The sequence below is a fragment of the Notamacropus eugenii genome, chromosome 1, assembly GCF_028372415.1.
Source record: "Notamacropus eugenii isolate mMacEug1 chromosome 1, mMacEug1.pri_v2, whole genome shotgun sequence".
Lineage (NCBI taxonomy): Eukaryota > Metazoa > Chordata > Mammalia > Diprotodontia > Macropodidae > Notamacropus > Notamacropus eugenii.
Genome location: NC_092872.1, coordinates 222,639,356 through 222,711,444, shown reverse-complemented (window position 1 = coordinate 222,711,444; position 72,089 = coordinate 222,639,356). Strand labels below are relative to the sequence as shown.

Sequence of the window (72,089 nt, the reverse complement as noted above, 5' to 3'; positions counted from 1 at the left end):
TGATGAATTCACCTTTTCATTTTGGTGTTTAAGTGGGGATTTATAATTTGTTCTTTTTCTAGCTTTTTTTAGTTGCATGCCTGATTCATTGATCTCTTCTTTTTCTATTTCATTCATGTAAGCATTTAGAGATATAAAATTTTTCCAAAGAACTTCTTTGGCTGTGTCCCATAAGTTTTGGCATGTTGTCTCATTATTATCATCCTCTTTAATGAAATTGGTGATTGTTTCTATGATTTGTTGTTTAACTCCTTCATTCTTTAGGATTAGATCATTTAGTTTTCAATTCGTTCTGAGCCTATCTTTCCATGGCCCTTTATTATACGTAATTTTTATTGCATCATGATCCGAAAAAGATGCATTTAATATTTCTGCCTTTCTGCATTTGGTTGAAAGGTTTTTGTGCCCTAATACTTGGTTAATGTTTGTGTAGGTGCCAGGTGCCACTCAAAAAGGGTATATTCCTTTCTATGCCCATTCACTTTTCTCCAGTGTTCTATCATACTTAAGATTTCTAAAATTCTCTTCACCTCCTTAACTTTCTTGCTTATTTTGTGGCTAGATTTATCAGAGGGGCAGGTTAAGGTCCTGTATTAGTATAATTTCCCTGTCTGTTTCTTCCTATAACTTACTTAAGGGCTCCTCCAACTCAAGTTCTCCTCCAAAAATTTGGATGCTATGCCACTTAGTGCATATGTGTTTAATATTGATGTTACTTCATTGTCTAAGGTACCATTAGCAGGGTATGTTTTCCTTTGTTATCTCTTTTAATTAGATATTTTTCTTTTGCTTTGTCTGAAATCAAGATTGCTACCACTCTTTTTTTAACTTCATCTGAAACATAATATATTATGCTCCAGCTTTTTGCCTTTCAATGAGTCTCTTGCAAACAACATATTGTAGTATTCTGGGTTTCAATCCACTATCTAATCTGTTTCTTTTTTATGTGAGAGTTTATCTTATTCACATTCACAGTTATGATTACTATGTATTTCCCTCCATTATATTTTTCCCCTGGTTTATCTTTTTCTCTCTCCTTTTACCTTGACCTTTCTCATCACTGTTTTGCTTCTGACCACCAAATCACTCAATCTGCCCTCCCTTCTATCATCCCCCATTTTCTTCCCCTTTCCCTCCCTCCTTCCCTATGGGCTAAGATAAATTTTTATCTCCAACTGAGTGTGTGCTATTCCTTCTGTGAGCCAAATTCAATGAGAATAAAATTCAAACAACGCCCACCCCTCCCTTCTTTCACTCTGCTGTAATAGGTCTTTTGCACTTCTTCATGTGTTTTAATTTACTCTATTCTACCTACTCCTTTTCTCTTCTCCCATTATAATCCTTTTTTCAACCCTTATTTTTATATCATCACATCAAAATATACCCATATTCTCTGTCTACATATACTCCTTCTAATTGACCTAATAGGAATCCAGTTCTCAAGACTTACAAGTATCATCTTCCAAGCTATTGATGTTAATAGTTAAATCTTATTGAATAACATTTTTTTCTTTCTTGTTTACCATTTCTTCTTCTCTTTAATCTTGTATTTGAAGATTGAATTTTCTCTTCAGCTCTCTTCTTTTCATCAAGATAGTTTGAAGTCCCCTATTTCATTGAATATCCATCTTTCCTCCTGAAATATTATGTTCAATTTGTCTGGGTAGTTAATTCTTGACTGTGATCCAACCTCCCTTGCCTTCCAGAATATCATATTTCTAGCCTTCTGAACCATTCATGTAGAAGTTTCTTGTCCTGCACAATCCTAACTGTGGCTCCATGCTATTAATTGTTTCTTTCTGACTGCTTGCAGTATTTTCTCCTTGACCTGATAATTCTGGAATTTGGTTTCAATATTCCTTAGAGTTTTCATTTTGAGATCTTTTTCAGGAGGTCATCAGTGGATCCTTCCAATAACTATTTTGCCCTCTGTTTCTAGGACCTCAGGGCAATTTTCTTTGGTAATTCCTTGAGAGATGCTGTCCAGGCCCTTTTATTTTACATGGCCTTTAGGTAGCCCAATAATTCTTAAATTATCTCCCTTGGATCTATTTTTCAGGTCATTTGTTCCAATGAGGTATTCTGTATTTTCTTCTATTTTTTCATTCTTTTTATTTTGTTTGACTGTGTCTTGACGTCTTGTAGAGTCACTAACTTTCACTTGCCCAATTTTCATTTTTAAGGAATTATATTCTTCAGTTAGCTTTTGTACATTCTTTTCCATTTGGCCAATTATATTTTAAATAAGTTTTTTTCTTCAGTGGATTTTCCCCATTTAGCCAATTCTGTCTTTTATGGAGTTGGTATTTTTTAGTCAAGTTTTGTGCTTCATTTTCCAAGCTGTGGACTCTTTTCATAATTTTCCCATATATCTCTCATTTCTTTTCCCAATTTGTCTTCTACTCCTCTTACTTGATTTTTAATATCCTTTTTGAGATCTTCCAAGAAGACTTTCTGAGCTTGAGAGCAATTCATATTCCCCTTTGAGGCTTCACGTGTAGCCCTTTTGACACTGTTGTCCTCTTCTGAATTTCTGTTTTGATCTTCCCAGTTACCATAGTAGCTTTCTGTGGTTAGGGTTCTTTTCTGCTTCTTACTCATTTTTTAGCCTATTTCATAACTTAAAGTTGACCTCTGCTCCTGGAGCACAGGTGACAGTGTCCCAAGCTTATTCTGGAGGCCCAGGGTCTGGTCACTGGTTCTCCATATGGACTCTTCCAGTGCTTGTGGCTTGTCCACTGCACAGGGTATGGGTCAGCCTAGTTGCACCTATTGTGCCAGGGTTCTGGAGCTTGCAATTTGTCTTCTTCAGTGGTGCTGGAGGCCTCACTCTTAGCCTACTGAACCAGGACCAAAAGGCCTCAGTTGCTTATCTGTGCTAAGAGATCTGCTGACTTGCCTGGACAGTATCCATTCTAGACTTCACTTCCCTTTTGCCCAAATGAGACAGGCTGTTCCTGAAGTCCTTCTAAGTTATCTTAAGCTGGAAAATTTTTCACTCCATCTTTTTGTGGATTCTGTTGCTCCAGAATGCATTTAGAGTCTAGATTTAACATTGGTTCAAAGAGAAATTGGGGAGAGCTCATGGAACTTCCTCTCAGCCATCTGTTTTGCCCTGTTCCTTGGTATTTTAACTCATTCTGACTGCTTATGGCCTTTTGGATTTTCACATGGATGGATTTATGGATTTTTCTTATAGAATTTCTTTCAGTTAAAAGTGTATTCTTTCCATATTCTCTTTGTCTTCTGATTCTAACAGAATTGGACAGATTTAATTAATGATATCTTGAAATATAGTGTCCATTTTTTTTAAAATCATGAATTTCCAGGAGTTTAATGATTCTTAAATTATCTTTCCTTCATTTGTTTCCAGGTCAGGTTTTGGATTTTGCTTTTTGTTTGAGAAGGTAATAGTATTATTATATTTTCTTTTACTTTTTTCTAATCTTTTGAGTCTTTTCCAATATTCTTTGCTGTCTCATGCAGCTCCTTATTTCTCTTTAGTATCTTCTCATTTTCATGTATGCTGTTATTTGAATAAGATGTATAACTTTCTGTTCTGAATTATTTATTTCCTTTCCAATTTTTCCTCCAAATCTTTTATGTCATACTTTATCTGTTACTTTATTTCCTCTAGCTATTCATATGGTTCTCATTTCCCCCTTTTGAGTCTCTACTTAAGAGTGTTTATGGAATTACTCTATTCTAATGGGTTGAATTTTAGGGTATTTTTAAATTTATTGTAATTTTTATAATGATCCGTATCTTCTTGTTTATTCACCCTTTGAGCCTTAGTTGTTAAATTGGGACTTTATATCAAGGTCAGCTTCTGACTCTTGCTGCTTTTTCAAGTGGGATATTTGGTCCTACTTGCTGTAGACCTACTTCAACTGGGTTGTTGTGTTGGCCTTCACCTCCTAGGCTTAGGCTTCTCTGGATCTTTAACATTCAGAGCACAGGATCTTCAGGACTCCTTCTGGTGTCTTAGGACAGAGGCCTATGAACTTAAGAGTCAGTGGTTATGTGGTATCCCAATCTGAGCACTGCCATCATGTGCATAGGTATACTACACTGGGTAATGATACTCCTAAATTTTCTCCAGTGGCTTCCTGGTTGTCCAGGGGCCTTCTCAGGGAGCTTGTTTGCCTGGGGACAATTTTTCTAGAGAAACCTCTTCCCTATTGTCTGTGGGCTTTTGGCTGACTTTTATGTGGTTTTGTGGTAAAAGTCACTTACTGTAGCTGAAAATTTGGTTTCTTGATCACTATTCAATCTGATGATATTTTTAGATCTTTTGCTAAAGTAGAAGTGTGAGATCTGGGCTACTTGCCTTCATTCTAGCAGCCACTTGGCAGAAAGTCCACTGCTGGACATTTCCAAACAGATGTCCCTTTGGCATCTCAAGAGCAACATGTCCAAAATATAGTTCATCACTTTTCTGTCTAAATCCATTTTTTCTTCTCTTGACTTCCTCATGTTTATCCAAGGCACCACCATTCTTCAAGCCAACCACAGTAAAAAAAATTTCAAAATCATTTTTTACTCTTCTCATCCTTTTAGCCCCCATTAATCTGCCAAGTCCTGTAGATTCTACTTTCACAGTATCTCTCACCTTTTTCTCTATTTTTATTCCCACTGCCATCATACTGCCATCATACTAGTCCAAACTTTATGATTTCTTGTTGTTTCTTTTTACGTTTAGTCAGACTTCTTGCATTCCTTCTTACACTGACTTTTATAATAGTCTCTTAACTGGTTGCTTTTCAGTTTCCCCTTCCTCTAAGCTCGTCAAATGAAATAATATTTGTAAAGTGCGTAGCACTTAGTAGGTGTTTAATAAAGGTTTGTTCCTTTCCCATTCTAAGATACTGTATACACTGTTGTTGAACATAATATTCCTTATTCACAGATTTTCTCAAATCACAGTACTGCTAAAAGATCAGCAGATTCCTCACTGTCCTGTAAATATGATTCAGATTTATTAACCTAGTACACAAGGTACTGTTAATCTCTACACCAATCTACCTTTCTGATCTCATCTTATACCATTCTCCCTCACATATTCCCACCATCTCTCTATCTACTGTGTCCCCTTCTGTGGCCCTGATCAAACTGTTCCTTTTGTACTCTTCTAAGTTGGTCTGCTAAAATTATTCCTATTCTTTAATCTCAGCCATAAATATTGTATCCATTAAATCTCAACTGATACTTTCCAACAAAAATTAATTTCTTTATCCTTTTAACCAAAGATTTTTAACCTCAGGTCTGCACATATGTTTATATATTTTGATAACTGTATTTCAATGTAAGTGGCTTCCTTTGCAGTTCTATGTATTTCATTTTATTAATTTTAAAACATTATTCTGAGAAGGGATCATAAATTTTATCAGATATTGCAAAAGGGGTTCATGACACCAAAAAGGTTAAGAAAATTTATTCTACTCTCATAGGACTTTGTACGTAGCTTACACAGTTATCAAATTCTATTTTTATATAGTTTTCTGTCTCAAAGTGGCATAGTAAAGATTCAGGCAGGGTCACCAATAAGAAGAGTAGCTGGCCACCTAAGTGCTCTGATCTAAAGGGCATGGGGCCATTCTTCCTATTCCAAATTGTTTTCTTCACCACCTATCATGGTATCTGAAATATCAGGGTGTGTGTGTGTGTTTGAGTGTGTGTGATCTTCTCAATTAGACTGTAATCTCTTTGAGGCAGGTACCACTATCAGTCATTTCTCTTTGTATCTCAGTGCCAAGTTTAGTGTGGGGGGAGGGTTTGCACTTAACAGACAATAAATTCCTGATTAATTAAATACAGTAATAGGCAATCAATTAAGAATCACCTTCTAATTTTCAAAACAGTTTTACAGCTATGGCATGAATGAACTCATTTGCTCTAACCCAGTGATGGTTAGAGCAAATATCATTATGTCAGTTTTAGAGACAAGTAAGCTAGGGCACAGAAAGGGTAAGTGACTTGTCTTTAGACCTACCATGATGGGTTATAACCAGAACTCATGACCTCTACTCAACACATCTATGGAGCATCTATTAATTGCATGCAATGTAAGGGATGCCAAGGTAGATAAAACACTGTCTAGTACAGGAGATAAGCATATACATAAATAACTAAAATGCAGGGTAGAATGTGGGAAGTGCTACATGTGAAGTCTCCAATGTATTCTTTGAATTATATTGCATCTTATATATTGAGACTCTAAGTGTAGAGAGTGTAAGAAGTAAAGCCAGGAGATGCTTTTCAATACAATATTTGGCTACCCTGAAATCTGGAAAGGATTATGAAGATTAGTCTTTAAAAATTAATCTATGAGGTGAGTAAGAGACAGAGTATCAATTCCTATCTGAAGTCAAGGTTATACCACTATGTTTGACATAATAAATCAATTTTTTATTTTAAAGAAATCCTTAGGGTCAGGATTTTAGCACTTATTTCTATGAAAATGAACCAACGTGTAATTAGAGCATTTTGAGGACAAGTTGAAGGAGAAAGAAAGAAAAATGAAGGACAAGACAATTTCAATCTTTCTATAATAAGAAACTCTAATTGTCATAAAGGAATCTCAGCCTTTTGCTGGCAGGATGTAAGATTCAGTTCAGTGGTGTAGGGAGGGGGACCATTATTCCATGAGACTTAAATTAATAAATTGAATTAAACCATCAAGTCTGATGAAACACCTTGGACTGCAAGGGCTGAGCAAAAACTGAGATTTATCAATTTGCTTTACAAAATGGAAATACTAATTATTTATAGGATTGTGCACCTTCTCCTGACATGCAATTTCATTTCTGACAGGTTACATAATGATATTAGCAAAGACATGTCCCTTCAACAGGAGAACCCACTGAAACCTCTTCCAACCAATGCTTGGAAGATTCATTAATTCAAATCTCTCCTTGCTCTGTTTCCTCATGAATTACAATTTTGTGAGAGAGGCCATTCCTGTCATGTACTTGGGAAAAGAATTTGCAAGAAATTGCTTCCCTAAATCTTTCCAGGAGAGGAAGTTCACAATAAGGTGAGCTCCTTAGATCAGAGAGGCATAGCAAAGATTGAACTAGTACCAACCATATAAACAAGTAGAATATGAGGAAAGCTGAGTGTTCTCATCTGAGTGATATAGGGAAGAATTTCTTGACCCAAATTGCTTTTTCTGCTACCCTTGACATTTTTAGGGATGAGTTTGGGAGGCACCTTAGAAATTCCTCTTTTAGAAAGCAAAATTCCTACTGAGAAGAGGAATGCAGAAAGGGGTATAATGTTAAGAGAGTATTCAATTATACCTTTATAACTAGTTCAAAATCTTTTGGAGGATAAGATTTGGAGGATAAGGACCAGGGAAAACAGAGGTATCAAGGACAGAGGACCAAGTTTGAATCCCAACTCTTTTTACTTACACTCTGTGTGACTTTGGTCAAATTATCTATCTTCTTTGGGTCTCAGTTTTCTCATCTATAAAATAATGGGATTGAAACAGGTGATTTCTAAAGTCTATTTCAGTTCTAAGATTTTTAATTCTGGGATCTAGGGGGATGTGTCCTAGAAGGAATGTCCACTAATACGCACATATTCTCTGTAAGGACAGAGAACAAATTTGTCATTTTCTTTGCATATAGTGTGGAAATTAGCAGTTAACTTCTTAAGGAATACACAACCAGGGAATATCTGACCCTTTCATAAGCCATCACTTTAGTTCTAATGGCTATTACCTCATTTTATGGCAGGCAGGGTGGGTGATGGAGACTTACTTCTGCTTAAGTAATTAGTACCAATAAAAACCATGTAAAAAAAAAACCCTGGGAGATGAAACACAAAACTAGTATAGTATATTTAGTCTAGATACTTTCTATACTCCTTTCTAACATTAGACCTTTAATTTTATTTCAGGATTCCCTCAATGAAGTCTCCTAAAATTGTTCTCACATTAGTAATTTGGATCACATAGTTGGAATACTACCTTAGCTTGTAGGGTACACTATATATATAGCTATTATGACTAATTAGCCCCCAACAGTGTGTTTCTTTTTAATAGTAAGCCAATAGATACAATTAGGTAAGACATTTACTAAAATGGCATTGTAAGAACTGTAGCTATAACATATTCCTTCCATAAACCACAGTTAACTCTCCCTGAGATACGCACAGCACCCATGTGAAGAATATGTACAACTTAGATTACAATGGTACTAAGAGAACACATGAAGGATACACATGTGACCAAAGCTACTCACTCCTCAAGAATTATAGGGCTTCAGAGTCCCTTGTCTCCTGTGGAATCTTTCCAATGCTTCTCCTTAGGTGCAGGATCTCTACTGCCTAGGTTAATCAGCTGCTAGACAGCATGGCTAGTGATGTGCAAAGTAAAATCCCCTTCTCCCATGAAGGAGCAAAAATCTGGATCCTTCCCCAACTGCTGGCTCTCTTTTCAATTCTCCTTTCAAACTGCCAAACTGTCAGCTGTTTCTAGCACTTGAATATTGAAATCCCTGCATGGCATGACCTACATTTTAACCTGACTTTTGCTCTTGCCTCCTCTGATTTAGAGAGAACTGTTATTCGTATTTTATAAAGGGATAGCACCATATTAATACTTTGCTAAAACAAAACTTTATTATATATTATTAGTTTTATAATCTGTGGCATATACTAATCTGGAAAGAGGGAAGAACAACCACCTCCCCCCTTTAAACAATTATTCTATATTCCCATTTATGGGGAGAGTGTGGGAGTAGGGGTACTAACTGTGCCAAACAAAGCCATAAAAAAACTGATTTTAATAGCAATTCTTCCTTGTCTTTCCAAGAATCCCTTTTGCCCTTTCCATCTGCTGTGCCATTTATTTAAATATTCACTTTGCAACAGGGCCCCTAGTCCTCATTATAATTTCCCTTATCTGATAGTATTCTTGCATCAATGTGATTTTGAGAACAAGTAATTGCTTATGTCTTGTGATCCTAGGCTTCTCTGGCTTCTCTTATCATGCTCCCTTAGGTCAGAACTCAAGGGATCTCAGGACCATAGAGATGAACAAGAGCTTTTGTTGATACCTGTATAGCATTGCTAATTCATGTAAATCTTATAATCATATAAGTTTTTTCATAACTCTCAATTTTAAAATATTAGGCCATGAGATCAGGCCTATATTTTCTCAGGACTTTTTGAAACCTGTTTTCATAAATAGGATACATCTTGTTAAAATTTCATATAGAACTTAGCAAAGCATAAGATAAAATGTTTCACATTATTCTTTTAGAAAATCTGTAGAGATATAGCATAAAATAAAAATGTCATAAGAAAATATTAAACATAAGATAAATATAATAATAATAGATAGTGTTGATATGGAAACAATATGTGGTTTTCTAAATCAATATATGGCTTCCAAGGATATTATTATATGATTTAGTTGACTTGTTTCTATTTGAATTTGATACCAATGGACTAGAAAATTGTACAATTAGTTGAATTCAAGACCATTTTGCTAAGTGGAAAAAGAAGTTATTTAATAAATGGTTCAGTGTCAACTGGGAAAAAAGTCTCTCGTGAAAAGTGTCAGCCATCTGTGCTATTAGAGATTTTTATCAATCACATGGATAAAGCATAGATGGCATCTTTATCATATGTGATATGAGTCAGGAGGGATAATTAAAACCATTGGAGGACAGAATTAGGATTCAAAGGGTCTAGTTGGCTAGAAAAGTGTGGTAACTCTGAAACAATGAGTTCAATAGAGATAAACGTAAAATCTTATACTTTATTTCAAGAAGTCAGCTTCACAAACACAAAAGGGAGGAAGCACGGCTAGGTAGGAGTTTGAAAAAGATGAAGATGAGTTGAGGATTTTGAGGAGCTGAAGAAGGAAATATATGAAGGACAAGAAAATTAAACCTTTCTATAATAAGAAACTAATTGTCATAAAAGAATCTCAGCCCTTTTGCTCATTTTAGCTTAAAAGAGTCAATAATATGACACTGCATCAAAAAAATGTATTGAGACATATTGTAAACCACAAAACTCACAGAAATGGTGGCATAATGGTCCCATTTTACACTGCCATAGTCAAAAATTATTGAGTACCATGTTTAATTCTGGGTACTATGTATTAGGAAAGACTTTGATGAGCTGAAGATTACTTCAAAGTGGTAAACCAGAAGAGTGAAGGGAGTTAGTCAATGTCACATGAGGATCAATTGAAGGAACTAGAAATATTTAGAAAGTAAAAGATTTGGAAGGAGTCATTATAGTTAAGCTTTCTTTAATTAAAGGAGTATCATGTTGGAAAGTGATTAAATGTGTACCATTTAGTCTTAGCATGCAGAATCAAGATTCAAAGGGTAAAAGATGCAAAGAGAAAACTTTTGATTTTAAGGAAAGCTTCTTGGCAGTTAGAACCATCCAAAAGTGTAGTGGATGACCTGGAAATATTATATGTCCCGCCTCAACAGAGGTCTACAAACAAATGCAGGATGGCTACTCTGATGTGCTGAAATGATTTTATTTTCAGATACAGGATGGACTTGAAGACTTCTTTAGCTCCTTTCAAATCTGAAATTCTCTGATAGGGATGTCCAGTGTTCCCCTCCCTGGTTATTGCTAATTTAAAAATTGCAATATCACATTCTATTATTTCTCCTTCACCACACAATCCTTTGTTGATCAGATTCAGAGTAACTTTTGATCAGGTCAAATGATAATAGTCAAAATATATGATTTGATTGGTTAGATTGTTTATAAAAGATATAATTTGATTAGAGTAGATTGTATTTTTGAAAGGAGATATATTAGGAGGATAAAGCAGGGGAAAAAGTATGATGACCTTTAAGGACATAATTACTTCCTTCTATTTCTTCTAAAACTATATTTTTCATGGCTCAAGATATCCTCAAACTACCAACAGTGCATCTGGAGAATGCTAAGTGGAATATAGTTGTGGCCAGGGACCATGTCTTATTCATCTTTGTATCCCTGCCACTGTGCAACATTTAAAACATAGCAGACAGTCAATAAATGTTTGTTAACTTGAATGAATGAATCTACCAAGAAAGAATCGTGCAATTTGCCTCGCAATCTGCTAGGACTTCCAGGGAATTTACCTAAAATTTCATAATAGCAAATTAAGCACCTGCTACTAAGCTAGACTCTTAAAATCACTGAAGAATATAAGATAACTGTTGTTTTGGCTTCCCAATTACATTACCATGATATTGTTTACTTTCTGTCTCCATTTGCTTTTTACCTTGAAGTGACACAATTTAATTATCGTAACAAAGCTCTCAGGTTTTGCTGCACAGCATGCAAAGAAGAGCTTGTTCAGGTTACAATTGTACATTCCAGCATCAATCTCAGTCCCAGGGGACCAGATACCTCCCATGCCACTCTGTTGCTCCGCCTCTTTCTGCTACTCATTAAATAGGAGGTGATAGAAGTTTGAGGGAAGATGGCAACATGATAGAAGGCAGAGGAGTCCAAATTCTTCCCACTACCCTCAAACACTCCAGTAGGGCTTAGAAATTAACCACTCTGGATGTAAATAAAAATATTTACCTGTAGACTCCCCTATATAAATCATGACCAAAGAGAACCATCAAGGTTTTGTGGGGAATATAAAATGGAAAAACTGGATAGTTTGAGGGTGGTGTCCAAAAGGTAAAGTAAAGGCAGGCTTAGAAGGCTTCCATTGATCCACTACAGTGTTCTCATCCCAAGTCCAGCCAATGCTTACACTTCATGTTCTGGCTAGGTCTTTTTAAGACTCTAGCAACAGAAATGTCCTAGGCAAAACCCAATGCAAGAAGTCCTTAAACCCTGTAGTGAGAGTCCCACAGAATAGCAAGAGTGAAGAACTCCAGGCAAAACTTATAGTTACACAAGGTCCCAGAGCTTTATACTAAGAGGGAGTTCCAGGCAGAGCCTAACATCAGAGCATTCCTAAAGCATTCCTACACTCAGATTCTGACAGGCCTACCCATGCCTTTCAGTTGAAGTGCCTGATCCAAGGGCAGGTCCCAAATATTTAGATATTCAGGTAAATGAGATGAGTACCCCGAGAAAAACTCAACACCATGAGAAAACGTCCTAGTCTGAAAAACGCCCAAGAAGTAAAACTGAGGAGAATAGAACCCCTCAACAAGTCCAAATAAAGCCTTGAAGGAAAAAATAGCCTGTTCATAGAAATTACAGGAATTAAGGTACGCAAAATAGGAAAAAAATCAGGACAGAAATAATAGCAAGGAAATTTGACACCTAAAAATAGTCGATGGAAAATATCACCCAAAACACAATTAGAATGGGTCAGACAAAAAATGATGACTCAGAAAGAAAATAAACATTGAACAGAAACAAAAGTTTGAAAAATAGAGAAAATTTAAAGAAATTTAATATGAAAACAACGGACTAAAAACAGGTCAAGAAGCTATAATCTAAGAATTATCAAATTATCTGAAAACCATCATCATAAAAGCCTGGATAATTTTTAAGATATTATAAAATTATGGAATGGTTTTATACAGACAGATATAGATATACATATTTGTGTCTGATGATAACCATATCTAGGATGGAGTGGTGGGAAGAAAAAAAGAAAGTTACTTGATCGCTATCATATATTTTAAAGGAATAGCAAGTTGTACATGATAACTCTGCAGTTTCGTATACAATCATCTTTTTTTTCTATTGTACTCTCTTGTGGAAGTGCTTGTTTTATTTCTTAAGTTCAGAAAAAATATATTTTTTAAAAGAACTCCTTTTATAAAGGCAAACTCCACCACTGGTGGAGGGAGTGACCACACTGATGAAGTCATAAATCTTCTAAGTATTTAAACTTTGTAATATATTTTATCTGAATAAATTTTTTTTTTATCCCTAGGTATTTCTTCATTGACTCAAATAAATAGACACAAGACACTATAAAATGTTAATCATTTGAATAGAACAAAATTAAAAATATAGTACATTTTAAAGACAATTCAAAGATATTCTTTCTAGTATATATGCATTCAGTAAATAAAGCATTTTAAAATTGGGATGGGAGGAAGAAAACTACCTGTACATGTTAGAATAAGAGAACAAAACAAAAATAGACAACCAAATTCACCAACCATCTCCTGGAAAAAAAAAACCAAAATGAAAAATCCTACAATCATAACAGCTAAAATCTAGAGGTTGCAGGTTAAACAAAAGTATAGCAAGCAGGCAAAAAGAATGAATTTAAGTACCAAGGAGACATAATAAGGATCACATAAAACTTAGCAGCTTTAAAAGAGAGAGTTTGGGATATGACATTCCAAAAGTCAAGAGCTAAAGTGAGCCTGAGCTAAAGGCTTCAATCAGGGATGACCTACCTGGAAAAACTAATGATAATGCTACAAGGAGGAAATGGAACTTTAATAAAATAGTGAATTACTAAATTATCTTAATAAAAAAGCTTGAACTAAATAGACATTTTGAAATGGAAATGCAGCAGTAAAGAGAAACATAGACATGTGCACAAATTTGTTCAATTGAAAAAGAATATTTAATTGATGTGAGAATTAATTTCTAACATATTAATAGATAGATAAATAAAGTGTCTTTTTATAAACCTAAAATCTTTGAGAAATATTGAGAATCATTTTAAAAAATGACAACATATTGTTTGGTAATACTGTTTGCTTTAAAGGTCTAAGGAGAAGATTTAAATGGGAGGGACAGGGAAATATTATAGGGAGAAAAGGTCAATGAAGGGCAGGGGAATCATACAATAAATAGTATATAGACAAGTAGAAAAGGTAATGAGAACCCCCTGAACCCTACCTTCATCTCAATTAGATAAAGATTGGACACAATTACACATACACATATAAAATCTCAGTTTAAAAAGACATTAAACTCAAAAGAGAAATTGGAGGGAATGGGACCAAGGAAGGGGTATAAAAGAGTCTAAGAAGGCAGGTTAGATAAGGAAATAGTTATAAGAAAACTGAATTTGAACTTTTGAGAGAAGAATGAGAAAAGGAAAGCAAAAAGAATAAAACAGTGGGATCAGTGTTAATGAAGGGAAATGCAATGGAAAGGAAACAGGCTGTTTTACTTATATTAGAAAAACTCTCTCTTGTCCACTAACTTCTTATTTGTAAAGATGAAGGGAACAACAAAGAAAGGAAGAAGACAAGATGGAGATAAATACATGATTAACAATCATAATTGTAGATACTAATGGGATTGATTAGCCCATAAAATGGGAAGTAATAGCAGAATAGATTAGAAAGTAAAATCTGTCAGCATGATCCATACAAGAAACCCATGAAACACAAAGATTCACAAACAGTTAAAAATGAAGAACTGGAGGAAAGTCTATTAGGTTGCAGCTAAATTGAAAAGAGTGGGAGTAGAAATCACAATTTCAGACAATGCTAAGATAAATATAGATAAAATAAAAAGAGATGAATACAAATTATATTATACTTACAGAAACCACAGATAAATCATAGGCATATATGGACAGTGATAAATAACGTAACTTTCAGGACAAGAAAAATCAAGCTGAAAGAAAAATAATAAAGAAGTTAAATACTGGAATAGAACTTAAGAAAAAATAAAAATAACAGATCTCTGTTGATTATTGAATAGGAACAGCATCTTTGAACAGGAATACTATGAGATTTACATACTTCTGAAATATGTGATACCTTTACAAAATGTGATCATTTATTAGGGCATAAAGATAACAACAAAAATGTAAAATCCCAGATATACAGACCCTGTCATTTATCAATCTTTTTGTAAAAAAGCTATATTCAATGAAGGACCTTTAAAATGAGTTTAGAAATACACGAAGACTGAGTAACATGATTCTGAAGAATCTAGTCAAAAAATAAAAATGATAGAAAATTTAATTAAAGAAAATTATAATAATTAGATAATATCCCAAAAGTTTAGGAAAATGCTTTCATCAACAAAAGAAAGAAAAAATGCATTGAAATAACCATACAATTTTAAAAAACAAGAAGTCTGAAATTCTCAATTAACAGTAGAAATTCTGAAAATTAAAGAGGAAATTAATAAAAATAAAAGCAAATGAGCATTAAATTTAAAATTAACAAGGAAATTTTAAAAAAATAATAAACAACTAACATGATTTATTCAAAAGAGGAAAAACCAAACTTTTCACATAAAAAGTGTAAAAGGAAAACTCTACAATTGAAGAGGAAGTAAAGGAAATAATCAAAACTATTTTGCCTAATTATATGCTAATAAAAGTGATAACCTGGAGGAAACAGGTGAATAATTATAAAAAAATAAAATACCTAGATTAACAAATGAAGAAAAAATATTTAAACAACCCAATATCAAAAAAATAAATTGGATAAGTCATAAAATTATCTCCCAAAGAACCCAGAACTAGATTAACTTATAAGTAAATTCTGCCAATCAAAGAAAAATTAATTGCAAAATTTAAATTATAAATAGTTTGTATTTACATAAATATAAACTATTTGTAATGATAAGGAAAAAGTGCATCTTATTCCTTCTCTTTTTCTGGTACAAATATGGTCTTGATATCTAACCAGGGAGACACAAACAGAGGAAGAAAACTGTTATAGATTAATATCTCTAATGAAAATGAATGCAAATTTTTTAAATAAAATATCAGTAAGTAGGGTACCAAACAACATACTAGAAAGGCTAAGACCTGGTTGGGTCTATATCAGAAATACAGGGTTGGAGCAATATGTGAAGGATATAGATATAATAAAAGAAGATAATAATATAAATAATGAAAAATTATATGGTTATATCACTAGATGCTGAAAAGAATTTGAACATGTAGCCATGTATTGAGAGTTTTATTTTTCAGATTTATTTTTTTTTGCATTTTCTTGCCTTGAGGTAAAGGGATACAGTGGTAGGAAAAGTTAAATAAAAGGAAAAAATAAAGATCATTAATCTCATTATATATCCATTTATTTCAATATAATTTATTTCTGTGCAGTGATGTTGATCTCAAAACTAAAATTCATGCACCGAATCAAACTACCAAAAGGAATGGTGAAAATACACCAAATGCTATTTTAATGCACTGACTTAATGAGATTTGACTACTACTACTAATATTGTTATTACAAATGGAAGGGGAATATTTACTGAAAAATACTGTATTAAGCGTAAAGAATTTAATATGGACACCATTTGTATTTTTAAATCTTTTCATTGTTAATATACATGCTGTTTAATAAAATAAAAAGATTTTTTAAAAAAGAAATGACAATTTTTATTGTCTGTTTTAGTCCCTCACAAAGAATAATATTTTGAATAATAAATATTATCTTAAAAAGAGATTACATATGAGATAAACATCTGTTTTTCCCAATTCATTCTTTCAATATGTACTAACATCTAGGGAAATTAGGAAATAACTCAGGAAAGAGGTATCAAAAACTGAGATTTGAAAGATTCTAAGAGGAGATGAGACAGGAATATATATGTTGGTCTATTCCCCTAAGGCCCCACTCACAGTCTGTAACTTTACAGACCAAAGTGTTGCCATAAGGCCCTCACTTCATTATATCTCCCATTAGTATGTAAGCTTCCTGAGTGCAGAAACAGTTTGCTGTTGCTTCATCTTCAATGAAGTACACTTAGCATATAGCATATAGTAGGCAATTGATAAATGTTCCTTTCTTCATTCATTGAAAGTGGTTAGAAGTCTTATTAAAGGAAATCAACAAGATGAGTCAAATAAGAGTCTTTGAGAAACAGCATGGTAGGAAAATAAATACCTACAAACAGAAGCTAAAAAACCATACTCAAATAGAGGACACACTGAAAAATAGAATGAACAAACTAAAACTCAAAACTCCTCTGGTACAAGAAGAAATACTTTAGTAAAAGTTTGAAAAAATTGAAACAACATGTAAAATATTAACTAACAGAAGCAACTTATAAAACAGGAGGTTGAGAGATAATTAAAGAATCTATCTGTTCCATGTGCCAACCTCTACAGATCATTCTAAAAAATCATAGCGGGGAAAACTGGGTCAGAACAATTGAAACAGAGGAAAAACTGAAAATAGACAAGATTCACAAGTTAACACCTGAGAGAAATCCCACACATGGCAACCTAAAAAATAAAACTGCTACTCTGGAGAACTTCCACATTAAAGAAAAGTTTTAAGTTTCCAAGAAGAGAAATATCACACCAGTGGAATCACAGAAAGAGAATTATGTAGCAAATACAAGAATTGAAAGAAAAGAATAAAAATGATATTACAAAAAGAATATGTACCAAAGGAAAAAATACCCTACAAAATGTAAGTTAATTTTATAATGAGAAAACAAAGTTATTCTTTCATAGAATCAGCTTTCCAAGAATTCTTGTTATGAGGAGTAAAACTGAGTAAAACTATTGAAATGTCCATGTAAAAGACAAAAGAAAACTACAAAAGAAAACTACAAAAGAAAACTTAAATATTTGAGGTCTTAAATGGCAATAAATGATGTCCATAGGTTCAAATCCTAAAAAAGTTAGAATATACTATTGTCCCTTTAGAAACTCACCACATCTAAGTATCACTGAGGTATTAAAGAACAAAAAGTTTGGGGAGGGGGAAAGAGAAAGAGAAAGATGAATCAGCAAAGAGAGGGGAAAAGAGATGGAAGAAAGAATACTCATGGCTTAACAAAATACTTTTAGTAGATCTGGTGTCATAAGAGAAGAATATACAATAACGGAGGTAGGGTTAGAGTGGAGCTATAATGAACTTCACCTTTATTTAAGGCAAATTATGGAAGTTTGGAAAATAAGGTAATGTGCACTTTAATTAAAAAGAACTGATTATGAAAGGGGAGAAGAGGAAGATACAGTAAGCTGGATGTGAATTGAGAGAAAAGGGGAAGAAGACTAAATCTGGATTGTCCAAACTACCAATCATTAGTATATACTGCATTCCCTTACCACTTTTACCTGATATTTTCTCTTCTCTTGGGGAAAGAGGTGTGAAGAATAAACATTGTTATAGAATATGATAGAGGGAAAATAAATCTAACAGTTGTGGATGGGAATTGGGTGGCTCCTATGAAATGGAGAAGGGTTTCAGAAGGGAACAGGAAGCAAAAAGCAAATGATTTGTTATTTATAAGTTGCTTTCTTAAACCATAAAAGTCATACCAGTTAAAGCGAAAAAAATTCAAAGAGAATCTAACAATAATAATAAAAGCTGACATTGATATAAGCACTATGTGCCAGGCACTGTGTTAAACACTTTACAGATATTAGCTCATTTGATCCCCACAACAACCCTGGGAAGTATGAGCTATCATTCTCATCATTTTAAGTTGAGGAAACCAAGGCAACAGAGGTTAACTGACTTGCCCAGGGTCACATAGCAAGTAAAGATCTGAGGCTAGATTTGAACTCAACTCTTCCTGACTCCAGGTCTAGCTTTTATATAGATGAATCCAAAAAGCTGGGGTGGCATTCGTGACCTTGGGCAAAATAACAATAAAAACAGACATGGTTAAGAGAAATGTGCAGGGAAAATTAGCCATACTATGCAATGCAATAAACAATGAAGCAATGTTAATTATAAATTACTTGATGCCATCCCATCTAAATAAATAAAGGAAACACTACTCAAACTAAAAGGGAAATAACAAAGAAAAATAATAATCATTGAGGATGTTGACTTTCAGACATTGCACAAATATAGCATAAAAATAAACAAGAAAGAAATTAAGAATTTGAAAAGAATATTAGAAAATTAGATATGATAAATCTCGGGTGATTACTAAATGGCAGATCTAAGGTATATACATATTTTAACTTACAAAATGAATCATGTGCAAGTGTATGAATAAAGGAACTCATAAATAAATGTAATAAAGCAGAAATATTAAATCCATCCTATACAGAGGTCTGATACGTGCAAATACACATACATATACATCTACATATGTGTGGAGAATCAATGTAAAATACAAATATATAAGAAGAAGAATTCCTTAATAGATAAGTGAACAAAAGAGGCAAACAGGTAATTTTCAAAAAAAGAAAAGGAAAAGAAATGTTAACTACCAGTAATCATGAGAAAGAATATTCAAAAGCACTAATAAAATAAACACAAATCGAAGTAACTGAGGTTTCACCTTAAAGCAATCGGAATGGCAGGATAATAAAATACAAAATTTTTAAATATTAGAGTGGTTATGGGAAAGCAGTGAAGGAGCTGTTAATTAGTGCAACTATTCTGGACAATATTTTATAAATATATCAGAAAAGTCACTTAATTATATATACCCAGTAATCTAATGGTACCACTATCAGGCATGTATCCCAAGCAAATCAAATACAAAAGGCTTTTTCTATACAATAATATTTGCAGTAGTGCTTTTTGTGGTAGCAAAGAAATAAAGTGAATGACAATTGGGAATGGCAGAATAAGTTGTGGTCTGTCTAAAATGGTATAATGGATTAGAATACTCCCCAAAAATCCCCCTAAAATGATGACTGCAAAAAAAATTCAGAGAAACGTGGAAAATCTTATATGAACTAATGCAGAGTGAAATGAGGAGAGCTAGGAACACTAGCTGTGTGACTTTATGCAAGTCCTTTAACCTCACTGAGTCTACATTTGTCCATCTGCAAAATGAGGCAGCTGGACTAGATGACATCCGAAGTCCTTTCAGATCTAGAACTATGATCTAATTATCCTACTTTATGATCCTATGAATTTACACAATAATGCAATGTTGAAAGGCATCAGCACTTTGATCAGTCACAAATTATGACTAGAGAAATAGTGGTGAACTACTGGAGTAAAACAAGCAACACATTGTCAGATATGGCCATTGTGTCATTTTGTTTTGTTTAACTATACCTCTGTTATAAAGAAAGGCTCTCTTGAGGTCTAGAGGAAGTCACTGGGAATTGACAGCAATAGCAATGGTTTTGTTTGTTTTTAGTATTACTGAAACCTATATTTTATAAAAAGAGGAAGAGAACGGATCAAGAAGAGAGCAAAAGGAGAGAAGAATTCACTGAGAGTCAATGTTTACTTTATTAGCAGAAGTTTGAGCTGCTAGAGAAGGAAAATAAAGTAGAACGGATGCCTTTTTTCCCCTTCTGTTAGCAGCATGAAATAAGTAACAAACTATTCCCTCAGATTAGTAATGCCTATTTGTTCTTTAGCACCATTTCTCATCTATGTTAATTTGCCCAAATTATTCCATAACATCACTTCAGGGAAAAACCTATAAAACACTCAGTAGAAATCTAGAGACATTTTACAGAGAATGAAAAGACACAGCCATTGATTGTCCTCTAAAATAACTCCCAAGATATTGACAGAGGTTGCTAGTATGTTTTCTCCATATTTTGCATCTTGTCTGGTATCCTGCTTCTACGCTGTTCTGTGGTGGGACTATAAATATCCTCTCTCCCCTGACTATTGTAGTAAAACTCATCAGAATGGTGGCAACCAGGAAATATGAGTTGGCTTCTGCCTCCTCCCAATTCTGCTAATCTGTTATGTGACACAAGAGAAATTGCTCAATTCCTCCATGCTGATCCTCTACTTATAAAATGATTGTTCTACTTCCTCTTAGTAAATTAGTATTCAGGACAAAAGAAGAGGAAATGGTTTTGTATTGTATCAGGTGAAATGTCAACTAGACCAGAGGAAGAACTTCCTTATAGAAAGTTTAGTACTTTGAATTTTACATGCGCACACACACACCCACACACACACACACACACACACACACACAGAGCCAAAACTCTCCCCTGACTTGATGGGGTGTAGGGGTAGGTGCCACAAGGTAGGTAGGTAGTCTTATAAGAAAATGAAGCTTTTCATTGTCTGCTACCAAGATATTTAAAAAGAGGAAGCACTTTGCTATTTCTTAGTTTGTCAGCCTTTCAGAAAGGAAGAGCTAGACTAGATCATCTTTAGTTTCTTAGTCCTTTCCAGTTATTATTATTATTAATATGTTAGAGAAGTTTTATTATATTTATGGAGATGACTAGCTTAGATGGCTTTCATAAATTAATAGGCATTGTTCTTGCCAAATTTTAATAATATCTGCATATTTACATATGTATACCTACATATTAATTCATCTAAAACAGTCCATTGAAAATGTAATGTTAAAAGTCCAAAAATAAGATAGGCATTTGAATAAAAATATAATGTTTTAGAAAGGTAATAAATTAAATTATAAAACTAACTAGTGAAGAATTAGAGTTGTCAAAAAAAAAAAAAAAAGTCAACCAAGTCCAAATACCACATCTACATGAACATCCTCAGAGACAGCCCCAGCTATTAGAACAAATGTATTTAAAACCACTCTACGGAGAAGGGTTTTTTTGGCAAGAGGTCAAATTTCATATCACTATTAACCTCTGGTGGAATGGTTAGTTAGAAGCATTAACTGGATAACGAGAACAATATTTGTCCTTCTTTCCATCTGAATTCTAGATTGATAACTCTGAGAAGAGTTACAAACTGGCAGAAAGCAAGATTGCTATAATTGTTTTGTAGGTAGGATGTTTTAAATAGCCAAAATAAAAGAAATTTATAATAAAGATGACAAACTGACAGATTCCTTCTCTTCTGTGTCTAAGCATGAGTGAACACACTAATGCAAAGATTACTTGGTTTTACAGGGAAATCATGACATTATATTAATATTTCTGAATGTAGCATGATTTAAAAGAATGGAAAATTCCATGAAGTGGAATACTTGTCACTGAAAAAATTAAAGAAAAACAAAGTTGTTGGGATTGAATGAAGGATATGCCATAACTCAAATGCTTAAGATAAAAACTTAGCTAACTCATTATTTCTTAAAGTATGGCTTATATGGAATTTGAAAGAGTTACCAACTAACCAACTAACTGTGGAGCTAGAAGAAACCATGAAAGGCATGTAGTCCAAACCCTACTCAAGGCATGAATTCTAATGATAATATCCCATAAATGATCACCCAGCTTCCATTTGAAGACCACAAGTGTTTAACTCGTGGGTCAGCCCATTAAATTTTTGGATAGCTTTAACTGTTAGAAAGTTTATAACTATATCAGATTAATTTTACCTCCCAGTAATTGCCATCTCCTGATCTAGGTTCTGTCCTCTGTAACAGCAAAATAAGATTAATCCCGTTCCTTCATTATAACATTTCAGACAATTAACTTAACCACAATCCTTTCTCACTCCCACCTGAACAAGTATTTTCTTCTCTAGGTTAATATATAATTTATTCCACGGAGAAAAATACAGAGAAACACAAAGCAGGATATTTCCAGTTTCTTCAATTAATCCTCATTTGACATGCTACATGGTCACCTCATCACTCACCATCCCTTTCATTTGATATGTGCTAGCTTGTCAACAACTTTTCTGTGGTGCCAAGAACTGAATAGAGTCCTCCAGATATGGTCTCATCAGGACATAGGGCAATGGAACTATCACCTCCCTTGTTGTAACTATCATGCTTCTATTAATTAATCCAGAGATCATATATCATTATGACATCACATTGATGTCTTTTTATATATTTTCCCTAGTTACATTAAAAAAATTCCATTTTTTTTAAGTTTTGAGATCTTTCTCTGTAAGTGGATAGCTTTTATCACCATGAGTTTTTTGGGATTGCCTTGTATCATCATATTGCTGGAAACAGATAAGTCATTCACAGTTTTTCATTTTATAATATTGCTGTTACTGTGTGCAACATTCTCCTGATTCACTTCACTTTGTATTATTTCATGTAAGTCTATCCAGTTTTTCTGAAATCATCCTGTTTGTTATTTCTTATAGCACAATAATATTCCATTACAATCATATACCACAACTTGTTCAGCCATTCTCCAATTGATAGGGATCCTCTCAATTTTGAATTCTTAGTCACCACAAAAAGAGTTGCTATAAATATTTCTGTACAAATAAGTTTCTCCCCGCTTTATTCAGTCTCTAAGATGCAGACCAAGAAGTTATATTACTAGATCAAATGGTACATACAGTTTTGTTGCCCTTTGGGCATAGTTCCAAATTGCTCTGCAAGATATTTGGATCAGTGCACAACTCCACCAACCATGTATTAGTATCTCAGCTTTCTGACAACCCCACCAACATTTATCATTTCCTTTTTTGTCATATTAATCAATCTGATAGATGTGAGGTGGTATCTCAGACTTGTTTTAATTTGTGTTTCTCTACTCAATAGTGATTTATAGCATTTTCTTCATATGACTATAGATAGCTTTTATTTCTTTAATCTGAAAACTGTATTCATATCCTTTGATCATTTATCAATTGGAGAATGACGTCTTCTTATAAATTTGACTCAGTTCTCTATATATTTAAGAAACTGAACCTTTATCAAAGATACTTACTATAAAAATTATTTCCCAATTTTCTGCTTTCCTTCTAATTTTGGCTGCATTTGATTTTGTTTGTGCAAAAACTTTTTAATTTTATATCATCATAATGATCCATTTTACATTTTGCAATGCTCTCTACATGGTGTTTGGTCCTAAATTTTTCCCTTATTCATAGATCTGACAGGTAAACTATTCCATGTTCTCCTCTATTGCTTATGGTATCACCCTTCAAGCATTTGTCACATCCCATTTTGGGATAACTTTAGTATTTGGTGTGAGATGTTGGTCTATATCTAGTTTCTGGTATACTGTATTCTGATTTTCCCCAGCACTTTTTGTCAAATAGTGAGGTTTTGTCCCAAAAACTGGGATCTTTAAGTTTATCAAGCTCTAGATTACTATGGTATTTACTACTGATGTAGTAGTAATGTAATCCACAGATCCCACCACTCTTTTTCTTAACTAGTACCAAACTGTTTTTATCATTACCACTTTATAATATATTTTCAGATATGGTATGGCTAGACCATCTTCCTTCACATTTTTTTCATTAATTCCTTTGATATTCTAGACCATTTTTTCAGATGAATTTTGTTATTATTTTTTTCCGCCTCTATAAAATAAATTTTGATAATTTGATTGGTATTGCACTGAACAAATAGATTAGGTAAAATTGTTGTTTTTATTATATTGGCTCAACCTATCCATGAGCAATTAATATTTTTCCAATTTTTTAGATTGGAATTTATTTATGTGAAGTGTTTCATAATTGTCTTCATAGTTCCTGGGTTTGCTTGGTAGATAGACTCCCAAGTATTAATCAATCCAGCACTCAGAATTTTTTTTTAGGGAGTTCATTGATGGCTTGTTTAATTTCATTTTCTAAGATTGGATTATTCTAGCATTCTATTTCCTCTTCTGTTAACCAGAACAATTTATATTTTTATAAATATTCATCCATATCATTTAGATTGGCAGATTTATTGACATGCTATTGGGAAAAATAGCTCCCAATAATTATTTTAATTTCCTCTTCATTGGTGGTGAATTCACCCCTATAATTTTTGACACTGGTAATTCCATTTTCATCTTTCCTTTTTTAAATCAAATTAACCAATAGTTTAACTATTTCATTGTGTTTTTCTCATAAAACCACACTGATGTCTTATTTGAGCTCTTAGTCCTATGAAATTCTGAAGAATTTCCATCTCTAATAATCTACTTTCTAATCAGATTTCCCCATCTTGTATTTTTACAACAGTTTTAAAAATCCAAATGCAAGAATTTGTATCTATCCTATGAAATAATATTGTTAGCTTCAAACCGTCATTCCAGTTGATAGGTGATAAAAAAAAAATAATAAACTATGAAGGAATGAATGAATAAATCAAATCAAAATTTCAGGGTTTTTTGTTTTTCCACATAACTGGCCTGAGATAAATAACGTGTTCACATACAGTTATAATGTCTCTTGTAAAGGCTGTCAGTCTTGAATATTTTTTGTATCACAGATATTTAATGTCATCTCCACAGTGGAAAAACATGCTACATTAAAAGTTTAGCGATAAGAATATTCAGAAGTCAACAACTTCCAGAAGCCAAGATGGCAGAGTAAACAGTAAATCATTGTAGCTCTCCTATATTCACTTCTAACAACCAGAACAAATCCTGGAGCAGTGGAGCCAGGAGAAAGATGGGGAAGATGGGGAATATGGGGCAGAGCCAAGATGGCAGAGTAGAAGCATGTACCTGCTCAAGTTCTCCCCTCAAAAAACCTTAAAATGCCTCTAAAAAATGACTCTAAACAAATTCTAGAGCAGTAGAAGCCACAAAATGTCAGAGTGAAACAGATTCCTAGCCCAAGACAACCAGGAAGATAGACAGGAAGGGTCTATCTCACCCAAGCTCAGACACGAGAGCAGTTCAGTTTGGGCTCTGTGACACAGACAGGATTGGACCAGGCTTCAGGATGCTGAATTATGGACAGCTGCTGCAGTTTTGAGATTTCTCAACCCACAGATGACAAAGACTGCTTCAAAGGTCAGGGAGAAAGTTCTTTCACCTGGGTGAGAAAGGAGCATGATCTGCCTCAGTTTTAGGGCAACTGAAGCCATTGCCTCAGTAGCAGCCACTTCTGGAGATCTCTGGCTACAGACACTGGGGGAATCGAGTAGCTGACCTGAGTCTCAGTTCAGAGTGGTGGTCTTGGGGTGAGGAGGAGCACTGGCACTGTCAGAGTTGGTGGCAGCTGTGGAGAGAGAATGCCACTCACAGTCCAGGGCATTAAAGAGTGCTTGTGGTTGCTCACAGACCAGAATGCAGACGAGAAGAAGGGTAAAAACCTCTCCCTTGACTATTGCACTTTGGAGGAACTGAGAACTTACAGGTCCCTAGATTTATCTCAGAAAATAGCTGCATAAAACCTCTGAAGCCTAGGGTAGCATACACTCCAGGTGACAAAGGACTCAAAAGTTAAGTAATTGGCTGGGAAAATGCCAAAATGAGGGGCAGGGGGGAAATTAAGACTATAAAAGGTTACTGTCATGGCTAAAAGATATTTTCTTTCATCCTTTCAGATGAGAAAGAACAAAGCATACAACTGGAGGAAGACAGCAAGGTCAAGACTCCTACATCCAAAACCTCCAAAAAATTATGAAATGATATCAGGTCATGGAAGAGCTCAAAAAGGATTTTGAAAATCAAGTAAGAGAGATGGAGGAAAAATTGGGAAGAGAAATGAGAGCAACACAAGAAATTCATGAAAAACAAGTCAATAGTTTGCTAAAGGAGACCCAAAAAATACTGAAGAAAATAACACCTTTAAAAACAGACTAACCCAAATGGCAAAACAGGCCCAAAAAGCCAATGAGGAGAAGAATGGCTTAAGAAGCAGAAATGGCCAAATGGAAAAGGAAATACAAAAACTCACTGAATAAAATAGCACTTTAAAAATTAGAATAGAGCATATGGAAGCTAATCACTTTATGAGAAATTAAGAAATTATAAAACAAAACCAAAAGAATGAAAAAAAATAGAAGACAATGTGAAATATCTCACTGGAAAAACAACTGACCTGAAAAATAGATCCAGGAGAGATTATTTTAAAATTATTGGACTACCTGAAAGCCATGATCAAAAAAAGAGCCTAGACATCATCTTCCAAGAAATTATCAAGGAAAATTTCCCTGATATCTAGAACCTGAGGGTAAAATAGAAATGGAAAGAATTCACCTATCATGTGCTGAAAGAGATCTCCAAAAGAAAAACTCCTAGGAATTTTGTAATCAAATTCCAGAGTTCCTAGGTCAAGGAGAAAATATTACAAGCAGCCAGAAAGAAACAATTCAAGTATTGTAGAAATACAATCAGGATAACACAGGCTTCAGCAACTTCTACACTTAGGGGTCAAAGGGCTTGGAATATGATATTCAGTGTGTCAGAGGAGCTAGGATTAAAACCAAGAATCATTTTTCCAGAAAAACTGAGTATAATACCTCAGGGGAAAAAATGGAATTTCAATGAAATAGAGGACTTCCAAGCATCTTGTTGAAAAGACCAAAGCCGAAAAGAAAATTTGACTTTCAAATGCAAGAATCAAGAGAAGCATAAAAAGATAAACAGAAAAGAGAAACCACAAGGCACTTTTTAAAGTTGAACTATTTACATTTCTATGTGGAAAGATGATATTTGTAAATTATGGGATCTTTGTCAGTATTAGGGTAATTGGAGGAAATATATACATATATGATTGTATATATGTTTATATATGTATATGTGTATGTATGTATGTGTATATATGTATGTATATACATGTATGTGTTTGTATGTGTGTGTGTATATACATGTATATATATAGACAGAGGGCACAGGGTAAGCTGATTTTAAAGGGATGATATCTAAAAATACATTGAGAGGAAGGTATTGGGATAAAGAGAAAGGGAGAGGTAGAATGTAGTAAATCATCTCACAGAAGTGACTGTAAAGAGCTTTTACAGGGAAGAAGGGGAAGGTGAGTAGAATAAGTGAGCCTTCCTTTCATGGGATTTGGCTTCAGGAGTGAATAACATACATACTCAATTGGGTATGGAAGTTTATCTTACCCTACAGGAAAGTGGGGGGAAGGAGATAAGAGAGGGGGATAATAGAAGAGATGGCAGACTGGGGGAAAGGGTAACTGGAAACAAACATTTTGCTAGAGGGACAGGTCAAAAGGAGAGAATTGAATAAATGTAGGATGGGACAGGATGGAGGGAAATACAGTCTTTCACAACATGACTGTTATGGAAGTGTTCTGCATGACAACCCATGTATAACCTATATCAAATTGTTTGTCTTCTCAATGAAGGTGGATGAGGAGGGAGAGAAGGGAGAGAATGTGGAGATCTATCTTGTCCTACAGGAAAATAAAAGGGAAGGGGATAAGGGGGTGTGGGTTGATAGAAAGGAGGGCAGATTGGATGAAGGGGTAATCAGAATACACACTGTCCTGGGGTAGGGGAGGTGAGAGTTAGGGAGAAAATTTGAAATTCAAAAATTTTTGGAAGTCAATATTGAAAACCAAAAATAAATTAATTTGATTTTGAAAAGGAATCAGAATCATTAGACTACCTGAATGCCATAATCAAAAGCAGGACATAGATAGTATCTTTCGAGAAATTATCAATGACCTGGACTCAGAGGGCAAAATATGCATTGAAAAAATCCACCAATGTCCTCAGAAAAGAGACCGCAAAATAAAAACTCCAACTCACATTATAGCCAAATTTCAGAACCATCAGGTCAAGGAAAAAATACTGCAAGTGACTAGAAAGAAACAATTCAAATATCAGGGAGTCACAGTCAGGATTACAACATCAAAGGATCTGAAGTCATGGAACATATTTTGGGAGGCAAAAGATCTAGGACTACAACCAAGAATCCTTTACACCTGGCAAAATTAATCATAATACATCAAGGGGGCAAATGATCATTCAATGAAATAAAAGAATTTCATAATGAGAAGACCAGAAATAAACCAAAAAAATTGACCTCCAATATCACCCAGAAGAATTATAAACAGGTAAAAAGAGAAAAGAAAACATAAGAATTCAATAGAACTAAACTATTTACATCCCAACATGGGAAGATGATACTTGCAATTTCTAAAATTTATATTACTAATAGTACAGCTAGAAGAAATATACATAGACAGAGGGAATGGGTATAAGGTAAATCTGAGGAAATGACATAAAAGATGAGAAAGGGAAGTACAATGGGTGGAGAAAAAAGCAAGAGGTAGAATGGGGTAAATTATTTTACTTGAAGAGGTGAGAAAGACCTATTCCAGTGGAGGGGATGAAGGGACAATGGGCAATAAACATCATTTGAACCTTACTCTCATAAGCATTGGCTCAAAGAGGGAATCATATACACATTCAGTTGAATATAAAAATCTATCCTACTTGACAGGGAGATAGGAAAGGAGATCAATTAAGAGGGGAGGCTGACAGAAGGGAAGGCAGATCAAGGGAGGTAGTACACAGAAGCAAAACACTGGTGAGGAGGGAAAGGGTGAAAAGAGAGAGGACAATTGGAAGTAAGAATAGGATGGGGGAAAATGCACAATAATCATGACTGTGAATGTGAACGAAATGAACTCTCCCATAAAATTGTAGCAGATAGCATAGTGGATCAAAAACCAGACTCCTGCAATGTGTTAGGAATAGCCTAACTGCCAGATCTATTTGGAGGGTAAAAATTCATGACCAAATAAGTGAAAGAGAGCATTACAAAAAATAAAATAGCTAATTTGATTATATTAATTTATAAAGCTTTTGTACAAACAAAATCAATGCAACTAAGATTAAAAGGAAAGCAGAAAGCTGGGAAACAATCTTTATATATCAATTGTCTTTGATAAAGACCTCATTTCTCAAACATGTAGAGAACTGAGTTAAATTTAGAAGAATACAAGCCATTCTCCAACTGATTTGAACAGGCAGTTTTCACATGAAGAAACAAAGCGATCTATAGGCATATAAAGATGTGCTCTAAATCACCTTTGAGTAGAGAAATGCAAATGAAAACAACTCTGAAATACCACTTCACATCATCAGACTGGCCAATCTGACAAAAAAAAATGTAAATGATAAACGCTGTAGAGGATGTGGAGGAATTGGGACACTGATGCACTGTTAGGGGAGTTATGAACTGATCCAACCATTCTGGAGAGTAATTTGTAACTATGCCCAAAAAACAATCAAACTATGCTTTGATCTAGCAATATCACTAGTAGGTCTGCATCCCAAAGAGATCGCAAAAAAGGGGAAAATAACATACATGCGAAAAAAACTTATAGCAAAATATTAGAAATTGAGTGCGTATCCATCAATTTGAGAATGGCTGAACAAGCTGTGATATATGAATGTGATGGAATACTGTTGTGCAATAAGAAAAAATGAACCGACAGATTTCAGAAAAACTTGGAAAGGTTTATACAAACTGATGCAAAATGAACTGTGCAGAACCAGGAAAGCATTGTACACAGTATCAGCAATATTGTATGATGATCAATTATGAATAATTCAGCTCTTATCAGCAGCACAGTGATAACCAAATGGAAAATGCTATTGATATCCAGATAAAGAACTGCTGGACTCTAAAGGGTGATCAAATCATATATTTTTTTAACTTTATTCATTCTCATGGATTTTTTTCCCTTTTGATCTGTTTCTTCTTTCCCAAATGTGACTAATATGGAAATATTTTTACATGATAACACATGTATAAACTATACCAAACTGCCTACCATTTTCAGAAGTAGGGAGAGGACAGAGGAAGACAGAAAAATTTAGAACTCAAAATCTTGTAAAAATGAATGCTAAAATTTTTCTAGACATGTAACTGAGGAAAAAATAAAATACAACTAAAATGTTTAAATCACCAAAAAATAGCAAATAAATCAAGTCAACAAGGGGAAAAAAGAATATTCAGATAATTTGTATCAACAAAAAGACTATGAGACAGAGAAGGTTTTCTCAGCTCCTTGTCTTTTCACAAGTAGAGCAGTCCCTAGATTCCTAGAATCTGGAAACTGGTGAGTAATAAACCTGAATGAAAGGGAGAAATACAGAGAAGCATAAAACTGTATAATACTTGTTACCCTACTCTCTTCCCTGTCCTTCATTATAGACTATAGATAGAGAATAATAACAGGTGATAAAAGAGAAAGGTAAAGAAACAGAATTTTTCCCCTGAAAGGTAGCAGAGGTGATGTGTTGAGAGGTATGAATGAGTTTATCAATACAAATTTCAGTAAGAAAAAATAAATGAATAAAAGTTCTATGAAAGAGGTGAAGAAGAAGAAGAAGAAGAAGGAGAAGAAGAAGAAGAAGAAAGAAGAAGAAGAAGTAAGAAGAAGAAGAAAGAAGAAGAAGAAGGGAAAGAGGAAGAAGGAAGAAGAAGAAGGAAGAAGAAGAACAAGGAAGAAGAAGAAGGAAGAAAAAGAAGGAAGAAGAAGGAAGAAGAAGAACAAGGAAGAAGAAGAAGGAAGAAGAACAAGGAAGAAGAAGAAGGAAGAAGAACAAGGAAGAAGAAGAAGGAAGAAGAACAAGGAAGAAGAACAAGGAAGAAGAACAAGGAAGAAGAACAAGGAAGAAGAACAAGGAAGAAGAAGAAGGAAGAAGAAGAAGGAAGAAGAACAAGGAAGAAGAACAAGAAAGAAGAAGAAGAGGGAAGAAGAACAAGGAAGAAGAAGAAGAGGGAAGAAGAAGAAGGAAGAAGAACAAGAACAAGAAGAAGGAAGAACAAGAAGAAGGAAGAGGAAGAAGAAGGAAGAGGAAGAAGAAGAGGAAGAGGAAGAAGAGGAAGAAGAAATATCCACCCAGGTCCTCAGGACTCCTCACTCCTACCCCCTAAATCCAATCTGTTGCCCAGGCCTGTGGATGTCATTTTGCAATGTCTCTTAAATAAACTCTCTTCTCTCCTCTGACACTGATACCATGCTTGTGCAGACCTTCATCATCTCTCACCTGGATTATTGCAATAGCCTTCTGCTGGGTCTACCTGCAAAATTCTCTCCCCACTCCAAATCATTCTCCAGCCACCAAAGTGATTTTCCTAAAACCCAGGTCTTGTTCTGTCTCCACCATGCTCCTCCCCACCCGCCCCCAGCCCCAATAAGCTCCAGTGGCTCCCTATCACCTCAAGGGTCAAATATAAAATACTCTATTTGCCATTCAAATCCTTGACAACCCAGCCCCTCCCACCCTTCAAAGCTTCTTATACCCTTATTCCCTGACAGGTACTCTTGACACTGATCTCCTAACTGTTGCATCTCTTTTCTCTGGACATTTTCTCTGTCTCCCATTCCTGGAATGTTTTCCCTCCTCAACTCTGGCTTTTTACTTCCGTGGTTTTCTTTTGGGCCCAACTAAAATCCTGCCTTTTACAGGAAGACTTTCCTAACCCCTCTCAATTCTAGTTCCTTCCCTCTGTTATTTCCTATTTATGCAGTATATAGCTTGCTTACTATGTATTTGTTTGTTTGTTGTCTCTCCAATTGGATTGTAAATTCCTTGAGGTCAGGAATTGTCTTTTTCCTCTTTTTATGTACCCAGAGCATAGCACAGTGCCTAGAATATAGCAGTTACTTAATAATTCATTGTTAAAATAATAATAATGACACTTATGTAATTTTTAGGTTTTGCAAAGCATTATACAAATATTAACTCATTTGAACCTCGCAACTTTAGGAGGTAGAGGCACATACTGATATTATCACCATTTTATAGATGAGAAAACTGAGGCAGACAGCGAACAAGTGACTTGCCCAGGATTACATACTTAATAAGTGTCTGATACAGAGGTGGTCTAGGAGTCAAGATTAAGTACATTCATGTTCCTGTTTCTGACATACACTGGCTATATGAAGCCATTTTGTGCCCCCAAGCAATTCTTTAAGATTATAAATTGTAGTAAGTTGCTAATCAGCATTCTTAAGAGTGAGTTTCCTCAGAAAGCTCCATACATTAATAGACAGGCTTGTGGACCTTTGAACATAGGAATAGAGAAGTTCTAGGAGCTTTACTCTTTTTCCTAAGCACTCGAGAGGCTATTGAGTACAATTTTAATAAAATAGATGGCTAACAAAAACCCTCAGCTCTTTGTAATGCTTTACTTAAAGCTTAGATATAGAAATGAGAGAAGAAAAAAAATATTGAGGAGAGGCTATTTTCTGAGAGTAAATATTTGATTCAGCTGATCTAAAGAAGCAAGGTTAACCAGTGTTAAATTATCAAAAAGCTCATAACATCTAGGACCAAATGTAGTAGATATCCCTACATCTGTTTTGTGCCCCTTTGGGTAAAGAAATCACAAGTTTAGAAAGTCCCTGGGCTGGAAGGAAATGGTCATTTTTAGTGTAAAAGATGTTGTAGACAATTTGTTGATTTCACAGTTGCCTTGAGGAAAACCTCAGAGGGGCAGGTAATAAGCAAGGATAATAGGCTAGGAAAGTTCTGGGCCGGTGGGCTTCAAATGAGCTTGCAAAATTGGCAAACTGCCTGCCACCAAAGTAACCCAAAGAAGCTACCAATCCCTACTGTCACTTCGGAGCTCCCCCTCATGGTTAAAAATGCTTTAATCAGGAAATGATTGTAAGCTTTCTGAATTAATACTACAATAAGCCCTGCAGAGAAGATAATTTGTGAGATACACAAGATTTTTGGCTTTTTGAAATTGTGTTATTCATTCTAATCCATGACTAGGAAGTTTGTAGCTTCAGAAGAAAAATCCTTAGTCATTAGGGTCATTTCCTTTTGATATGGTATCAATCTGATTTCTATTGAATCATTAGGGGAATTTTGAGGGGGGATCTCAGGGATTGATTTTTGCACAAATAATAAAATTTGTCGGTAAGCAATTAACAAATATGTCCTGAGTACTTATTGTGTCATCAGAATTGTAAAGTTTACAAGAGATCTAGAAGAGATGGTCCCTCTTCCCTAAGAGTTTACAATTAGTTGGAAGACAACATTAACAGAGAATGACATAATATAATACATAATAATATATATTATATATGTAATATATAATAATATAATATAATACACAATTAAGTTCTACAAAAGAGGAAACTGAGTCTAAAAGAGGTAAAATGATTTATCCAGGGCCACACAGCTAGTAATTGTCTGAGGTAGGATTATAACTCAGGTTTTCCTAACTCTGAAACCAAAACTATGCATTGTGCTGCCTACCAACAAGATTATCCTATCTGCAACAGGCAGCAGGGAGCATTAGTCCAGCATCCACATGGCAGATAAAGTAGTTAAGGAATACCTTGAATTGAGTGAGGCTTGCTTAACAAGCTGTTGCAATAATATAGTTTAATCCATCACCAACAAGTATGTATTAAGTACCAGATCTTGTTCTAGGTACTAAAGATATAAACACAAAATAAAACCAGCCCTGCCTTCAAAGATCATAATTAGGATGCTAAGGGTCTGAATTTTTTACCTTAAGATGGTATTAAAAGCGTATGTCAGTCAGTTTTTTTGATCCAGGTACTTTGGTTGCATATACAAAGCAGGTCCCATGCAAAATACAGAAATAGTTTCTCTTAGGACTAATACTTTCATGGAAAAATTAGATGGTATGACAATCATTTGGTCAAGGGTTCCATCCCTTACAAAACCCAAGGCTAGCTTCCCTGAAGTGGGAAGATGAAACATCCCCTTTATGTTCTAATTCACAGCCCCAAGGCCTGCTTGGGCAAGGAGCCAGGCGCCGACCTCCAAATGCAAGGCGTGATATCATTAATCCCATCCTCTATTATGATTCATCTGGGGCCTTGCAATCTTATATCTCTCCTTGTGAGACCATAATTGCCTCCTGATTGCCACCTCTGTGATTAATGAAGCCTGTGTTCAGATTCTTTCCATAATATGAGCAAGCAGTCACTCTCTAAAAACAAACAAAAAAAAGCCACCTAGCAGGGAATGAGTGTGTGCTTCCCTGTCTGACACTGAATACACATGCTCTTCTCCTTCCCCACCCCCAGCGTGGACCTGACAATTGAGTCATCTCAGCTAAGTGCCAAACTATGGGACTCCCAGAATGTCCAGGGACCTAAGCATCTGGAGCTGATGAGCGAAGACAGCCCATTTCAAGTCTGACCCTTGGATTAACTGTGCTGAGGCTCATTCAGATTACATCTACACTTCACTACCTTTTGATTTTACGACATTTTTACGTTCACCGTGATGAAAAAGCATCTTTGTCAAAATACACAACCCAGAATTAGGCCTGCAGAGGAGGCCTTTATGATTCCTTCTCCTGTGCAGAAATAAGGAGGGGGAGGGGCCCTCCATAACTCTGGCTCTGGGAAACAACCTCCCACTTATCCTGCAGCAATTCATTCACACCACCAGATAGAAAAGGTCTCACTGTTTCCATTATAAGACCCTCTTTTTCTGTGGGTGGTAATTAACTAAGTCTTCTTAAACTGGGCTCCTCAAACAGCGGGTTTCATTGTCAGGTGATGGTTCAAAGCCTTCCTTGTTAGGGGCCTTTACCTTCCCAGGTTTCAATCACAGCCTGACCAAGCAGAAACTCAGTTCCTAAAGCCAAATATCCAATTTTAACATCTGTACCCTCACCTCTTCCTATATCCCCGAGCTGGAAAGATGGGTTTCCTGCTGCTGCCTTTGTGCCCTTGCTTGTAAGCTACAGACTGATCCTGGTTAGTGGTGTGCACCTGGAGAACTGCTGACATTATTTGGCTTTTCTCTGCCAGGTTCCAATTCACAATGTTTCCTGGAAAGAAAGTAATTCTGTATTTTTAAAAGGTTCTCACTGCCCCAGAAACACTTTGATTGACAATAGTCATGCTGCCTACCAAAGACACAAAGCACCTCAAAGGAAATGGGGGAGGGAGGGAGTTATATGGCTGCTTGGATAGCTTCAGTCTACTGGACAGTTTCCTCATTTTTATATTTATAAATAGCTGACTTTTTGTAGAACCCAAAGATTTAGAATTTGCTTCATGTACATTAATAATAGCTAGAATTTATATAGCAAATTTTATATTTATGTTCATTATATTTATATGCAAAGCACTGTACATTTGGCATCTCATGTTATCTTCACATTAGCTGATCTGATATTATAACAACCCTGTGGGGCAGGTACAGGTATTAATCAGATTTGACAGATAAGGAAACTGAGGCTCTGAGAGGTTTGAAACCTAAGTGTCATCCTCAACTCTACTCTCTCTCATACTTGTCCCTCTCCCATAACCAGTTGGTTGCCAAATCTTGTTGATTCTATCGTCATAACACCTCGTTACCTCAAACTTGGGACCCTCCTGCACTAAGTCTCACCCTACTCCAGTTCATAATTGACTCAGGTCTTCCCAATCACCCAACTATGAGTATCTTAAAGGGATTCACAAAACACTGCACCTCCTGAAGCAGTGTAAACTAGTTTTTGCCAATTTGAAAATTTTTTTCTGGTTTAAACTGGTTTAATTTGTTTTGGCCTGTTTAAACTTTTTTTTTCCAGTTTAACTGTTTTTTTTTCTGGTTTTAACTGTTTTTTTTTTCTCCAGTTTTAACTGGCTTGGGTTAGTTTAAATTGTTTTTGGATGATTTAAATTGGTTTTAGTGGTATTTTCCAGTTTTAACTGGTTTTGGTCATTTTAAACTGGTTTTGGCCAGTTTTAACTGGATTTTGATGGTTTAAACTGGTTTTAGCCACTTTAAACTGATTTTAATTTTTTTTCCAGTTTCAAAGACCCAGGAATGCAACACTGTTTCAGTATTAGGAAACTATAACATAAGTAGCAAAAACACAAAAATCTAATGAGTCTGGCAGTAGAGGCAGAAAGTTTTTGACAAAATAAAATACCTAGTCCTATTTTTAAAAAATCAGAATGCATAGGAATAAATGGACCTTCATTGAAAGTAAGGACTCTTACCCATTAACCTCCAGTGGCTCACTATCACCTCTAGAGTCAAATATAAATTCCTGATTGGTATTCATTGCTCTTCATAACCTACCCCCTTCAATTTTTCCAGTTCTCTTATACCTTATGCCTCCTCCCTACTCTTCAATCCAGTGATACTTGCCTCCTTCATATTATTGGAACAAGACAACATCTCCCAACACTGAGCATTTTCACTGGCTGATCTCCATGCTTAAAGTGTTCTCCTTCCTCCCCTCTACCTCCTGACTTCCCTCACTAATTTCAAGTCCCAGTCAAAATCCCACCTTCTACAAGAAGCCTTTCCCAATCTTTCTTAATCCCAAGCCTTCCCTCTGATGATTATTTCAAATTTATCCTGTATAGATCTTGTTTGTACATAGTTGTTTCCAAATTGTCTCCCCCACTAGATTACGAGCTCCTTGAGATCAGGGATTGACTGCCTTTTTATCTTTCTTTGTAACCCCAGCTTTCAGCACAGTAGATGACATATAATAGGCACTTTAAAATGTTTATCGACTCACTGACTGAAGTGACTAGCTGAGGATCATGCACCCAGAAAATGTTAGAAAGGGATGTGAATAGAAGTCTTTCTCCTGACTCCAAGTGTCCAAGATAATACACGATGTCTCAAGGCCCAAAATGGAGATGAAGAAGTAGTTCTGGCACTAGTTTATGAAATTCTGAACCACTAACATCCTGTGAGCTACCACTCTCTGCAAAATTTTCATTCTGATGAAACTTCATTATCTGATGCACCTCCGTACTTTCACATTAGCCATGAGAACAGTCACATGTCTATCTCTACAAAGTTGGGAAATATTCTTTCCCAGGGAACTTGAATATCCCAAAAGAATGTATATGATTTTTCTCAAGGATGATGTGAAGTACCATCAATAAAACAGCAACAAAAACCGCAATCATAATAACTGGCACTTATTTACGTAGCACTCAAAGATTTAAAATATCGAATTATCTTAAGTCTTAAAACAACACTGAAAGGCAGATACTACAAGGTATGATTATCCACATTTTATAGAAGAAGAAACCAGGTTTCCAATGTATATTCCTTCGTAATGGTGCTTCTCTCCAGTGCCACATGGTCTAAGTTATACAAGGAACTGATTAAAAGTAACTTTGAATTCCGTAAATGTTTTATCTAGAACTTTATGATAAGCACTGGAAATTCAAAGATACAAACCATTACAATTTCTGCCCTTAAGGAGCTTACAATCAATCAAAATCATTCTCTTTGTATTTGTTCTAAATTACAATCCATTAAACTGATCTCTAGTTATGGCCAAAAAATAATTTGGGAATAATGTAAATTAAGTGACTTGCCCAGGGTCACACAGCTAGTCAGGGACTAAAGCTGGATTTGAACTCTGTCTTTTTGACTCCAGGCTCAGAGCTCTATCTGATGTACCACCTAGGGGATTCTAAATAAGAAAAGATGATTTTTTAAATTGTTCCAAACTTGTAACTGATAAGAGAATTAAAGTTGGAAAGGACTTTAAAGGTTTGCCCTCCTTTTTGTAGTTGAGGTAACTGAGATCGAGGAATACTAAGTAATTTGTCCATAGTCACAAAACACATCCTCTGACTCCAGAAGCAGTGCTATATCCATCATACCACGATTTCAAGAGAGCACTAAACTCCCTGGGCTGTGGAAACCCCTCCACTAATGCAACTCTGCAATTCTTTGGCAATTTTTTTGTCTTAGAGAATTTTCTGGGCCCCTAAGCAACTGAGTGATTTGCCCAGGGTCATAAAGTCTGTATATATCAACAGCAGGTCTTCCTAACTCCAAGGACAGGTTCTGTAGCTATTCTACTAAATGGTCAAAAATAGTTATGGTATATTGTTCAATTTTAAAAAGATGCTAAATCCTGTAAGGAAATGTGAGACTTCATGATTTTTTACTTCCTTACTATAGAACATATCCAATGTCTATTGTCTATTAATGTCTATCAACGTCTATTAAGCATAATGTCTATTATGCTTAACACCTAGTTAGTAAATATTTAATTAACTTAGGAAGTTACAAGGCATCATTCTCCCTTTTCCAAAGGGCCATGCCACAGTTGACTCGCTTCTTCTGGGCTCCTGCTAGAAGTAGATATCTACCTCATGAGGATGCCCTGGAATCTTTTCCTATCAAGGTCAAAGTTCTGAGTTCAATATCTCCTTCATACAAAACTGTATCCTGGGGTTTCTTTCTTTCAACTGAACTTGTCTTAAAAAGCTGATTTATGGGCATATTTCATGCTGCTTTCTCTAGGGGCCCAAATCCGTCACTCTTCTTTGAAGAAGAAGTTTTGCACTGAAAAGAGTCCTAGCCTGAGGGAGAATATAGCTACCAGGTCAGGATCTCTGAGCTGGTCTAACTGGAAATTTCTTTGTCCTTGGCAGTTCTGGTTTCTTTGTTTTGTTCTGTTTTTAACAGTTCTGAAACTTGGAACTTAATGCATTGGATTGTCAACCTCTTTGTTGAACAAGTCAGAAACAAGTCTTTCCCCTCCGCTTTTCCCCACTGAGTTCTGCAGACCTTGTTCAGTGCTGTCACTATTTGTGTTTCTGGTTACCTTATACACAATCCTGTTTTTCATGGTAAATTTTAGTGCTGGCAACCTTCCCTTGGCATTCTCACTTTGAATCACTTGGTCTTTCAACTGCTGCAACCAGAAGTAATAAAATTCTTCCATCCTTGGATTTGGCATATAACAGTGTTAACAGCAAGAAGTAAATATTTTAGTACCTAAAGTATTTATCAGCATTTCTTATCTACAACAAAGAATGTGTATTTGCTTATTCATATTTACTATTTACTTGGTAGGGGAGCAGATCATACTGTGACTCTGGATATTAAATAGCTTATCTGAGTGAATTTATTTAAAGTAGACAATAGCAGTGAAATGACATCTAATATGAGTCTGTAAATAAATTACGTGAGAGAATTAAAACTTGTTGGTAGAATTCAGTATTGGGATGGGAGAGGAATGGACTTTAGAGACAAGCTATACCAACCCCCTTATTTTTACATAAGCAAACTGAGACTGACAGCATACATAAATGACTTGTCTAAGATCACGATGAGTTGGGACAAGAACAGTCTGTCTAACGGATCATTTGCTCTTGATTGCCAGAATAGTTTTTAAAAACTTCAACATATTTAAACCACAGCAGAGTGTAGATCGCTTGCTAACTCATAAATTGCATCATCCCTAAAATTCTCTCAATGCCCTGAATACAATGGATTTCCTAATAAACCAACCAATCTCATCATGAAATATTATTGTGTATTTACAATATAAGTATATAGAGCACTGAGGTAGGGGGTCAGGTAAGGATAAAGGTCTTAGTCCCTGTTCTCTGCAAAGCATATAATCCAGTTAGGGAGAAAGAATTAATATACAGAAATTAATGAAGTGGTAAAAACAAAATGCTAGAGAATGTTTTGATACAATAGTAGAGTCAACTAGGTGGTGTAGTTCAAATCTTGCTTTAGACACTAGTTGTGTGCTTGTAGCCAAATCATGGATCTCTGCTTGCCTCAGTTTCCCCATCTGGGAAATGGGAGTAATAAAAGCACCTACCTCTCAGGGTTATTGTAATTAAATAAGATGGTATGTGTAAAGTAATTTGCAAACCTTAAAACTATAAAGGCTAATTTATTAATATGGTAGACATGATACCTCATATGAGTTAGCATTTGAATTCATGTGTTCCTTTCCTTAAGACCATCACTGGGACTCTATCTTATATAACACTATGTGTCAGGAACTGTGCTTAAATGCTTTGCAATTATCCTATCTGATCCTCACAACACCCTGGGAGGTAGGTCCCACTATTATCATTTCCATTTTACAGAGCAGGAAATTGAGGCAAATAAAGGTTAAGTGACTTGCAGAGAGACACACAGTTAATAATTGTTAGAAGTTGGCTGTGAACTCAGGTTTTCCTGATTCCAGGTCCAATACTTTATCTACTGTGCAGCCTAGCTGCACCAGATAATAGGCAACTAATAGGCACTTAATAAATGTGTTGATTGACCTATTAATTGGCAACTTCTGTTGCTTTATGTAAATCTCCCCAGGTATTCTGTGCTTTACTCCCATTCAATTTTCCTTTTATGGATTAGTATGTACTCTGTGTTCTTTACGTCTCTTCACTTTACCCGACACACACTTTGTATTATTTCTTAAAGTTCTTTCCAAATTAATTTACATTCCTCATACTTGTTTATCTTATTTGCACTATAATATTCCATTATATTAGTGTACTACCATTTATTTACCATTCCGCGATAGCAGAAAACTTAAATGACTCCCAATTTTTTCCTTTCAATTATAAATAATGCAGCTATAAAAATCTTTGAACAGCTAGTTCTCCTTTAAAAAATATCTGGGTATAATTTCAGCAATGAAATTATTGGGTCAAAGATATTTTTATAACTTCTACTGCTTAGTGCCAAATTACTTTCTAAGAAGATTCTATTAGTTTGCAATTCCACCAAGCAATAAATGAACGTACCTGTTTCTCCACAACCCCGACAGCATTAATTTGTATTGCTTTTAGCTATTTTTGCCAATTTGGTATATTTGAAGCAGTACAACAAAGTCATTTTAATTTGCATGTCTTTGATTATTGGTGAGGTTGAGTATTTTTCAAGTGATTATTATCAATTTGTGCTTTCTCTTTTGTAAATTATTTGTTCATGTTCTTTGATCATTTTTCCACTGAGGATCAGCAGCAGCCTTTGAAATTTTTTGACAGCTTCTTATATATTTTAGAGGCTTTTTTATTGGTCTTACAATATCTTACCAATAATTTGTCTATATATTTTGTAGTGCAGACATTTAATTTAATGCAATCAAGCATTTCTGTTTTGTATACAATGACTTATTTTCTTAATTCTTATGGAAAAAGTAATTCCCTCTTTATAATAGAAGCTTCTACTCTTCTCCTTTTTCTTCTTTTCCTCCTCTTCCATTACTACTACTCCCTTACTCTTTTAAAAACATTTAAAAAAAAAACTTTTGTACCCACAAAGCATAGTCAAGCAAAAGAAATCCACACAGTGACCATAATCAAAGATGAATACACACACATGTGTGTATGTATATGTGTACATACATATATATGTGTGTGTGTGTATATATATATATATATATATATATATATATATATATATATATATATATATATAAAACCTAGAACATATCATTCTTCTTTGATTAACTGAATTGAATGCTTCTTTATACATCCTCCTCTGGAGACAGGTTTGCTTGTGGGTTTTGTTTTCTGTTTGTTTTTTGCTTTGATGAGAATTCTTAAATCTTTCAAAGTTATTTTTCTTCACAGTATTGTTTTTCTCCAGTTGATAGATGCTGCCTTAATTTCTGGTCCTTTTCTTTTTTTCATTTTCCTTTTAGTCTCCTCCTAGGGATCAGGAAGTATTTCTTGATATTATTCACTCTTCCATTCCCTACCTGTTTTCCTGTTGAGTTTACTGAGTTTGGACACCAAAATTCTCTCTCTCTCTTCCTCCCTCCCTGCTTCCCTCCCTTCCCCAATAATCCTGTGGTTCAGATAAGAGTGAGATTCATTTAATGAGAGCCATCATCCCCCACCCCTTTTCTTTCTGTTTGCAGATTTCTTGTACATGCCACTTATGATCATTAGTAAGAGCTACCCACTTCTTCGTCCTTTTTCCATTATTGCATTACTTTAACTTTTTTTATTTCCTCCAAATTTATTTATTTGTCTGTTTTCAATTTTCAACAATCACTTCCATAAGTTTTAAATTTTCTCCCCCTCCCTCCCCAAATGAGATGTAATCTTATATAGGCTCTATGCATACATTCTTATTAAACCCATTTTCACATTAGTCATGTTGCATAGAAGAATTAAAACGAACAGGAGAAAGCATGAGCAGAACTAAACAAAACCAAACATAACAAAGAAGAAAATAGTCTCCTTCATTCTGTGTTCAGACTCCATAGTTCTTTCTCTGGGTGGGGATGGCATTTTGCATCATGAGTCCTTTGGAAATGTTTTAGGTCTCTGCATTGTTGTGGAGGATTAAGTCTATCAAAAACAGTCCTTACACACTGTGGCTGTTATTGTGTATAATGTTCTCCTCGTTCTCCTCATTTCACTCACCATCAGTTCACATAAGTCTTTCCAGGTATTTCTGAAGTCCACCTGTTTGTATTACAACAGTATTACAAAGAATACAATAGTATTCTTTTACATTCATATACCACAACTTGTTCAGCCATTCCCCAACTGATGGGTATTCCCTCAGTTTCCAGTTTTTGTCCACCAAAAAGAGAGCAGCTATAAATATTTTTGTCCACGTGAGTCCTTTTCCCCACTTTTATACCTAGAAGCAGTATTGCTGGGTCAAGGCATATGCACACTTCTATAGCCCTTTGGGCATAGTTCCAAACTGCTCTCCAGAATGGTTGGATGAGCTCACAGCTCCACCAACAATGAATTAGTGTTCCAACTCTCCTACATCTTCTCCAAAATTTATCATCATCCTGTTTTGTCATGTTAGCCAATCTGATAGGTGTGATGTCGTATCTCAGAGTTGTTTTGATTTGTATCTCTCTAATCAATAATGATTTAGAGCATTTTTTCATATGACTATAGATATCTTTAATTTCTTCCTCTGAAAACTACCCACAAGCAACTGATGTTTATCCAATTATTTAGATCTGACTTTATTTGTGCGAAATGTGTTTTGTAATTGTGTTCATGTAGTCCCTGAGTTTGTTTTGACAGATAGACCCCCAAATATTATATGATGTCTACAGTAACTTTAAATGAGATTTCTCTTTCTATCTCTTGCTGTTTTGGACTTTGTTACTAATATATAGAAATGCAGATAATTTATACAGGTTTATTTTGTATCCTGAAATTTTGCTAAAGCTGCTTATTAGTTCAAGTAGTTTTTACTTGATTCTCTAGGACTCTCTAATTATATCACCATATTGTGTGCAAAGACTGATAATTTATTTTCTTCTTTGCCTATTCTAATTCCTTCTATTTCTTTTTCTTTTTTTTTAAATTGTTTTCTTCAGTTAACTTTTGCATTTCCTTTTCCATTTGTCCAATTACTCGTTTTAAGAAGTTATTTTCTCCATTTAGTTTTTGTACTGTCTTTTCCATTTGTCCAATTTTCCCAGTTAGGCTTTGTCTAATTTTCCTTTAAAATTCTTCTGTGATTTCTTTTTTCATATTCTTAAAATCACTGGCCAGTTTTTCTTCTATTTTTCCAATTTGACTTTTAAAATCCTTCTTCAGAGGGAAGAATTTTTTACTAAAGAAGAGATAGAAAGCATTACAAAATGCAAGATAGATAATTTTGATTACATTAAACCAAAAAGTTTTTGCACAACCAAAGCCAATGCAACCAAAATTCAGAGGGATGTAGTAAATTGGGAAAGAGTTTTTACAGCTAATCTTGGGAATAAAAGCCTCATTTCTAGAATATATAGAGAACTGAGTCAAATGTACAACAATACAAGTCATTCCCCAAGTGATAAATGGTCAAAGGATATGGACAGGCAATTTTCAGAGGAAGAAATTAAAGATATCTATAATCATATGAAAAAATGCTCTACATCACTTTTGATTACAGAGATGCAAATAAAAACAACTCTGAGGTACCACATCACACCTATCAGATTGGCAAACATGACAGAACAGGAAAATGATAAATATTGGAGAGGATGTGGGAGAGTTGGAACACTAATTCATTGTTGATGGAGCTGTGAGCTCATCCAACCATTCTGGAGAGCAGTTTGAAACTATGCCCAAAATACTACAAAAATGTGCATACCCTTTGACCCAGCAATATTGCTACTAGGACTGCATCCCCAAAAGATCATAAAAATGGGAAAGGGTCCCACATGTACAAAAATATTTATAGCAGCATTCTTTGTAGTTGCCAAAAACTGGAAATCGAGGGGATGTCCATTAATTGGGGAATGGCTGAATAAATTATGATATATGAATGTAATGGAGTACTATTGCGCCATAAGAAATGATGAACAAGAAGACTTCAAAAAGGCCTGGAAAGACTTAAATGATCTAATGCTTAGCAAAAAGAGCAGAACCAGGAGAACTTTGTGCACAGCATTGACTACAGTGGGCGAGAGTTTTTTCTGGTAAACTTGGAACTTCATAATAACACAAGAACTTATGGTTTTCTAAGGCAAAATGCCTTCCACACTCAGAGAAAGAACTATGGAATTCATTCACAGAATGAAGTAGATCATGTTTGTGTGTGTGTGTGTGTGTGTATGTGTGTGTGTGTGTGTGTGTGTATTATGTTTTAATTTGTTATATGATTTCTTCCATTTATTTTAGTTCGTCCATGCTATGGTAACGGCATAGCACACCAAGAGGAACAAGTCTTATGCCTGACCAGCAGGCTGCTCATCCTCCTGTGGAGCTCACGAGTAAAAGAATGAGGCAGGAGAGCAGGTCATGAAGCAACTCCGATTTATTCAAGCAAGCACTCTGGTTATGTGGTCTCTGCCAGTCAGCCCAAGGAACCATGGCAACACACACAAACAAACCCAAAACTATAGTAACGAACACAAGCCAGAACTATAGTAACAAACACAAACCAGGGGTGGGGCCGTCCCTTCCAGCGCCATCTTGTTCACCCTTCCCTGCTCTGGACTCAGTTTATTTGATGTCCATCAGTGTGGCATCCCAGATGGCGTGGAGGTCAGCACCCCTTACACGTCCACACAGTACGATTATAGTAAAAATGTATTCAATAGGAAAGTATATGTAGATCCTATATAGAATTATATGCCATCTTGGGGAGGGAGGGGGATGGTGGGGGATAGGTGGGAGGGGTAAAAAATCTAAGTTTTATGGTAGTAATTGTAGAATATTTAAAAAATAAATAAGTAAATTTAAAAAAAAATAAAATCCTTCTTCAGTTCTTCTAAGAATGCCCTTTGTGCTTCAGACCAGTGCATATTCCCTTCTGAAGTTTCAAATGGAAATACAGTCTCAATGCTAACCTCTTTGGTACTCATGCTTTGGTCCTTGTCCCCATAGAAAGATTCTATGGTCTATCTCTTTTCTGCTTTGCTTCTTACTCATGATGAGGATGATCACCCTTTTCCTGACTTTTAAAGTAGATCTCTGCTTCTAGGGCACAAGGGGATCTGTCCCACAGTTCTTGTGCCTTGATTTTGAGGCTTTGTTTGTTGTGGCCTCTGGTTCTTTCAGCTAAGGGCTCTGTCCCATAGTTTTTGTGCCTTGAACTTGAGGCTTTGAACTAGAAGCTAAAATGTTGCAGCTTACCTGGTGCTGAGCTGGCTGGTGTGAGAAAGCGGAGGCCAGATGAAGTCTTTCTGGGTTTCCCCAGAGTTACCCTGGAGCTAACTGCATTAAGTGTGGGGGAGGTATGATCTAGCTACAGCAGGTCTCCTCTGCTGAGCCAGAGCATAGGCAAGCTCAGCGGTTGGTGATCCCATCTGCCCTAGTGTCTTCCCAATTCCCCTGGGGTGCTGAGGCATGCCTGGGGTCCTGGTGTTGGTGGTTGTGGCCTCCACCCCCCCGGGGCTCAGGATCTCCCCCTGATTTGCTGAGGTGGAGCTGTCTGGGACAACTCTGGTCTTGCACTGGTCCCCTTCAGCCACAGCAAGAACAACCCTGCTTAGATATTTTCCTAGCCTCATGTGCCAAGAAATTGTTTATCCTTCAGTTGATCCCACTGTTCTGTGATTTTTCTGGGGAAATATTTTATGGGTCTTTCAAGGTCAACAAGGGGAGGGGGAGAGCATTTACTGATCACTCCACCATCTTGACTCCCAGAACTTCAAGTAGGTGACTTACAGACATTTGATCTGCGAGTGGATAGTCTCAGGAGCAGCTGCTGCTGATACCTGGGGCGCCACTGCTCTCACTCGCTCAATTCTGCTGGACTCCTATCCTGTTCTGATATGCCTGAGATTCTGCAGTGCAGCCGCTGCCTCAGGCCACCCAGGGCTTCCTGCTTAGCCCTGCCATGGTGGGGACACACCGGTACATCCTGTGCACCGTGTGCTGTGTATTCCTCCAGTCCCATGCAATTGATCCTTTCCTTTGACCTTCCAGTCTGTCCTAGGCTGTGAATCTGCCACAGTCTGTCTCCTATTGGGTTCTTCCCCTCCAAAATTCAGTCAAATTCTCTTTTTAGAAGTATCTGAAGGAGTTTGTCTAAGAGTTTAAGTGAGTAGTTGCTCTCACTCTGCCATCTTGGCTCTGCCTCTATTTCTTTTTCTTCTCATTGCTAAAGCTAACATTTCTAGTATGATATTGAATAATAGTGGTGACAGTAGACATCCTTGTTTCACCCCTAATCTTACTGAAAATGCATCTAGCTTATCCCCATTACGCACAATGATTGCTGATGGTTTTAGGTAGATGCTAGTTATTATTTTAAGGAAGGCTCAATTTATACCTGTGCTCTCTAGTGTTTTCAAAAGGAATGGGTGTTATATTTTGTCAAAAGTTTTTTCTGCTTTCCTTTCACTTTTCTTCTCTCATCTAAAAGACTCAGAATGGAAACATTTCACTCCCATGTCCTTTGCCTTATTTATATCCCTTATTTATATTTATGTTTCTTCTCCCCCATTAGAATGTTAACACTATGTCATACATCCCCTTCCAATTGTTCAAATGAATTTATCTTTCTAGGTTCCTTTGAGGTTTTTATTGGTATTACAAAGTTGCTACTCAGCTCTGGTCTTTTTATCATGAATTCTTGAAAGGCCTATTTCCCCACTGTAGGACATTACTCAACTTTGAAGAGCAAATATTCTTGATTGTAAGAATATCTCTTTTGCTGCGGGGATTACTATATTCCATGATCTCTCTCTCTCTCTTTCTCTCTCTCTCTCTCTCTCTCTCTCTCTCTCTCTCTCTCTCTCTCTCTCTCTCTCTCTCTCTCTCTCTCTCAGATTTTCTGTGATCTTGACTATGGTTCCTTAGCACTTTAACCCTTTTTCTGACTGCTGGTGATATTTTTTATTTGACACAAAGATCTGGATTTTGACTGTGACATTCTGAGGATTTTTTATTCTTGTTTTAGTAGATCTGGACAGTTTTCATTTATGAACTCTTAGAATATAGTGCTCAGACATTTCTTGGAGGGGACAGAGAGTTTCAGGTAATTCAGTTTTTTAATCTATTGATTTTATTCAAATATTTCTTGCTCTTTTATAGAATATTGATTTCCATTTAGTCTGTTCTAATTTTCAGAGAATGCGCTAATTGCATGAGGTTTATCAGTTTTGTTCTAAGTTACTGGTCTCCTTTAATTATTTTTTTCCACCAGAGCTTTTATTTCATTTTTTTATCTCCTTCATTTCTTCATTGAAAATAGATTTACTTGCTCCTTCTAGGTTAAATGTTTAAGTAGTTCTAGATCAGTTATAATTCTTTATAGTGGCTTGTATCTTATTGAATTTAGATAGATAGGTAGGTAGGTAGATAAAACATTTATTACACATATACTATGTGTGAGGCACTGTGCTAAGTGCTCGTGATTATAAATACAAATAAGACATTGTTTACCTTTAGTGAGCTTATATTCTAATAAGGGAAGATATACTTGTGGAAGGAAGTCTTCTATAAGAGGGGTGGAGAAGTCCAGAGAGTACATGGAGCCAGAACTAAAGGTCTGTTGGCCTGTTCTCTTCATGAAATAGTTGTCTGAATCACATAGTCACCAGTCAGGAGAACTGAAAAACTCAGGAAGAAACCATGATTGGAAAGCTATTTATTCATCTTTTCAGCACTGGAGCAAGGCTTCACTTCCTGGATAGTTTTTGGGGGGGTAAGAGTGGTTGTCTATTATTGATACAACATAGTTCTTCTGTATCATTCCAATACAGATTATCTATCTATCTATCTATCTGTCTATCTATCTATCTATCTATCATCTATCTATCTATCTTTATTCAGGCCTAGTTTTCTGAACTCCAGTCCCACATCACAAGCCTTTTTTTTCATTTTTAAAAAATAAAGTTTATTAGATCATAATGTTGTCTTGAATTTTATTACCTTTATCAGAAATTGCTGAAGCTTATATTTCCTTGATCAAAATCAACAACTTACAAACAGCCTGGACATCTACAGCTGAATTTTCAAGAGCCAGGCAAACTTCTTGAAAGTCTCAATGATTGGGTCATCTTCTCAAATTCTTTTGCTTTCCTATGACCTTTCCTATAATCTCTTCAGGAAAACCAACAAGTCTTGCTGCATTGAATCCATAGCTTTTAGGACAAGCACTTTTAGTAAACTTATAGAGGAAGGTAATGGTTTCCTGACTTGGGTCTTCACACTCATTTTCAAGTATGCATGCCATGTGTCCTAGGCACACAGCAACATTTTGGAAGTAATCCTCTACTAATGAATGGTAGTGTGTAGAAAATAAAGTACCATACTTAAGGTTTCACAGCAGCTTCTTTTACAACTGCATTTACTATAGCTGTACCATCAAAGGTGCAGTGCCTCTACCTAGTTCATCCATGAGCATCAAGGAATGTTCTGTTGCATGCTGTACTATGCTGGTAGTCTCATTCATTTCAACAAAAAAAGATACTTTCCCTGGACATTATTCTGTCTGAAGTACCTAATCTAGTGAACACTCTATCAACTGGAGTGAAACTACAAACTTCAGCAGGATCATAACAGCCCATCTGAGCCATTATAACCAAAAGATCAGCCTGTCTCATGAGGGTTGATTTGCACCCCCATATTTGGTCCAGTAACCAGCACACAATAAGCATCCCAGGTACTATCTTCTGAATCTTCTTCCTTACAGTCTATCATAATCTCATTAGGAATAAAGTTATCACCAAAAAAATTATTTGTTATGAATGAATGTCAATATCCTTTTAGCTTTAAGAAGCATTGGGCATCCTCATCTGGCACTAGGATTACTAGACGACACATATAACCATCACCACTTCAACTATAGTTAGCCAAGCATAGTAAGACATCAAACACAGCAATGCATTCCATGGCAGTCTGCCAGTCCCTGTAATTTTTATCAAAATTAAAGAAGAGCCTCCTCATATAGTCCTTCAGAGATATATCTCTCCGCTCTTCAGTATTCATCAGATAAGCAAGCTTTTTCTCAATGTCCTTCATTCAGTACCATTTACAGCCCTTCTTGGGGCACTTTAGTCCATGTTCCCCTGGCAAATCATGTAATATGAAGCTTTCTGGAAATTCTAATTGGTAACTATTTTTTCCAACACCCCAATAGACCTTGGACCTGCAGTCAATCCATTTGCAGTGTTTCTCTAAATAGTCTAAGAGGCTCTACTCATTGTCCTTGATGTCAACCAATGCTTGGTCATAATCTGAGTCAAATCCCATTTTAGGAGTGATTATTCCAGTTTTTAGAGCTTTTTCATGGTCAAAAACTGTATCCCATTGGTTCAATTCTGTGGTCAATTCAGGGAAACAACTCCCTGAAGTTTGGGTCCAGAGTGTAATTTGTTGCTTAAGGATTTTAGATTTGAAATTATCTACCACTTCTTCCATAATCTCAGTAATTTTGCACATTACTTTGAATCCTTCCAGAGCAAACAAGAAATCCACAATCTTTTTTTTTTTTTTTGCTGTAAGTAGTTTCTTCATATATTATAGTTCTGCTGTCTGGGTGCTTCTGACTCTTCAGTGGAGAGCCAACACTATAAATCTTGTTCAACAGTCTCTCAAGGTCTGGAAGTTTCTTCAGAAGGTCAACTACTTCACTAATTTTATCAGGCATAGCCATGAGATCTTCCACTGCATCTAAATGGTCATTGATTGAGTATGGGTTACAAAGTGGAGCACAGAGCCACTGTTTTAGGAGTTACTCTCCAAAGGAAGTACAGCAAGTATCAGTCCTCTCTAACAATGTTCCTTCTGTAGAGCCATTAGCTGCATTCTGAAGAATCTCCAGGTTGCTCCGGGTCACAGCATCTAGCACCATTCGGCAATGTCTCTTAGCAAAGATAGAACCAGGTTTCACAGCTTTCACTATATCAGCATCAAAGGGAACGTATTCTTCAAAGTTGGCCATGGACAAAAGCTAGTAATTTATAAGGCATTTTTTGAGGTAGAAAACACAACCACCCAGAGCAGACAATGCCAACTCACTCTTCTCATTAGGTGTGAAGCCAATAGTATCAGATCCTGATGTCATGCTTTTAAGCACAGAGGGTAACACCCCCCCCCCCCATCAGCCACATTTAGTTTTTCCTTAAAGTATCCTTCTTCAAGGAGTATTCTCAAGGTTTTAGCTGCATCCCAAAATTGGGAGCCTGGTGTCAGACTTTCCTGAATAGAAGATGATAAAGAACCCTTCAGGACCTTCCTTGTTTCAGCAGAGAGATTTCCTTTCTCAAATAGTATGTATGCAGGAGTGTAATGTGTCACCACAGTTCCAAATCAGGAGCAATGACAGTCATCTGAAAACTGACCCATGTAAAACTTGCCCACAGAGGTGCCAATACAGCAAACACCATACAAATACATGACCAGAAGCTTCTTCCTCTTTTTCTTTGACACGTAGCAGATATTTATTGTTGCTTTCAGAAGGTTCACCATCAAGTGCACCGTAAGTCTGTGTTCCCTTGGTAATAATTCTGCTTATCTTTCTCCGAACCACCCTGTCAAATCTAGATATGTGAGTCGACTTTCTGCAGAGAGCTTACATCATCTCAGGGGTCTCTATCTGCTCAACTCGAGCAACTTTGTAGCTCTTGTGAACTAAGGAATGTGAGTATCTACCAAATTCAATTTCTGGGAAACCTGAATGGGCCCAATTGCCTTTCATAAACACTAGCCCCAGCTCATTCACTCCAATGATTGCATCCATGTGGTATAGCTCACAGAACTTCCCCACTTTATAGAAGATTACTAGGTCAAAGTTCTGAGACTTGATCTGCCACCATCTTCTCATTCCTGGAGCACAGGTATTAAGGAAATCCTCAGGGATGTGGATAGTGTTTGGGTCATAATCAGGATGGTTATGCATGCATCTTTCCTCTTCCCCTCCTTTAACCATTCTAATGTGTTATGGTACCACTGAGTAGAGCCACATCTCCCATCACCACCTCCACTAACTTGAACTTGGGACTCAAATCTCTGTGTAACAGAGAAAGCACTCGATGTGTTCTTAGTTTCTGAGGAAACACCTACTACTCGTTTGGGTACATTAGGGGTACAGCCGGGAAGCTTTTCCTCTTGAGGGAGCAGTTTGCAGCCGTTCCCCCTTCCGTTTGGGGGCAGCTTCTACTGGCACGGCACTATCACTTTCACCCATTCCACTGCTTGCTTCATCACTGCTCCCTTCTTCCTTGATATCTGGTTTAAACTCTACATCGGAGTCACCAATATCACTCTCTGAGTCTGAAGCAACTCTCCGTTTTTTGTTCCGAGCTGTGCCGCGCTTAGCCATACGCCTCTCTTCACTCATTATATCCTCTCCACTATTACGCGATACAGAAGCTACAGCCACCTGCATGTCCTGTCTGGGTCAGAAGGCTCGTCGCACCCCGCTAACTCAAGCCGCTTAGTCTTCTCTGTACTTACGGCATCATCTGCCAGTTGCATTGCTCTGAGTATTTCAGGCTTTGGGGTATAAAAAGGACCTCCTTTCTGGGCTTCCTTACCTTTTGAACCTGCATATGCTTTACAAGCCCTTTGTTAACCCAGCCCCTCGCTGGATTGTCATCAAAACATTGTGCATGGAAACGGAAGGTCTTTCCCCTTTCTCTGATGAACGTTCCTTCCGTGGGGTGGTTATACACAAGGCAAGGCCACAAGGGGTAACCTTCCATCTTGGCCCAAACCGAATCACCAGAAGACAAATCACAAGAGCTGGCAGGAGGAGCCGCCCGGGCCGGCTCACCGGCTCGGTCCCCCGTTGGGTTTTATCTCTCGGGGCAGGGGGGGGTGACCTCAGAGCTGGAGCAGGGGCTGATGCCGTGGGGGCTGGGGCCGTGGGGGCCGGGGCTGGCGGCGAGGTCCGGACTCGGGTGGGCTTCCTGGCTGCGGGCCTTGTCCTAGCACGCAGAAGTGGCCCCGGAGGCTCTGACCACCCGCTCCGCTTCCATTTGCAGCACTGGTGGCAGCCTTGTTGTTGCTGTACAGCGCTGGGCTCTTCAGGAAGAAGCTGAAGAGGGTGCTCTGTCTCGACATGGCAGCCGGTGGGGACAGAACCCCCTGCGCTCCAGCTCGCTCGAGGTCTGTCGGATGGGACGAAATCACAAGCCTTTTGAGAATCTCAAACTGGATCTTTGATAGGCAACCCAAACTCTCTATGTCCAAAACAGAACTCAGCATCTTTTCCTCCAAACAATACTGTGTGGGATGGCTCAGGTCCCTACATAAATCAATTACTCAGAGGCCTCTCAAAGTGATGACAGAAAAGTGATTTATTTGATTCTCGAGAAGCGGGGCTCACCTGTAGGAGTAGGAAAGCCGAAGACAAAGAACAGGACAGTGATTTATATAGACCCTAACGCAAGTCCCTCCTCCCCCCACTGACCATTATCCTCATTAGCTGAGAATATGGTCTTACATTCTAGACACGAAATCTAACCAATCCCTTTTGAAATGAAGACATCGAGGAATTATGTAAGTTTTGTCCAATCATTGAGACCCTAATACACTACACAGTTTTATATCCTTATATGGAACTATTCTATTCTAAAAATATTGTAACCTTGAGCCTTTAGGCCTTACCTCACCCCTGGGAGAAAAATTACAATCTGAGGAGTCTTCACTAAGTCTATCCCACTCAATACTCTTCCCAACTTTCTTATTACTATTGAGAGTACCACCATTCTCTGAGTTACTCACTCATGACCTTGATATCATCCTTGACTTGCACTCATTCTACACATTCAAGTCTGACTGTTTCTATGTTCATGACGTGTCTAATATAAGTCCTCTTCTCTCCACCTATTCAGTCACAATCTTAGTACAGGTGTTCACTACATCAATGCCTGAGTTATTGCAATAGCTTTCTGTATCTCTACCCATTGCAAAGCATCCTCCATTCAGCTGTTAAAGAGTTTTCCTAAAGTGCAGGTCTGATCAGGTCCTTCTCTACTAATAAACTCTAGTAGCTCCTATCCCTTTCCTACTTTCCATTTCTTAGATTTTACTTCCCTCCACATACTCTATGATTCATAAACATCTGCCTACTTACTGTTCCTTGTACACAATAATCTATTTCCCAATTACCTTCCATCTACTCTGTCTTAAAGTAACATAGTTAACTGCATATTCTCTCTCCCATCAAATTGTGAGCTTTTTGAGGGCAGAGATGATGTTTTTATCCATCTTCACATATCAGTGATTAACACTACTCCCTCCACCACAAACAAAAGTGTTGATTAAATGACCTCCACCTCTCAGGATTAGATGACCCTGAATCTTAGAGGTTCAGAATGTTGGATCTCCAGAGACCTCTATGACATCTTAGGATAGAATGCTGGAGACCTTAGCCCTGCTGGCCTTGAGGTATCTTGGTCTGAGCACTGATGTGTCTGAACTGGTTGCTCCTATTCACAGGCTTTTCCATCATCCCTGCTGAGTCTTTCCGACATCTTGGGTTTTTCTCAAGGAAAACTTCTCTCTCTCTAATCAGTTTCCCCAGGTACATTTGTTAAATATATTTTCCCATAAGTTTTCTTTCTTACAGATTTCTCAACCATTAATATTTTACATCTCTAGCTTGTTCTTTGAATATTTCCAGAATGCTGGTATGATCCTTGAACTGTTATGCCTTTTTGTGTAAGCCTATCAGCTTTTCGGAATTAAAAAAAAGTTATAAATTTACAGTTTGTAGGAATCTTAGTGGTTATCTGATTTTTCCTGTCATTTTACAGTTAAGAAAACTGGGGGCTAGAAAAGTCATTGAGGTAGAAAATGGGAGAGTTAAGATTTGAACCCAACTCCTCTGACTCCAAATCTAAGGCTCTTTTTACTATACATGATGCCTCCCTCTATAAATCCTTGATACTTTTTATGTAGGTGACATGTTTATCCACAATGGACTTTTGCATTGTCCTCTAGTTCATCTGCAATTTTGATTGTTCTGAGCTCATGGTTTTCCATGATTCAGAGGATTGCTGGAAGAATTTTGGTCCAAGAAAGTGTTAGAAAATGACTTCAGATCATTGGAAATGCTAGTGAGTCTCATACATGGTATCCAGCCCAATCTTCCTCCTTTATCAGGCTCAGCTCATTATCTATTTACATTGATTAACAAAGCCAACAGGCTACCTTACAAATTCATGGCCTAATGTGGGCATAAAATATTCTTAATATACTTTAACTTTCTCTATGCCAATTGCTAAGCAAATTTCCTTGGAATAATTATTTGTTTGCTCTGGGATAGCACTTATTTTGGACTCTGTCAGAATCTTAATATATGTTAGTGACACCATTTTGAAAGAGTCTTTGAGGTTAGAGTTTGCTTTCTTGATACAAGAAATGAAATACTGGAGTCAGGAGACTTGAGTTTAAATTCCAGTTTTGACACATACTACTGGGCAGGTCATCTAACCCAGTTCCTAGGGTTCTTGTGAGGATCAAAGGAGTTAATATTTATAAAGTGTTTTGCACACCTTACAGAACTATATACATGCCATTATTATTAATTATAATAATAATAAACACAAAGACTTTCAATCTTTCTCACTACTTAGTCAACTCTGTGACTGAGGACGTGGCATGCTACAGAAAACTGTCTGGGCAAGACTTTTGATTTCCTTTGCATCTAGCGCTGTATCTGGTACATAGTAGGCACATACCACAAGACTGTTAATTGATTCCTCTTCATGTCTGAATAAAGAATAATCAGTGCATACTCATATTATTTCAATAAAGATTTTATGAAGCTGAGCAAACAGGCAATTGAACCAGTAGTTAGCCTTGACTTCTCCATCTATTTTAGGGGTATCACTTTGTTCATAAGTTTTCACTTTTGTAGCTCTCTTGAAAATTTTATCTGAGTGAATTTAAAATTGTGTCACCTCTATTATTTCTTTCTTATCTTATTATGTATTATGGATCAGCCATTTTTACTGACTTGAACTGCTTTCATGACATTTCTCCATCACATAGCAGATAAAGTACCAATGCAGTGGAATGTGTGTGTGGATTTTCCTATTGTTAGGATGAAAATAGATCCTAACAGAGAGTGGACAATTCTGTTCATGCTTATTTGTCTTCCTTTCAGCTTCATTTATAAATGCTTTGGGGATGATCACATTAAATTTTCTACAGGCTCTTTTTCTCCACTGCTTTTCACTCTTTGTAAAGCAATAATTGTCATAATCTTCCAACCCAAGATGTTTCCCATGACTGCCATGTGTCTTTGCTTGGCAAAAGATCAAGTGTTTGTGGATGAGGCAGTTTCTGTGTTCTTTTGACCTCTTCACTTTGGTGACTATTTTTTATACCAGTAAAACTTCTATGAAATGGTAATCATCAGGGTGCATGCATGTCTGTAAAGCTTTTCCAGCTTTTAAGAATCAGTCACTTGTTCAAATAGGTTATGGTTGAAGTGTTTTTTATTCTTTTTTTTAACAGAGGAAATAAAGGAAGTAAACATTTATTAAATTCCTAATACGTATCCATCACTGAGTTAAATACTATGTAGAGATAATCCCAGTTTATCATCATAACAACTCTGTGATTCAGCTACTATTATGATCCTTATTTTATGGTTGAGGAAACTGAGGTAGACAGAAGTTAAGTGACTTGCTCAGGGTCACCATGCTAGTAAGAGTCTGAGACTAGATTTGAATTCAGGTCTTCCTGACACCAGGCCCTGTGCTCTATCTATCCACTGTGCCACTGGGTTGCCCTCAGCTGCCTAGGTCCTGATATTAAAGACTTAATCATGAATAAACGTAAACATTTCATAAACCATGAATTACAGTCATATTTTTCAAGCAGTGTTATAGCTGTATAATATGTTTTCTCACACATTTTCATCCTTATTTATAATCTATTATCAAGTTTTTCTTTTGCCAATCAACTAGGTTCATACTGAAATGAAGTTGACATCAATATACAGTTGTTTGCTGTCATTTAATATTTATTAAATTTTATTTATTATGGTTGTTATTCATTGCTTGCTATGTCCATTACTTATGACCCTCTTTTTGATGAAAATAGTCATGGAAATAGAAAGTGAAATATGACTGAAATGAAATAGAATATGAAAACAGACAGTGGTTTCTGAGTAGTCTACACGTATTTGGCCTCTTTCCTTTCTTAACTGTGAGTCAGTGAAACTTGGTTCACCTGGTTTAGCCCTAGACCCCAGGATACCTTATGAAGCATTTGCCCTAAGGCTTAAGTGACCCAGGTATCAAGCATTACCCATTTCACCTGCTCCCTACTTGTTTAGTGTAGCATAGTATTAATCTCCTTGCCCCTTGTTCCTCATTGCTTATTAGGCATTTCAGAAACTATCCTCATCCCAAGGCCTAGACCACCCTACTCTCTTGTTCCAGTGGTTACAGGGCTGTGCACTATTGGTGACATGTCAGCATTTTTGTTTTAAAACTATATATTAAATCCCTGAATAGCTCTTTACAAACTTATTTATTTACATGGTTGAGACTGCATGTGATAAAAGAGAAAAAGAAGAAAGCTGTATGGGTGGAAAACCTCAAGGAGAAGGTAAGAGTTGAGCTGGGCCTTAAAGGAAGTCTCTGTGTTTTTATTTGGGAAGGAATTAGACCTGGGATGAATAGAGGCTGGTATTAATACAGTTAAGACTCCAGAATACTCTTAGTCCAACAACCTAATTTAAGAGAGGAGGGAACTGAAGTTTGGGGAGATGAAATATGACTTGATCAAGGTCACAAAAGCAGTAAGTAGGACAGGTAGGATTTAAACCTAGGTCCTCTGACTCAAGAGTCAGTTTTTGTTTACCCTTTCCTCTTCTTTTTTCTTTTCTTTTCCTTTCCCTTCTCTTTCCTTTTCTCTTTCTCTTGCTCCCCTTTCCTTCTTCCCTCTCCTCTTTCCTTCTTTCCTCCTTCCCTCCCTTCCTTCTGCTTTCCTTCCTTTCCCCATTTCCTTTTTTCCTTTTAAAATTAACTACCATTTTTATTCTCCTGCTTTCACTTTCCTTCTCTTCAATTGAAAATAAAGAAAAAAAAAACATGTACAGTAAAGCAAAAAAAAAGATTCTCATTGTTTTGGTCATGTCTAAAATTTGTGTCTCATTTTGCATCTTGAGTTCATCATCTCTGTGTTTTCTTACAAAGTGTGTAGCATGCTTCCTTGGATGGGGGAGACAGGTAAAATCAATTTAAAACAGCCAAAACAAGTTTAAAGTGGGAAAGCAACTTAAAATCAGCTTAAATTGGCTAAAACCAGGAAAAAGAACACAGTTTGGCCAAAACCAATTAAAAACAGGGGAAAAAACACTGGTTAAAATGGAAAAACCAGTTTAAGCCAACTAAACTAGTTTAAACCAGCCAAAACCAGAAAAAAATAATTTAAACCATCTAAAAACCCATTTAAAAGTGGCCAAAGCCAATGAAAACTGAAAAAAAAAACCAGTTAAAATCAGCCAATTTAAAACAGTTAAAATTGGCCAAAACCAGTTTTGTTTAGCACTGTATATGGCACATAATAGGTGCTATGTAAATACTTATTATCTTTCCTTCATCTGAATGCAAAAAGTGAGATGTTCATTGTTGCTCAGTTGCATCTGACTCTTTATGACCCCTTTTGGGTTTTTTCTTGGCAAAGATATTAGAGGAATTTGCCATTTTGTTTGACAAATGAGGAACTGAGGCAAACAGGGTTAAATGACTTGCCCCAGGTCCCACAGCTAGTAAGTGTCTCAGAACAGATTTAAATTCAGAAAGAGGAGTCTTCCTAACTCCAAATCCAATGCTTCATCTATTGTGCCACTTAGCTGCCCCCAAAGGTTAGAAGGATGGTATCCACATAAACTGCAGTTCTTTATTTAAATTATTAGTAGCGAAAGGAGTTGTTTCCCTATGAGCACAGCTGGACCATACAGCCTAGAGAGAATTATGTCCTCTGCCACTTAAATTACATTTTCATCATATCTGTGCTCAAGAAATTGCCCCAATTCCCTATGGCTCAGTGTGATATAGTGAGAAAAAGCACTGGACTGAAAGTCAGGAGAGATCTAAACACAAATCTGTTCTTCAACAGTCAATGCCTTTATGACTCGAGACAAGTTAGTTAACTTTTAACCTGAGAAGAGAAAAGAACAGAACACAAGGCAAGGGGAGAGAATGAAAAAGAAGGGAAGAAGAATTTATATAGCCCCCTTATGTGACAGGAACATTGCTAAGTGCTTTACAAATATTATCTCATGTTATCCCACAACAACCTTGTGATGTATGTGCTGTTATTCCCATTTTACAGTTGAGGAAACTGAGGTAAATTGATGTTAAGTAGATTGCGCAAGGTCACACAGCTACTAAACATCTGAAGCTGGATTTGAACTCAAGTCTTCTGACTCCATGCCCAGTGTTCTATCCACTGATCCCTTTATTCTGAGTTTACCAATCAGCAAAATAAGGGTAATCATGTTTGTAATCCCTATCCCTCAGGGATATTTGAGACCAGAACTATATAAACTGTTAAGCTCTATATAAATGTGAGCCATTATTATCATCACTATCTTCTTTCAGTTTCTCTGCTAGACTTACAAAATCCCCTAAGATAAAAGCTTCACCTTGCTTATCTACTCCACCTCCTACTATTCCCAAACCTGTCACTTTTGTGTCCATCAGGTTGATCATCTTCACTACTACAGTCACTCTATCCCTTTATTCAGTTGTGCTTTTCCCCACACCTAAAATGCATCCCCCTCTCTACTTTTTCAGTCCTATAACCCCCACCCCAGCTTCCACTGTTTTCTTATTTCTCTGAACTCTCATTGCCCTCTGCACCATCCAGTTTACCAGTGAATCTATAGACTCCATTTTTTTCTATTTTATATGTTTGTGTTAGTTTTACCTTCCTCCCCATCAACAGTAATTTATAAGAGACCTAGAATTTTTTTTATTTTCTTGGTTAAATTTCTAGAATTCCTAGAATTTGTTATAATAAAATAAAGGCTTTTTTTCCTTTTGGAAGGGACTGGGCACTGTGCTTAGTGGGGTACTTACATCATGGAGCCTGTGAGCTACCTAATGTGGTCCAAATGAGCCTTAACAGGGAGACTAACCTCATGATTAGTTACCACAAATATCATTTTCCCACTTGCTATGTGGAAAAGAGAGAGAGAGAGAGAGAGAGAGAGGAAGAGAGAGAGAGAGAGAGCACACGTTAGTTCACCAAGTCAGGAGGAGATAGACAGAAGCAACCAACGGCATTGGTAAACTCTCAGATCACATCCCATTGATATGTGGTATGGTGGTTGATGCTTTTTATGATTCCGTTGAGACAGCTAGGTGGTGCAGTGGATAGAGCACCAGTGCAGGAGTCAGGAGGACCTGAGTTCAAATCTCACCTCAGATACTTGACACTCACTAGCTGTGTGACCTTGGGCAAGTCATTTAACCCCAAATGCCTCATCCTGGGTCATCTCCAATCATCCTGATGAATATCTGGTCAGTGGGTTCAGATGACTGTGGAGGAGAAGTGAGGCTGATGACCTACACAGCCCTCCCTCACGCAAAACAAAGTCAAGTGCAAGTCATGTCATCGTTTCTCTGATGGCATGGTCTTTTCGGCAACAAAGGACGAACACACACAGATATTGAATGACCAACTGGCTATTGAAAGTTAAAGATATAATAGTGATAGAAAGTGGTAGAGCAGAATGACCTAAGAGGAACATGGTGATCAAAAATTGCATTGAGAAGAGTAGACCAGGAAGGTAATGAACCTCTCTGCTCTTGCTTTTTCAAAAAGATTCCTAAAGACCTAGAATTTTTTTATTTTCTTAGTTAAATTTCTAGAATTCCTAGAATTTGTTATAATAAAATAAAGGCTTTTTTTCCTTTTGGAAGACACATGCAAAATTTAAAATGAAAACTCTGTCAAGTATACAGTTTTAATATTCCAGAAAAGAATGTTTTCATGAACCCAAAAAAGAATGCTTGCGCTAAATGTTTTGGGTATTCTAACTAACTTTTTCTACAGTTAGTCATTTCCATGTATTGGAAATCATTTTTCAATACACTATCTATTAAACACTTCCATGTAACAAAGAAAAAAAATCATTGAAAAGTCAAAAGACATGCCTAATCATCTTAAGTCCTGTTTCCTGTAAGCAGGAGGTAAGTTTCCTCCACTTTTCTCTAGAACCAAGATTGGTCATTGCAGTTAATTTTAGTTTGGTGGCATTTGACGTTGCTGTTTCCATTCATATTAAAGAAAAAAGAAGACTTGATCAATTTTTTTGAGTTGTCTCCCTTTTCTTTCTTCCTGTTGTTACCTTTTTTTCTCTAACATGCTTCTCTCCTATGGCAAACATTAACATTCACATTCAGAACCCATTTGCATTATTTCAGAATGATACTCTCCCTTATTATTGGAAGAGGGAGTGCATGTTTGAGTATTCCCATGTCCTGAACGTAGAGTTGGCATGATACAGAACATAGAATCAGAACTCAGTTTATGTCTTTTGACCAATTTCCTACATAGTATAATACTAACTGAGAGTCACTGAGATGATTCTTAAGCTATTCTAACCCAGCTGGTAGGAAGTTTCTGTCACGATTACTAATAGGCACCATATTTTCTAGCTACTTAGAATAGTTTAAAAAGTACATTTTAGACCCAAAGTCTGGGAAAATAAAGTTTTTTAGAAAGGGAACAGTTATGGATTACCTGAATGGATTATGATCCTAGCTTTTTGTAATTAGCAGGCAGAAAAGTCTTCTTTCAAAATTGGTCTACCTCTTAAAAAATGATGATATCTCCCAAAGATAAAAAAAATTTGGCATAGAGTTTGTACTTCATAATATAGCACTTTTGTCAATAACCCCTCAGAATGGAGCAGTAAGGAGTGGGCTACAGAGACTTGTATAAGAATGAAGAGACTTGACTAGATCAGAAGTTGTAGGAAAGCTATAGAGAAGATTCACCTAGGACTTTCTTCATTCCTAAGACGCTCTTTTTTCTAATTAAAAAAAAGTAATCTTGCCACCATTTCATCTCCCTCTCCTTCTAATTATCTCCCCTAACCGCCCCCCCCCCCACTCAAGAGAACTCATGTTAAAGAAACTCAATAAAGCCCAAGACATGTTTGTGATTTCTTCTTCGAGGGAATGCTTGCATATCTGTATCCTTTTAAAATAATTAAATATATTCTCAAGTTATATGACATTTGAGTGGACTTAAATGTTTCTATTGAACTATATTTTCCTCCCACCCCCAAATTCCTAAATTTTAAAGTCCTTCATATGTAGATAAGTGTGATTTTTTCCTCCAACTCTCAGAGGCAACTTTAATAAGTTGAAATGACTGACTTGATTATTTATGAAATAAAAAGAAGGATATAAGGAAGAACCAAATAAGCTGCTATACACACACACACACACACACACACACACACACACACACACGTCACATCCATTTTATCAAATGAGATTCAGCTCACTATAATATCCTATCATTCACTTGTACAGTGCCTGAAAATTTTTACCTGAGAAGGGAATGGGGCAGGGTAAATAATACAGTACCTAAAGCCACATTACCTAAAATTCAATTTTAATTCATTTTTTTAATACAGTATATGGTCCTTTTCAAAATGCTAATGCCCTTGGAGGGCTCATAAATTGAATCACTAACCCCTTAGTGTAAATGATTATTCAATACTTTCTTTTATGCCAAGTAGACCATGGCTAGCTAGCATGATGATAGTATATACCTGAAGGAAGTAGGTACTCAGGATAGCTCTTGCTCATTTTTTCTGAAGTGAACAGGTCAACAGCGAGGAAAATACTTTCATACCCTTTTTTTGCAGCCTCAAAGGTTAGAATACTGAATAAGAATCATACCTAGAAAAACTTATAAGCTGAGAATATTTTGGAACCATAAAGTTCCCTTAGAGAACATCTAGTCAGTTTTCACATTTTACAGTGAATACACCAAAGTATAGAGAAATGACTTGCCCAGGATCACATAGGTGGTAAGAGAGCATTATACCTCAAACACAGGTCTTTCAGTACCAAAGCCATGGGTCTTTACATTATGCCACGCTGCCTCTAGCCCAAAGGAATGATTAAGAACACGTTCAATAGTTTTAAAAATTCATAGCATTTTAGTTAGAAGCAACTTTAGAAGTCATTAGTTCTAACTCTAATTTTATAGATGAGGAAACAAAGACCCAGAGAGGTTAAATAACTCCACTGGGGCCATAGAACTAGTAAACAGTAGAGGCATTATGTGTCCCTACCAAGGCAGAGCTGTTTTCCATGGAGGAAATGATAGGAAGTTCAGAAAGTGGTCAGAAGCTGTCCATAACTCTTACAGAACATCAGACATGTTTAATATTAACCAGAAACATGCTGGTAGGCTCATCACATTGAGTGAGACAAATTACATTTGAACCATCTGTACAAACTCAAGCCTGCATGAACATTCATCTCTTGGACTATGTGTTCTTACTTGTCCCTACTCCCATCACTGTCACATTGCCAGGCTGTTTGTTTAATACCCCAATATACCCCTCAGCTCTAGCCCTGTTTACTTGATACCTTATGCTGACTACTATATATATTCTAAATATATCAATTTTTGTTTCTAGCTCTTGGTGAATGGAAATGTTACCACTGAAGATAATGTTCTACCCAGTCCAAGGCCAGCCCATTCATACATTAGTCATTTCATGGCAGGCTCTTGGTCAATCCTACTTCCTAACTGAGATCAGGAAAACAGGACAACTAGAACTAGAAATATTCATCTAGTCTTCCTCCAATTGCACCATCCTGTCTCCTTAAATAATTGTGGCATTCCATTCACATGAAATTTAGTTACATTCAGCTTGGAAGGCATCTCTGTTTATTGCTACACCAGCCACAATTCACTAATACTTCACTGAATATTTGATCGCACTGATATGGCTACTCCCTCCAATGGTATATTGCAGATTTCAGTCTGCCTGAGGCTTCTAATCAATAGTAACTTTTAGCCAAGTTCTCCTATAAATTGATTGACAAGGAGTCTAGCCAATATGTTGAGGAATTTCTTCTGTATTTCTTGACCATTGTGTGAAACACACTGGCTATAAGTTATCCCTCATTTTCTCTATATGAGTAGCCCACCAACTTCTCTGATCGTATAACTCTCTGATTATGTTGTTATCTTAATACCGCCAGTTGTAACGAGTAATTCTTCACTAGTAACAGTTGCATCCTATTCATGCTTACCAAAAATCTCCTGTCCCCGTTTTAATGACTTACAACTTTCATTCTTTGGAGACTATGGTATCAGATGACTCACCACCACATCACATCAGTGGAGAAAAAATACCAGTGTTAGAAAGATGTACCTTTGGTTCAAGGAAAATCTTAGTATTCTTAAAAGTATTGCATAATTTTCCAACAGGAATGTGTGCTGTTCTAATCCTATTCAATTCTGGGCCTAATTCATTTTCCCCTTGCTGGGTCAGTCCAAGAGGAACAAGTGGCATAGAGAAAAGAGTGTTGGACATGGAGTCAAGAAGACATGAATTCAAATCCTGCCTCAAATACTTACCAGTTGTGTGACCTAGGGCAAGTCACTTGAACCTCCCAGCCTCCCTTTCCTCATATGTAAAATGGGGACCATAAAAGTAAGTACCTTACAGGACTTTTGTGAAATTGAAATGAAATAATAAATGGAAAGTATTTTTCACATTTTAAAAGTTCTGCGTAACTTTTATCTATCTATATTACATTTATATATGTATGTACATACATATAAACATATGCACATACATATATGTATATACATATACACATATACATGATTCTGATGTATTGTATGAGAGGGAATAACTACCAACAATATATACCAACTGGGTATCATTTATACATATTAAAAGCAAATTGCTTTTCTTTAATTAATTTATTTGTTTCCAGTTTTCAACAATCATTTCCATAAGTCTTAAATTTTCTCCCCCTCCCTCTCCACTCCCTCCCAAAGACAGCATGCAATCTTATGAGTTCTACACATACATTTCTATTAAACACATTTTCACATTAGTCATGTTGCATAGAAGAATTAACACAAATGGGAGAAACCATGAAAAGAAAAACAAGCTAAAACATAACACAAGAGAAAATAATCTGCTTCATTCTAAGTTCTGACTCTACAGTTCTTTTTCTGGATGTGGATGGTATTTGCCTCAATCCTCTGAGAATGTTTTAGGTTCTTGCATAGCCGTGAAGGGCTTAGTCTATCAGAAACAGTCCTTGCACACTGTGGCTGTTACTATGTACAATGTTCTCCTGGTTCTGCTCATTTCATACAGCATCATATGTACAAAAATATTTATAGCAGCTCCCTTTGTGGTGGCCAAGACCTGAAAATTGAGGGGATGTTCATCAGTTGGGGAATGGTTGAACGAGTTGTGGTATATGAATGTAATGGAATACTATTGTGCTATAAGAAATGAACAGGAAGACTTCAGAGAGACCTAGAAGGACTAATATGAACTAATGCTGAGTGAAATGAGCAAGACAAATTTCATATGTTGATCTTTACACTTACAAAAAAGCTGGAGATTTATTGTTATGATGTATTTTGTTTTGACACAGCAGTTACTTCCCAATAAACACCCAAATGAATTACCTTTCACAATATATTCCCTAAAAGTAGTCAATCAACAAACACTTTTATGTACTTACTTTGTTCCAGGGTCTGTGCCAAGCACTGGGGATACAAAGAAAGGCAAAAAATATCATCTCTGTTCTCCAGTTCACGTTCTAAAGCAAAGACAACATGCAAACAACTATGTACAAACAAGTTATATACAGGATGAACTGGAAATAATCAACAGAAGAAAGATACTTGAATTAAGCAGGATTATGAAAGGCTTCCTATGGAAGATGGCATTTTAGTTGGAACTTGAATGAAGCCAGAGAAGACAGCAGGTGAATATGAGGGAGAGCATTCAAGACATAGAAGTCCTAAGATGGAGTGTACTGTTCAAAGAACAGCAAGGAGATTGGTGTCACTGGGTAGAAGAAAACATGGTCGAGGTGGGGGAGGCAGCAAGGCAGAAGGGAAGTATATAACACGCAAAAACACTGGAAATATGGTGTGGGAAGCAGATTGCATGCCAGAGAATTTCATATTTGATTCTGGAAGTAAGAGGGAGCTACTAGAATTTATTGAGTAGGAAAGATGATATTGAACTTCAGGAAAATCTCTTTGACAGCTGAGCAGAAGATGAACTGGGGAGCAGAGAGAGGCTTGTGACAGGGAAACCACAGTTACTTTAACCACTGTTAAAATACATGTGTGTGTGTATACATATATACATGTATATATAAAACGTGTGTGAATCACATTTTAACAGCATAGTACTAAAGATGATTTGAAAATTATCAGTCATGTTGCCTCTCCATCTTGATTATTTACAGTTTGCTCTTTTGCTCTGCTTTCTTCACACTGCTTCTCTGAATTCTTTACACTTGGAATCTTTATGGCTCAGAAATATTCCATTACATTCCCATACCATAATTTGTTAAGCCATTCCCCCATTACTGAATGCACATTTGTTTTCTGCTTTTTATTAGCACAAGCAATATTACTATAATATGAATATTGTTGTAAGTATGGATCTTTACTTGCCGTCAACAATCTTTTTGGGTTGTAGACCTGGTAGTGGACTCTAGATTAAGTGGTATGAACAATTTGATAACTTTCCTTGAATAATTTTTGTTTTCTAGAACAGTTGAACCAACTTACAGGTTGGCTAACATTGAATCAGAATGCTTACACATTTTAGTCTCATAATTTGACAGGTAGAAGTGACACTACTATTGTTTTAGTTCATGTCTCTGATGCTAAGTGAATATGATAAGTTTTCAGGAGATAACTACCTCTTTTGAAAACAGTTAACATCTTTTGACCACTCAGTTGAAAATGGCTCCTTACGTGTTTGTGAGAGTTTCCAGGAGCTTGTTAATTGTCATTATTTAATGCAAAGATTTTTTTCCCAAGTTCATATCTCTTTTCTGATCTTCACTATGTCAGTTTCAATTGTACAAAAATATTTTAATTTTTTGATGTACCTGAGATTGTCTAGTTTGTTTTAATGATCTCTTTTATACTATATTGTGACTGATTTTTCTCTTGTCCACAAAGGAAAGCTGTAAAAGTTATAGTATTTCATTTTCCCAATTATATGAGGCTGTAGAGTTTTATATTTTGATTGTTTATTTACTTAGAATGTATTATGATATCAGAATTCATTGAATTCTGATTGCTATGGTTGCTATAAACACATCTTTCAAGGTCTTCCTTAGTCTAGTCTGCTGATCTACTTTTGTATCTGTTATCCAGTATGTGATAACTTTTATATTTACCACTTTGTAACATAGTTATACATATGACAAAAGTATTTCTGCTGCTTCTTACATTTTTTTTCTTTACTTCCCTGGAAATTCTTGACCTTTTATTCCATAATTGAATGTACTTTTCTTTGTTGTTATCTCTTTTTATTCTTATCTTGACTGAGGTCATGATTGCCATTCCTACTTTTTTGGATTTAACAAAGAAATAATATATTTTATTACAGGCCTTCACTTTAACTTTATATCTATATTTTAATTTTAGTTATTTTGGACACAGAATAATTGTTTTCCTTTCTAAACTATTCTCCCACTATCTTCCAATTTAATGGTGATCTCATATTATTCATATCATAGAACCTGAAAATTAGAAGGGCATCAGAGGTCATCTAATCCAACTAACACATGAAAGGAATCCCCACCATAAGATAACTAACAAAGGGTCATCCAACTTCTGTTTAAAAACTCCAAGAAGGAAAAACCCACTACCTTTTAAGGTAGCCCATTCTACTTTTGGACAGCTAATTTTTAGGAAGTTTCCGATAACATTTAAACTAACTCTTTGTAACTAACCTATTTATTAATCTCTACCTTCTGGAGTAAAATAGAAGAAGTCTAATATCTCTTCTATGTGATATCCCTTCATCTATTTGAAGCCAGATATCATGTCCCTACTCAGTGACATCCCCCATTTTTATGTCCTCATATGACATAGACTCAAGGTCCTTCATCATTCTGGTATCCCTCCTCTGGATACTCTCTAGCTCATAAATGTCATTCTTAAATTGGGGCACTCAGAATTGAACACAATACTCCAGAGGAGGTATGACCATGACAGTGCACAATTGGAGCTACAATCATAGAAGTCTCAATTTCTGGAAGCTCTGCCTTTCTTAATGCATCCCAAGATCACCACCAAATCACATCACTAACTCAATAAAATTGCAAGATCTTTTGTTTCAAAACCACTACTATCTAACCATGCCTCCCCTATCTAATTCTTGTGAATTGAAATTTTCTGTGTTCAGGTATAATACTTTAAATTGATCTCTATTACATTTTATCTTATTAGATTTACCCCAATGCTCTGGCCTTTCAAGGTTAATCTTTTGGAATCCTACCTCTATGATCCAGTGAATTAGCTATGCATCCTTGCTTTGTTTCATCTTTAAATTTGATGAGTTTTAGCAATATTGGAAAGAAAACAGGGATAAAGGAAGTGATGGGACTTTTGTCTGGAGTGGATGGAGAATGATAATTAACAACAAAAGGTATTCAGTCTTACTCAATTCTGTTTTTGTTGCAATTTTCCCTGCCAATAGATAAATGACCTTTGCCCTGGAAATGACATCAAAAACTAACAGGGAGTTCAATACCAAAGAAAAGCAAAGAGATAGAGAGTAAGTGGTTGCCCTTGATGACATTATCATTTGGCCTAGATGAAATAGATCTATAATTTCTGAAAGAACAGGAAGGTGTGATGGCTGAGCCATTAGCAGTGATATTTGGAACATTATTGAAAACAAGAGAGGTTCCTCAAGATTGGAAAAAAGCAAATTTCATCAAAAAAAGGAAAGAAAATATAACTCGCAAACTATAGTCTGATGAACTTGGATTCAATTGCTGGGACATTTCTAGAAAGGATCATTAAAGAGATGGTTGGTGAACACCTGGAAAAGGGAGCCATGAATACAAAGAATCAGTATTGCTTCATAACCTCATCTGCATTTTTGACAAACTAAATTTTAGGTGAGGAAGATAAATGACATTGATTTTAGCAAAATTTTGATAATATATCTGTTGCTGTTCTTATGAGGAAGATAGATATAAACTTGATGACAGTAAAATGACATGAATTCTAAATGTTTCCATAAGCAGGAGGTCTCCAGTGGAGTAGCTCAGAGATTTGTGCTTGACCTCTAAATTCTGTACCATTTTACCTTTTTGTCCAGTAATATGGAGGAAGGTAGAGATTGCATGCTTATCAGCATCAGGCTGGTGCTGACAGCCGCCTTTTTTCTTGACTCCCAGATATTAAAGAATGATAGTAGAGGCTGGGTCTTAGGAACCAGAGTCATTGGGGGAATGCCTCTGGAAGTCCCTTCATCTGATAATATATGGTCTACACTCGTATAGAACTCCCAATCGCTACTGTTTAGCACCAATTTTAACAGGATGAGAGACATCAATGCCAGCTACAAATTCCATGGTCTCAGCATCCTCTCTTCTAGATGGGGGACAAATTCTACCATTCTGTCCTTCCAAGCTGAGAATAGTTTCCTCCAGATCCTTAGTCATTATGCCAGAACCATCCCCTTTGGGTTATCAGAAGGAAATAAATCACCCTGGGATTTGAGGAGAACTAATCTGGAAGTATCTTTCAAGAGCTTAGTGTATATTTTCACCATCACTATAGAAGCAGGAAGGTCTCCATTTCAGTGCTTCCTGCACTCATCATCCACTCCCTCTCTGATACCATACATGGATCTTAAACCATGACAGTTAACAATCAGTTATGAAGCACTTATTATGTGTTAGATGTTGTGATAAGAGCTAGAGATAAAAAAGAAAGTCAAAAATAGTCCCTGCCTTTAAGGAATGTATATTCTAATGAGAGAAAATACAAATAACTAGGCACATATAAGAAACCTTCCAATTTAAAGACGCACATATTTGTCTTTGAAGGAGCTTTGATCATTCTTGTTCAAGTGCCAGAGGTTGGGGAAATGGAGGTGGAACAGAGTAAGGGCTCTTAAAAACCCACTGATAGAATGAAACATACATTTTTCAGATATGACCAAGGTATTGCTTAGTCTTGCCAGATTAGACTTTTATTTACAGGGAAAGCTTCTAGAAAGAGGACGGGAGATAACAATGTGTGTATACATATGTATATACGTATATATTGTATATACATGTGTGTATGTATATATGTGTGTTCATCCTTCATTGGCGAAGAAGACCATGCCATCAGAGAAATAATGACATGATTTGTACTTGACTTTGCTTTGAGTAAGGGAGGGCTGTACAGATCACCAGCCTCACTTCTCCAGAGACATCTGAATCCAGTGACCAGATATTAATCAGAATGACTGGAGATGACCCAGGATGAGGCAACTGGGATTAAGCGACTTGCCCAAGGTCACACAGCTAGTGAGTGTCAAGTGTCTAAGGTGAGATATGAACTCAGGTCCTCCTGACTCTTGCACTGATGCTCTATCTACTGCATCACCTAGCACAGTACCTGGCACATAGGTTCTATACCAATATTAACTATTATCATCACTATTCATTGTTATTATTATTCTTCAACTAACTTGCATAATGTATTTATATTCTTTGCTGTGTAATCAATATACTTATATAATTACTATTAGTAGTATAAAAGTCCTTGTGAATGACAATTTTTTTGGCCCAGAATTATCAATGTGGGAAACTTCCTACTAAGCAAATTTTCCCAATCATGGAGAACAGCAATTCTCTATAACTTCTTGTGTTTGAGGGTTTCTAGGGAGCAATGAGAAGTTAAGGCATTTATTCATGGTCACACAGCTAGTATGTGTCAGACACAGGTCTTGAATCTAAATCTAAACTCAGCACTCTATCCACTATACCATGAAGCCCCTGTATTAAGAGAAACATAATAGACTGTTCCTTTCCCCTACTCCCCCTCCCCCCAAAATATTAGGAATGTTTGTCAGATTCTTACCTTCGAAGAAGAGAAAGCCAACAGAACGAATTCCCAGGGCAAGGACTGGTTCATTTTGCTCACCTAAATCAAATCAAAAAGCTTTTGATTGTTAAGTGCCTCTCTGACCTAAGTAGCCATTTGCAACTGGATTAGTTCCTGAATTTAAGCCCTAAGTCTATGTGTCTCATTAACAATTACACATGGATTGTTATTACTGAAAACTCACTTCAAATAAAATACTCTTAAGTTTTTAGAGGACTAGAATGCACAAATCAGTCAACAAAACACCTTGATCATCAGATACTAAAAGTCAAGAAGTGCTTTGGCCTTACCCCTGGGATACTGATCCAAAATTACAATGATTTACTCTAGGTTCTGCCCTTCTGCACATACACTTTTAACAGCAACACTGCCAGCATTAGGCTGAGAGCATTAGGCTGATTTTAGATGTTAGTGCAATAGTGTTATAAGTGAACTTGGAATAGGCAAAAGCTTCAAGAAGAAAGACTTGGCAAGTTAATCTAGGGGTTATCTAAAGATGGGCACTTCAATGGTAAGTTGCTACATTGTTTAGACTGCCCCGTGTAATTCCGTAGTACTGTATGATGAGAGTATAAATATGAGAAAGTGGAAAGGAATCTCTGGTGAGGGTAAACTGGTATGGTCCAAGCAGTCCTTGGGCTCCTTCATTCTAAGTTCACAAAGATACTCCATGGCATTCCTAGAGAAGTGATCCAGGTAGTACATTCTTCATGATTGTGTTCCCTGAGGAATGCAGTTATAAATATGCAATCCATCTTGTCTGCCTGGGCTCTGGGAGGAAAAAATACAGGAATTTGGGCAGAGGCACCAGGGGAATTAGGCAATGACTCAACTGTCTTGTGCTTGTCTGAAACTTGCTACTGAAGTCTTACCTTCCTATTTGGGGCATGTTTGCTATAGAGAAACAGATCACTGACAAACACCTAATCTTATTAAACTGGCATATTAGAATCAAATAGTACATCCTAACATCAACGAGCCAAATGCAATAAAGGCAAACATCTTTCCAGTTTTCCTATATATCTGCTACAGACCTTAACAATATAAATATATGTATGGGTATATGTTTAGCATACTTCTGCTTTACAAGAGGAATGGTTTCAACACAACACTGCAAGCAGTCATTTGACAGCTTGTGAGCTTTCCTTCTTTAAATATTAAAGAATGCTGACTAAACCAGGAAGAGCTGAGAGAACATGACTGCTTAACACATGGAAAGTACAGAGTCATTGTGTGATCCAGGAAGCTTCTGTTACTGTCAAGGACCAAAGTGATCCATCGCCCCATGTCCTGATTGAAATCTATTACCTGCTGCTGAGAAAGCTGACACCACCAAGTTCAGTAGTAAAAGGGTGTTTGGGGAGCCACTAAAACCTCTACAAGTCTTTCACAATGCTTCTTTCTTTTTTCAGAGTTACACAAAAGAAAGTCTCTTGTCAGGCAAGAAAAACACTTTAATAGAGTAGCATC

General features: G+C 36.2%; 1 long non-coding RNA gene and 1 pseudogene across 1 annotated transcript; one reads left to right on the top strand and one right to left on the bottom strand.

Moving 5' to 3' along the window:
* Nucleotides 1-48,178: 48,178 nt before the first annotated feature.
* On the bottom strand, nt 48,179-53,428 carry LOC140517077 (DNA mismatch repair protein Msh6 pseudogene; annotated as a pseudogene).
* A 2,987-nt stretch (nt 53,429-56,415) lies between these two features.
* Nucleotides 56,416-66,837, top strand: LOC140517076 (uncharacterized). The gene is made up of 3 exons (XR_011971470.1): nt 56,416-57,062; nt 63,933-64,158; nt 65,226-66,837. It is a non-coding gene; the product is annotated as an uncharacterized lncRNA (long non-coding RNA).
* Nucleotides 66,838-72,089: the final 5,252 nt, after the last annotated feature.